Genomic DNA, 72,089 nt, shown 5'->3' on the forward strand with positions numbered 1-72,089 from the left:
AATAAGCCTTTTAAACCCCTAGGTTACCCCTAGTGGACGAGTAAAGTCTCGTGAGGGTTTCTAGAAATGCTACCTACAAACATTGAGCTCTTTCTCATAAGAGAGGCACCAACATACAAAACAAACATTGGGAGAGAACTACCTCAAGTATGCAATTTTTTCAACCCTTTCCAAGTAATCTCCCAAAATCTCAACATCAAACAAGTAAGTATGGTCCTCCACACATCAAGAAAATGATCATGCAAATCAAAACAACACTAGAATTCTTTTTGAGTGAATCGGCATCAAATATATTACTATCTAAGCTAACTAAAGAAATGATCACATCCTTACCCTCAAACTAGCACACAAATCTAAGTCCCGATCATCAAAACAAAGAGTGGACCTTTTGTTAAAACTTTATTCATCTAGGTGTGCTTATTTTTTTCATTCGATTTTTTTTTTTTTTTTAACTAACCTAGAGGATTAAAGATGGAAGCATGGTGCAATGTAGTAATCTATTAAGCTTTCTAGCGATCCATGAGGTCGAGCGTTAGGTCAATGACTCCCAAACCGGATGACTTTAGGACATTAGGTGTTTAAACACCCTTAAGAACTTACAAGCTCAAATCGATTAGGCTATAAATCAAAACTACCTCCATCTAATCATTTCTCACTTCTCACCTTTTAGGAAAAGTCCTCACTTTTTTATTTGCTTTTTGCAACTTTTTTTTTTCAAGTTATTAACCTAAGGTTTGGGCCCTCCACCTTTCAGCGTGAGAAATTCAATGCTTGATGAGGCTAGAATCCCAGCTACTCAATGAAAATGGTTTGTTATCCACCTTGTCAAGAATGAAAGCTTTCAATACATTACTAGCTCAATTGGGATATAACCAATTCAATAATCAACAAAGCATGTACCCCACAAATAAATGCTAGTGTGCGCCTGTGCTAGTGTAGAATCCTAAAGTGAATCTCAAAACAATCACAGAATCAAGATGATATGGACCACATATACAGGCAAGATATCAATCTTTCAAAAAATGTACTCCTAAATGGCATCCACAAAGCATAGAAAGAGTATTGGACCCTCAAGTCAAGCAATTTTTAAATTCTAAGTATCATAGTCCTTAAAAGATCAAAATCATAGCCTAGGACTCTCAAATCATATCACATGCATGAAAAGTAAGTGCGACATATAAAGTATGCAAACACACCCCTAAACTTAATCTATGCATTATCCTCAATGTACATAAAAGTAACAGATAATGGAAAGAGTATACCAAATGGGTGAAGCAAAAGAGACCCGATAACGGAAGCTTAGCTTTAGAAGGCGCACCCCCAAACTTAGATTCTGAAAACCTATCTGAAAATGGTCACACTAGCAATTGTCAAAACACATGCATCAATGATATAAATGAGAAGTGAAACAGTGAACTGGGCAATAAGTATGGCATCTAGCAATGTAAAGCTCATAACATCCAAAACTAATATCAAAGATCCAAAAATCCATATATATAATGTAAGTGTAATATCAAATATTGACAAATTAATGTATCAGTGTAAATGGAAGTAATAATAATATCGAAAAATATCGAAAACATCCAAGTAATATCCAGAACAATATCCAAATAAATATCCAAACTAGTGCAAGTATCTAATAGTGCAAGAATATCGCAGTCATATTAGTGCAGATAATAGATAGGTAATGAGTAAGAGAGAGAGTGTGTGGGATCATACGGTAAGATCTAGAGTAATCATGTCTACAATATGCTACAGCATGGCAGACATCTTGGCACTGTGGCAAGTGAGCAAAGTGGTAAGGTCTGTCCTCAAAGCTCCAAGTTCATGTCTCACCTCAGTTACCTCATCACGCAATGCATCAAATCTCCGAACTAAGTCATCATGTCTCCCCACCAGATCGTCATGTTTCCTCACTAGGTCATCATGCCTCCTCATAACATTCTCAATAACACCCCGGGACTTTTTGATGGATCGATCGGCAAGTTGTAAAACTACTAACGTCGGTTTTAAATCTCCTAAGCCCAATTGAACATACATCGAATATGGAAGAAGGTTAGCACTTACTCCTAAATTAATAAGAGCCCAGTTGATGACATGATCACCTATGATGCAAGAAGTAGTAGGTGAACCGAGGTCCTTAAATTTTAGGAGAGTGTTGTGTTACAAAATAAAGCTTACTTGCTCGGTCAAAATAATTTTCTTTGGTACTTGGCTCTTGTTCTTTCTCTTTTGGGTGCAAAAATCTTTCAAGAATTTGGTATAAGCTGGAATTTGTCTAATTGCATCCAATAGGGGAAGATTCATCTTCACTTGCCTAAACACTTCAATTATTTCATTGGCTTTGGTCTTTTGCTTTTCAAGAAAATTGGATCCTTTTAAGGCTTCTGGAAATGGAGCCTTTGGCTCAAAAGCTTTTTCAAAATCCTTCCTGGAATCACTTTCAACACAAGAATTTTTCAAATCATTTTTCATAACTTTCTCAACAAAATGATCATGCACGTGCAATGAAGGAGGAATAGAATATGAAATGGGACGGGTGTCAACTTTTGGTTGCACCGGTTCACTCTCTTCATTTTAGACACCAACTTGATTGTCAACAATTTTTTCACTTCTCAAAGTTATCACTGCATTAACATGTTCAATTGTGTGACCTTCTGATGAGGAATTGGTTTCCACAATAAATTGTTGCTTTGGTGGATTCAAAGGCATTTTTCCTTTTTCCCTAGCATTTAAGGTACTTGTTATTTGCCCAACTTGAGTTTCTAGCTTAGCAATGGATTGAGAGTAGGAATGAAACAATTGGGTATTAGCCTCTAAAGTACCTAAAGCAGTCAACACTTTTTCCTCAAAAACGGGACTCCTAGAATTTCCTTGAGAATAAGATGTGATTAGGAAAATGAGAGTTAAAAAATTGGTTTCCATGTGATGATTGAAAAGATGATCTATAACCTTGGGAACCTTGGCCTTGCATTAGGCTGAAACATACTTTCTTTAAAAATTACCATGGGGAGGGTTTGAGCCTTCCCCTTGGCTTTTCCAAAAAAAGTTTGGATGGTTCCTCCACCCAGGATTATAATGTGTGCCATAGGGATTATTCCCTTGATGAACAAAAGTGGCATTCACTTGTTCTTGGTGCTCACTTTGTATATGTCCATGGGGATAATTGGAAGTAGAATGTAAGACACTTGAACAAGTCATGCAAGATTCATTTGAAACATGATGAGTATGACTAGGGAAGGAAGACACTTGATTCACCGAATTTTGGTTGATCAAAAATTAATCAAACCTTTGAGATAAAGACTTGACTTCGGCAGCTATGTCATTGGAGTTATCAACTTGATACAAGCCGACATTCTTCCTTCCACCTAGAATTCTACCATTTTTAGAAGACAAGAATCAATGCATTGAATTCTCACTCATGCTCTCATAAAGACGCTATACATCATCCTCATGCCTATCAAGATATGAACCACCCATGGAAGCATCTACCATTCCTTTAAAATTATCCGACAAACTTTTAAAGAAAAATTGCACTAATTGCCATTTAGGAATGTCGTAATATGGACACTTCCTAAGAAAGTCATGAAGGCGCTCCCATGCCTCATGAAACATCTCTCCTTCCCCTTGAGAAAATTCTCTAATTGAAGTTCTCATAGCATTGGTCTTTGATACCGGATAGTTCTTTTTCAAGAATTCTTGTTGTAATTCTGCCCAAGAAGTTATCGAAAAAGGCTTAAGGTTGTTGAACCAATATTTTGCCTTATCTTTAAGGGTGAAAGGAAAAAGTTTTAATCTCAAAACCTCTTTCGGCATGTCCATGTATTTTACGGTGGAAAATACTTAAGAAACTCATCCAAATGCTTGTAAGGTTCTTCACTTAGAAGTCCATGATAGTTAGGAAGCATTTAAATAGTTTGCGGTTTAATTTTATAGTAATGTGCTCTAAATGGGGGCAATTGAATGCATGTTGGTGCATTATATTCATTTGGCACATAATGATCACGCAAAGCAAGAGGAAGATTCACAACCGGTGGTGCTACATAAACACCTTGATTTCATTGAATAATGGGAGGTTGTGGAGCAAAAAATGACTAAGGCATTCCCAATGGAACATAACCCTATTGTTGTGGTGGAATAAAAGGTCTTGGCATACCTAATGATACTTGAATGTTGTCATAATGCACATTAGGGTGGAGGATACCTTGTTGGTCTATGTGACCAAGGTCCTCCACATGGTCCTCATTTTGGACTTCCATTGATGAAATGGAGTCGTTCAATTTACCTCTTCCCCTACGAACAATGGATTCAAAATTCAAATTAAATGGGACAAGAGGAGGATTTAATGATCTACAACTATGCATGCACTAACAAAACAAACAACAAGCAATAAGCAAGTAGCAATCACTTTGCCCCCACAACAAATCAATTAACAATTCTCCACATACAATGTTCCCATACTCCCATGCTTTGAACAATATGCAAGAAAAATTAAATTGTCTTCGCATTGTTGTTTCTACTTTTAAATGGACTTATGGAGCCTTGCTTTATTAAAAGTTTTTACTGTCCTTTATTATATGGGCCCCTGTTTAAGCATTCTGATAAGAATCTTAAGATTATAATCTTGCAAACCAATAATTCTCTTTAAGGTGTTCGACAAACAAATCTTACTTTTTGATAGGACCATATGCCTTAGGAAACTCTCAAGCAGATCGTAATGACCTGAAAAAAAAAAAATAAAAAAAAATAGGCGCAAAGCTACACATTTTCATGTACCCCTCACGCACCGAGGTGTGTCAGGTCTACTCTTGCTCCGACCGTTAAGTGCCAAGTCAGCCTCACGTTAGCCTGGCCATGTCATCATTGTTGTCAATTCAGCACCACGTCAGCAGTGTCACAATTTTTTTTTCTTCTGAAAACACTTATCCAGCCCATTTTTTTTGCGACGATTCCAAATTTACAATCCATTTTTGCATTTGGGATTTCTAAATGGTACCAAATGAGATTATTTTTCTTATTCAACCTGTTATGAAAGAGCTTGACCAAAGAAGGATATCCTTGCATGCTCCCACAGTGGCTTTTCAGTCGACATCCTCTCATCATAGCGGTTGACACAACCGCTACATTTTTTGTCAAATTCAAGGACATTCTTTTCAAGAGTGTCGCACTCGTGCTAGACTAACTTCATTTATGTCTGAACTTATTGGTTACATTGGATCCTTCAGGGGAAGTTTCTTCATCCATTGCCACTCTTATCTATTGCAATAATAGGTGTGCAATTCAAATTGCGCACAATTATATTTTTCACAAGCATGCCAAACAAATTAAGATCAATTACCATTTTATTCGTCATCATTTTCTTCAAAAGACTTTACAGTTGCGGTCCATTACTTCTCATGATCAGAGAGCAAATGTTTTTACCAAATCGCTTCCGCTAGGCCGTTTCAAGGATCTTATTTCCAAACTCAAGATGACTTCATATAATCCATCTTAAGTTTTGAATTTGACGGGTGCTGTTAGAATATATTGTTATTATATTAAGGTTGTTAACATTTTTAGGTTTATCTTATAGAGTTTATATTTACTTAATCTTCACACATATCATCTCCTATATAAATCCCCCGTATTCTTATACTATTGATATGACATCAATATAATATATAATTTCTTTCTTTTATATTTAAACACATGGTAATAGCATCCACTAAAATAAAATAATTTTACTTATATAACATAATACAATTGGTTAATAAACTGATTAAATATTGATACATAATGATAAGATTAATTAAAATAAAATATTTTTACTTATATGGCATAATACAATTAATTAATAAAAAGATAACGAAGTATAAAAAAAATATCCTTCTCTATTTTTTATTTTTCAGTTGCGGTAGCTCTCCCTTTACACTATTCCTTCAATTTATACTTTATTAGATAAAAATTAATCTAGATTAAATTACCACCGACTAATCAAAGCGCTTTTTTTTTTTTCTGTGTTTTTCTTTTTTTGGTATTCTCATTGTTGATGGAGCCTTTTACTTTATTAGAAGTTTTACTGTCTTCTATTATCTAGCCCCCTGTTTTATGCATTGTGATAAGAATCTTAAGATTATAATATTATAATCTTGCAGACAAATAATGCTCTTTAAGGTGTCAGCCAACAACTCCTACTTTTTGATGGGACCATGTGCTTTAGGAAACTCTCCAGCCCGTAATGACCTGAAAAAATTAAAATAAAATAAAATCAAAAGCAATTTATTTACTTTTTCTAAGAAATTGTCCAAAAGAAAATTACCTTTTTAGAAAGATTTTGAGAATTAAAAAAATATTGAAATTAAGATTTAAATTCTTGAAAATAAGATTAAAAGGTGTTGAAATAATATTAAATGTATCGCAAAAAAGATTAAAGGTGTTAAAAAAAAGAATAAAGATGTTGAAAACAAGACTAAAAGTATTTTAAAAAAAATTAAAAAGTGTTGAAAATAAAATTAAAAGTGTTGAAAATAAAATTAAAAGGTGTTGAAAAAAAAAAATTAAATGTATTAATAACAAGATTAAAGGTATTAAAAAAAAAATTAATTCAAAAAACTATTAAATCATATTAGAAAAACTATTAAACTATGTTGAGATAAAAATTAAAAAATTTTCAAAATATCTTTAATCGTTTTCTCAACACTTTTTAACACACCAAAAAGTCTAAAGGCTCCATTTAATTATTTTTTTTGGCCCGTCTTCTTATTATTGTTTCTACTCAATGGAGCCGTTAGGCCCTTTACTGTCTTTTTATTAGCTGGGCCCTGTTTTGAGCATTGTGACTCGAATCTTAAGATTATATAATCTTACAGACCAATACTCCTACACCATTCACATTACATCAATATAATATATAATTTCTTTCTTTTATATTTAAACACATAATAATAGCGTCCATTAAAATAAAATAATTTTACTTATATAATATATTACAATTAGTTAGTTAATAAATTGATTAAATACTGACACATAGTGATAAGATTAATTAAAATAAAATTTTTTTATTTATGTGACAAAGTACAGTTAATTAATGACAAGATAATAAAATATAAAAAAGATCTCCTTCTCTATCTTTCTTATTTTTTATTTTTCAGTTGCAGTAACTCTCCCTTTACACTATTCCTTCAATTTACATTTTATTAGATAAAAATGAGTGTCGATTAAATTACCACCGACTAATCAAAGCGCTTTTTTGTTTTTTTTTTTGGTGGTTGTATTCTCATTGTTGTTTCTACTTTTAAATGGAGCCTTTTACTTTATTAAAAGTTTTACAGTCTTTTATTATCTGCCCCCTGTTTTGAGCATTGTGATAAGAATCTTAAGATTCTTGCACACAAATAATGCTCTTTAAGGTGTCGGCCAAACAACTCCAACTTTTTGATGGGACCATGTGCTTTCGGAAACTCTCCAGCTCGCAATGACATGAAAAAATAATAATAATAAATAAATAAATAAATTTCCAAAAGCAATTTATTTACTTTTACTAAGAAATTGTCCAAAAGAAAATTACCTTTTTAGAAAGGCTTTGAGAATTAAAAAAATGTTAAGAACAAGATTAAAAGGTATTGAAATAATATTAAATGTGTCAAGAAAAAAATTAAAGGTGTTGAGAAAAAAAATAAAGGTGTTGAAAATAAGATAAAAAATACTGAGAAAAAAATAAAAAAGTGTTGAAAATAAGATTAAAAGTATTGAGAAAAAAATTAAAAGGTGTTAAAAAAAAGATTAAATGTATTGATAACAAGATTTAAAGGTATTAAAAAAAAATGGTTAAATTGAAAAAACAATTAAATTGTATTAGAAAAACTATTAAATTATGTTGGGATAAAGATTAAAGATTTTTTTAAATATCTTTAATTTTTTTTTCAACACTTTTTAATTAATTAATTAATTATTTTTTTTTTTTTTTTTGGTCTGTCTTCTCGTTATTGTTTCTACTCTTAAATGGAGCCTTTAGGCCCTTTACTGTCTTTTTATTAGCTGGGCCCTGTTTTGAGCATTGTGATAAGAATCTTAAGATTATATAATCTTACAGATCAAACTCCTACTTTTTTATGGGACCGAGGGCTTTAAGAAACTCTCCAACAGCTCGTAGTGATCTGAGGAAAAAAAAACCTGTAAAAAAGTCAAAAAAACAATTTATTTACTTTCACTAAGAAATTGTCCAAAAGAAAGTTATCATTCACTACCATTATAGTAAAAAAACAAAAATAAAATAAATAAATAAATAAAATTTACTCTCTAAAAAGTTGGATTTTCAAAAAAATATATTTAATTTGAAACAAAAAAAGGTGAGCTAAAACAAGATGAGTATATTTTGTAAAATAAAATGAGTTTCACCGATAGAAAAATGGTCCACCTCAATAATTTAGGGTATTGTATGTAGTCGAAAGGGATTTCATATGCATGTGAAAGTAAGGTAAAATATCACCAAACCTGCATTTTCCAAGCCAAAGCATATGGGCAAGATTATTATTTTCACACCTTTATTTTATGTCATGCCAAGCTACACATAAATTATTACACCAATATTTGTATATATAGATATATATTTTATTATAAAAAATAATAATTACAATAAATTGATAAATATTACTTATATTATGCATAAATAATTAATTAAAATTATTGGAGGGTCTACAATTCTACTTGGGGGTATACTACTTATTCTTTATAGTATTGGGACTTAAGTTTCTCTATCTCTCTCTCTCTCTCTCTCTATATATATATATATATATATATAAAGGGACAAAATTTAAATATTATTGTAATAGGTTCTTGAATATATTTTGTAAAGTAAAGTAAAATGGGGTCCACCAGTGGAACACCTCAATAATTTAAGATGTCCTTGTATCAAGTCAACAGGGAATTCATGAGTGGTTGAAGGCAAGGTAAAATATTGCGAAACATGCATTCTGTAGGCCAAAACATATGTGCAAGAGTCTGAGATTTGAGAAAAATTACGATCAGAAGCAAATCGCTTCTGTTGTAGCAGCGACGGAGAGAAGACTCGTATCAGTGTTTGTGGCAAACATATCAGGTACATTTTTTTTCTTTCTTTTCTAAAGAAGTTGATATATATATATATATTATGCTCCACAAAATAAATATATCTTTTTGCAGAGATTTTCACAACTGACATGAAAATCTTTGAAATTTTCTTATTTTTTGATGTGACAAAGAAAAATAGTTTTTTCTTACGTTTTGATGTGGATCCGATATACTTCTACATGTATATATAACAACATAAAAAGGACAGAATTCATATATATATATATATATATATATATATATTATATAATTGCATAATCTGTAATAGACCTTTAAATTAATGTACAAATGAGAGAGAGGATAAATAGTAAGAGATGAGTCAAATGGGTTCTGATTATATGTCATTTTAAGTTTGGATTTTGATGACATTAAGGTTGACCATGTCGCAAAAACATGTAAATTGAAAGGGATTGCAGGTTAAGATTTCGTTTCGCACAAACTTTATGTGAGAGAATCATTGAATTTATATATATATATAAAATATTGTTCAAACCAAACTAAGATCTATATTCATTTTTTTTCTGTCATATTTTTCCAATGACAAATCGTTTTATGTCACTTCGTATAGAATTCTGAGATTATGAAGACAAATAAAGCATTAAATAGTGGCAGTGATAGTAATTCATTGAAACTTGTTACATAGATGAACATGAGAACATAACATTTATTTGATGTTAACATTTGAAATTATATATATAATAACATTCATTTATATTTTTCTAATTTTTTTTTTTTTTGCTTTTTATATGTAAAAATAAACGAATAATTTAGTCTCTTCACTCCCCTTCTATTTCACCCAGAATTAAAAAAATATAAATAAAACTTCGTGCCTAACTCAATGGGACTTTGATATGCATTAATCAATTATTACTATTATTATTATTATTATTTATTTATTTCTCACCAAAATTTTTCTCATGTTTTTGCTTTTAATATTTTGTATGTGTCTTTTTTTTTTTTTTTCCTACTGTCATACTAATATTCATGAATTTACTGTCGTATTTTGTAAATTCATGAATTGCAGGTTAAGATTTACTTTATAATACCATGTATGTATTCATTTCTTTATGTGGGAATCATTGAATTCATATAAAATAATATTGTTCAAACCAAACTAAGGACTTTATTCATCATTTTCCTGTCCTATTTTTTAAATCTTTTTATGTCACTCCATATATAATTCTGAGATGATGGAGACAAATAAAGCATTAAATAGTAATAGTGATTAATTGAAACTTGATAATGAACATGATAATACTATAACATTTATTTGATTTTAACATTTGAAATTATATATATCATTACATTCATTATATATAACTACCAGGGAGGAAGAAACAATTCAATTAAGCTTAAGGAAGGAGAGGATTCTCCATACTTGGAGTTTGGTTACTTCAAAGGTATAATCTTGTAACCTTATTTGATCGTCTCTAAATCACTTGTTCATCCATTAATCTTTGAAAATGACTATCTATTTCTACACCAAACAATGTTTTACATGTTTCCATTTCTATGATCCAATTCCATCACCAGTACCACTGAAAATTAACTAGAGTCTCTCTTGTTTAGTACCACTGAAGATCCATGAGGATGAAATTTGCTAGTGCTATTGCCATTGCTCTTGCTATTGCTGCGGCATCACCATTCATAGCGGCATCGCCATTCGTGAGATGGATTTGGGGGAAAATTAGGGAGCCCTTGATCATTGCAGTTGAAGGTGCTACAGCATGGACATTCATAGCGGCATGTCCTTTCATAATTTGGGCTTGGGAGAAAATCAGGGAGCCCTTGATCAATGCAGTTAAAGGTGAGATTTGTTACTTGTTTCACTATGACCACAATATTCACAAGGTTCGCGTGGAAGCTGAGAAGCTTGTGCGCCTGAAAGAAAGGGTGTACGTTGCTGAAGATGGTGTCCAGACCTGGCTTGATGATGTGGATGTTATCACCGCATGGGTCAAAAATCTCATGAAAGACAAAGCTAAGGTGGACGAGAGTTGCCTAGGCGGATGGTGCCACTGCATCTCCCGATACCAGTTGAGCAAAAAAGCAAAGCACAAAACTGATGAAATTACTGCCCTCCATGAAAAGGGCAGCAATTTCAATATTTTATCCCACCCCGCTCTACCTTCTCTGAAAGATTTTCGCACTTTCCCAACAAGAGCATCAGTCACGGAGGAGATTATGGATGCTTTGAAGGACGACAACACTCACATTATTGGAATTTGTGGAGTGGGAGGTGTGGGCAAGACGACACTAGTGAATGAAATTGGCAGACGTGCCCAAGACATAGCCCTATTCAACCGAGTTGTGATGGTCAAAGTTTCTGAAACTCCAAGCCTGACACAGATCCAAGAGGAAATCGCACGCTTGATAGGCTGTGAATCGCACAGAGAATCATTATGGCAAAAAATAAAGTCCAGGCAGGTTCCGGTCCTGATAATACTTGACGATGTCCGGGGCAAACTTGATCTGGGGGCGGTTGGCATTCCTTTCTGGGAGGATCATTGGGGTTGTAAAGTTGTGTTAACATCTCGAAGCCATGTTGTCTGCAAGGACATGGGAGTTCAAAAGATTGTTCCTGTCCATGCGTTGGGTACGGCAGACGCTTGGGTCCTTTTCAAGGAGATGGCCGGTGGTGAAGCTGTCGAATTGAATCCCATTGCAAGAGAGGTATCAGATGAATGCGGTGGTGTTCCACTAGTAATTATGACCATCGCTGCAGGGTTGAAAAATAAAAACCAGCACGTGTGGGCTGCTCGGGCTCGACAGCTGAAGAATGCAAACTTACAACAGGGAATGGAAAAGAACGTGTTTGCCAAACTTGAGTTGAGTTTCAATTATCTCGAAAGGGAGGAGGCCAAATTATTGTTCTTACTGTGTAGCTTGTTTCCAGAAGATCATGACATTTCGGTGGAAGACCTGATGAGATACGCCATTGGGCTGAAGGTGTTTGGAGATGTCAACACCATTGAAGAAGCAAGATATAGTGCCCATGATGTAGTAAGTACCCTTATTGATTCTTTTATGTTGCTGGATGGTTCTAAGAAAGGGTTCGTTAAAATGCATGGTGTTCTTCGCGATTTTGCATTATATATTTCGTCTAAACATGACAAGTACCGGTTCAAGGTTATGTCTGGACTGAAAAATTGGCCAGATACAGAAACATTTGAAAATTATTCAGCCATCTCATTGATATCAAATGATATTAATGAGCTTCCTCATGAGCTATCAGCCCCAAAACTCCAGACCTTGCGAATACAATGCAATTCTCAGTTGCAAATTCCAGATGATTTCTTCAAAGGATCCAAAGATCAATTGATTTTTTTAGAAATGAGCGGTATCCATTTCAAGCCAATACTTCCACCATCACTTCAACCGCTTTCTAATACCCTTCGAACCCTTCATCTAACTTCTTGCAAGTTAGGGGACATCTCTATGATAGCAACACTAAAGAATCTTGAGATTCTCAGCTTTAGTGGTTCTGAAATTGGTGGAATTCCTTGCAATATTGTCGAATTGAGTCGTCTGAAACTCCTTGATTTGACCAACTGTAAAATGCTTTCAAATATAGTACCAGGCGTCATATGCAGACTTCCTAGATTAGAGGAGCTGTATTTGCCACAACGTTTTAACTTCGACAATCTTGTTGAGCTCAATTCCTTGTCTCGATTGGCTTGCCTGCAAATTTTTATTCCAATCGATCTTTTGCATATAGATTTAACTGAGCGCGCACGAGAGTTAACAAGTTTCGACATAACATTTGGCATTGGAAAAGCATTTGAGAGTCTTCATGTATACAACAAACCTTATCCTTATGTAAACATGAGAAGCTTGACAATTGACCATGATGGGCCAATACAGCCAATAATGCTGGATTGGGTTAAGTTGCTGTTAAAGAAGACTAAGCATCTATTTTTGGGCCACTTGAAGAATTTGAATAATATCTTCAGTGAACTAAACGAGGAGGGCTTCAATGAATTAAAGTCTCTTGAACTCGGTAGCCTTAAAGGGACGGAATATCTGGTGAACACAAAGGAGTCGACACCGCAGATGGCCTTTAGCAGCTTAGAGGTTTTGTCGATTTCTAACACGTGGAGCTTCATTGAAATATGCCCTGGACAACTCCCGGACAATTCTTTCCGCAATGTACGAGAACTACATGTGGATGAGTGTATTAACATGCAGAAGCTGGTTTCATCCAGTTTGCTAGGAAGGCTAAAAAATCTTGAGAAGCTCCGTGTCTATAAATGTTATAATCTGGTACATGTTTTTGAAGAGCATGTAGTCGCAGAAGTGTCGCTCTCAAAGCTGAAAGAAATTGTTCTAGATTCTTTGTCCAATACGACACATATATGGAAGGACGGCCCCCATCAATTTATTAGCCTTTGTAACCTTGAGCAGCTCTGTGTGTGTTGTTGTCCCAAGTTAAGAAAGTTACTCTCTCCAAAGCTATTACAATGGCTTGTTCGCCTTAAATACCTTGATGTTATTGCTTGCCATAGTTTGGAAGTATTATTTGGACATGATGAGGAGCAAGATACGGAGACGGCAGTCCCTTTTTTGAGAAGCCTCACCCGTGTAAGCGTGTATCATTGCGAAAATTTAAGACGCCTTTTCTCAACCTCCATTGTTAAAGGCGATCTTGAGAAACTCGAATGTTTGAATGTATCCCGGTGCTACAAATTGCAAAATGTAATTGAGGATAAGAAAGGAAAACAAGAAGCGGCTTCAGTTGAATTTCCGTGCCTGTCCTCGATATCACTTATCCAACTGTACAAGTTGAAGAGTTTCTGCACTGGGTATTATACTATTGAATGGCCATCTTTGGAAAGGCTGGATATCCGATATTGTTCCGAGATGGAGACTTTTGGTTATGGAGACCAATTAACACCTCAACTGAAGAAAATAGTGAAACACGAATCTGAGGGGCAAGAGATTGTGATCACGATCAATGGTGGCGACCTTAATCACGCTGTGCAAAACCACTTCGGACCCAAGGTACGTATCATTGAGCATATATAATGGTCATCCATGGATCACTGTATAGATTATATCCAAATAATTAATTACAATGATAAAGAACAGTGGGATGGTTTTTCAGGCAACAACTCCGGAGGCAGGTCCCAGTCAGTCTTCCTCGTAAAGGCATGATCCACTTAAAGATTCTGTGATCAGGTTTGTAAGATGAATTATTATAGGCGACTAGAAGAAGTCTTAATATAAATATTCACTGATGAAAATTTTCTTCTTCCTTGTATTTGTTTGAAAAGTAGGAGCTTGGTGATGATTCCCAAGAGTTTGATTTCCAGCTAGCTCTTTCCGCAATCTGCAAAAATGGAAAAATGAAAATGGTGTGCTTGTTTCAGTTCTTGGTTATGTGTGCTTCTTTCATGTGTCCTAATCTTTTGGTGTGTTTCATTATATTTGTGGCGATTTGTTTACTTGTTTAATCCAGAATACTGTATCTGAGTGGAATATTTTATATATAAATTTGTTGTTGTTGTTGTTGATTTAATAAAGTAGCATGAAGTTTTTTTCGTTTTTTTTTTCCTTGACAAATAACCCTCACAATATTTTAATTTACCTTTTGCTTTAAAATAAGAAAATAATAATAATAGTATGAGGAAGTAGAAAATTTTCCAAGTGATATAAAAAGGAATTTCAGAAGGCTTTCTATCAACACTCTTATCCAGCACTTAAATATCAATTCTACCATCTTAAGCAAAAATCAAGCGAGTGAGGGATACATTTGATATAAATATATAGCATATAGTCAGATACTCAAACACTCAAACACATAACGCAACTCAAAGAAATATAACATATGCAAAAGACCGACTCACAACTTGAAATGTAAGACATATTAATATATGGAGACCCAAAGCAATACATACCAATCAAGCTGAAGTGCATTTAGATATAAATTATAAAAGCACCTTACTATACTACTAATGGGCATATTGACATTACAATATTTGTTCTATATATATATATATATATATATATATGCAAACACAAAGAGAATAAGATTGAGAGAATTAAAGAAATCAAATGTTAAAGCTACAAAGATGTGATTGTATAGATTTCACTTTCAATTCACATTTGCTGATTTAATAAATTACTTAAACATAAATCAGTATTATTCAATATGTTCTAAAAATAACTAAAATTTAAGTTAAAATTTAAAATAAGCAATGTAAAAACTGTATGGAAAATGTACATGGGCCCAAGAGTACAAGACTTGGGGAGGGAAAACTAGCCCAACCCACAAAATATAAAGCATAAATAGGCGTTATCCCACAGAGAAAGAACAGCCCAAAAAGATAGATGCCCAACAACTTCCATAAGACCACACAACTGTAACTGAAATATTCCATGATCACTTAAAGAAATTTAATCAGGATTAGTCGAAACCACGAATGCTTTACTAAGATGTTGAATCTGTCATAAGGGCTGTAGCTTGCAAGTATGATGAATCTGTCTAGTTAAGAAAAAGTTCGATTAAACACGTAGGCACGTTTGTTTCGACGTAAAATATTTTTCTCGAAAAATATATATATTTTTTTCAGTTAAAATATACTATATATATTTTTATTTCTCTGTGTTTGACAAATGTCTAGGTTGAGTCCATCGAGTGGGAAGTATATAATAGTTTACTGAATAAGTTATTTTAGATAAATTTTAATATTTTTTTTCTTTGTAAATATTTTATAACAATCAAATACCAAAAACACAATAAATATTTTTCAAAAAATATTTTACGCTCAAACAAACGGAGCCGTAGTTTAAATTCCCGATTAAAACCATGATCATAATTGTCAAACTTTGCTATATTGTAGCTCTGGTTATATAATTCTATTATGTCCCTTGCTTTGGCTGTATGCATGGCATGAGATGAAGCATTATATTTGCAATCTTGTTGGAAGTCAACTTCTCCTTGGTCCTCACTTGATTCTTCTTCTAGTCTCTATTTTGATGTATTTTTTACTAGTTGCAGTTCATATAAATATGGCCAGCTGATTTTTACAAGTTTATGACAATTTCTGTGAGAGTGATGATCCAGGTCTTCACGATGTCTCACGTAGTGGGTCTTCTATCGTAGCGGTGAATCTCCTATTACTTTTGTGAGACATCATATTATCACGTTGCAAAACTCATACAAGGAATATTTGTTTGCCTCAGTGAAGCTTGGTTCAAGCCAGCTTAGCCACAAACTTGGCCTTTGACAGTCCTGGCTCGCTCGTGAGCAAAGAGTCTGTCACTGTATCTCCTTAGGGCACCAAACAGTTATTATTGTCGAATTTTGGTAAGAGTAGTACGTGGTTATATATTAATAATAAAATTTATTTGTAATCTTCTATTTACGATGCCAAATTCATCAATGTTGTTATGAATGATCGAAACTGAACTCGAAGTACATGTTAACTAGAATAAATTAAAGAGATAAAAAGAGAAATATATTGATACATGATTAGTTCTATACAAACACAAATTTTAAAAATCTTTTCACAAGCAAATAGTGTTCTTATTTAGTTCCTGCTGTTATAATATTACTCATATTTCTTTTTACATTTTTCAAGTAAATAGTTAAAAGTGGAAGTAAAATAATTTTTTTTCCTGATAAAGTGGGTTTTATATATTTGTCCAAAGAAAAAGAAAAAAAAGAAATGGTGTTTTAGTTTAATTGGCCCATTCAACCAAATGCACTTCTATATTAGACTCAATTTTGGTGGTCTTCTTCAATTAGTTAGACATGAACATATATTATTCCCTAGTCGCCACAAACCAACTGGTTAGTATATATTTTTCAATAAAATAGATTAAATACTGTTCAAATCGTTTGATTTTTGTATTTAAAAGGTCTTTATTAATAATTATATATAAAAAAAAATTCTTTATTAATATAAAGAAGTAAAGGCTAAAAAGAATCGCATCAAAAGGACAGAATGCACACAATTTCATTCGGTATAGTAGACAACTAAATTAATATGCAAATGAGAAAAAGAGGATAAAAATTAAAAATGTGTCAAATATTATAAGGGTGTGCCATTTTAAGTTTAAATTTTGATGACATTAAGGCTGACCATTTTTTACCATATCAATTTGTTACAAAACATGTAAATTAAGAGAAATTATTTATTGCAATAATTGCAACGATGACATGGTGCAATTAACGGTTATAAATACTTTATCAAAGTAAAGTGAACCTCATGTTTAGAATTTTTAAGATTTTAAAACTCCTTAGAGCATCTCCAATCATTGTGTGTGTGTGTGTGTGTGTGTATATATATATTTTGTAAATCTGATATGTCATAATAGATTTACACAAAAATTTAGATTTTTTATTTTTAAGTTTTATACCTTTTATGTAAAAATATATCCCCCAATAACAACCAACCAATGTCATATTTGGATCCCACATAATTTTTACAAACTTACTTAATACATGGTTGATTTGTTAATGGAATGAGAAAGATGGAGGAGAAAGGAAATATGCTGATGTGACTGTGTAAAAAAGTTGTGTAAAATATACAACAATTTTACACATTGGTGACGTGGCAGTATATCTTAATAGACTGCTGGAGATAAAATAAAAAATAAAAAAATAAAAAATTACACATCATACGTAGTAATGTATATTTTACACAAAAGAGTATTTTAACATACTGCTGAAGATGCTCTTAGAGCATCTCCAACCGTTGCGTATAATTTTTTGAGTAAATCTGATGTGTCATAATATATTTACACAAAAAATTTAGATTATTTATTTTTAGCTCCAGCGGTTGTTTTATAACTTTTGTATTAAAATATATCATCAATAACAACTAACTAGTGTCATGCCTAGACCCCACATAATTTTTACAAACCTACTTAATATAAGATTGATTAATGAGAAAGAGTAAGGAGAAAGAAAATATGTTAATGTGGCTATGTAAAAAGGTTGTGTAAAATACACAATAATTTTATGCATCGGTGACGTGGCAGTATATCTTAATAAACTGCTGGGGATAGAAAAAAATTTACACATCATACTTGACAGTGTATATTTTACACAAAAGAGTATTTTAACAGACTGTTGGATATGCTCTTATACATTTGAAAAGTTTTAAAATCCCTTAATTATTTACTTTCCTTATTCGAAATTATACTGTAGCTTCTATGGAATTCATTTACATGAAGTGTATAATTTATTAAGTTTTATTATAGCAAATAATAGTAATAATGAATTACTGTTTGGCTTCTTGAGGAAGCCTATATATATGGCAATGCGATGCACACTCCGTAAATCATCACATTATCTCCTCTACCATATTTGCGTATTACTTTTCTTGCTATTATCTCTACCCATATCTTTCATCTACTTTACCTATATTTCACTATTTTGAACAACTCGACATTAGCTACTTCGTCACTTTGCCTTTATGTGGTCATGCACATAGAGGAGGCGTCGCTGAGAACTGATTAAGTTGTATCTTGAAATTAACTATCACTTTCCACACTTGCACGCAAGAGAGGGCTATCAACTTTAGGTCAATGTGTTTATCACATGCCTCTCTATATCTGTACCAGGCCAACCTTTCATTAACTTTACTTTAATATTTTACTTGTTTTAATTTCATTGTATTTTACATATAACAAATATATTATAAGTGTCTATATATATTTGCATGCAACTAAATACACAAAAAACTACAATATTCCCATTGGTTTAATTTTTGCAAAACTTAATTTACTTGTCAATTGTATTCTTATAAAGTTAGCGTGATTTATAGTATTTTTGCGCGTAAAATTATATTTCGATAATAATCTAAAGTTGATATTTTCTTCAAATAGCTTATTGAGTAATAGCCCAGTCTGCTACGTTTGGTGAAAATAAATGGAATGGAATGCAACTCGGAATGGAATGAGAATGAGAATGAAATGGAATGGAATGAAATGAGAATGAGAATATTATTTCATTATTTAGTGTGACACGGTGAATCGTTATGGAATGGAATGATTATTACCATTCTATTGTTTGGTTAATCATCATTAAATCTGGCATGGAATGATTTTTGGCAAAAATGCCCTTTTCAATAGCTTACATTACTTTTTAATAAAAATCTAATTAAAATTCTGACGATGAATTATGAAATGTTTTAAGATGCCCAATACTGCCATTGAAAAAAATAAAGAAAAACCTTAAAATAAAATACAATATTATTTTTAACTCCAGATGATTGTTAATTTTTATTTTATATTATCATTGCTCCATATATAAATGTTCGAAGAGAGAAATATAGAGAAATTACATAAACGTTTCAACACAAAGATACGATAAAAAAAAAAATAAAAAATAAAAAAAAAGGTAGTATACTCAAAAGATAAAAAGATTAATACTTACAATTTGGTTAAAGATTGTGTAACTTTTTGTCAATGGCAGCCTGGGTATATTCAGAAGAGAGAGAAGGTGAGAGACTTTTATCACGTCTAATAAAAAAGTTGAAAAATGGAATGTGAAATATTTTTTTTCGTCTATAAGAAAGATTTTTGCCTTATTGAAATGTGATGAAGAGCTTATTAGAAATATCATAAAAATATTTAATCTTACTATGGAATGGAATGGCCATTCCATAGGTTTAGTAATGGAATGAATTTTTATTCTTTGGAATGGATTTTCATTCAAATGGAATGGTCATTCCATTCCATTCTTGCACACCAAACAAATGAATGGTTGGAATGAGCATTCCATTCCATTCCATTCCTGCATACCAAACATAAGGTAAGAGAATTAAAACAAAATGTGCTCCATTTTTGGAAATTAAGATTACTATTCGTTTTATAAAATAAAAGGTATTACAAAACAATTTTTATTGAATCTATTTGGCGAGTCCAATTTATTTAAATATATAATAGTTGCAGCATTATTTAATTTATATTTTGTTTCATAAGAAAGTCAATGTTTGGAAAGGGTTCTATTTTTAAAAGGAAACAACTTATTTGAAAAACAGTTTTTCAGTATTTTTAAATTTAAATTGGTGTTTGTAAAACTATTTTTAGCATTAAGTTCTATAAGAATAGTTTCTGTGTTTTCTATTAAAGGAAAAAAAAAAAATTAAAAAAGAAGAAGAAGAAGAAGAAGAGAGGAACAGTTAATTTTCTTTTAATTTATAAGGAAACTATTTCTGTCTTGAATAAAAAAAAAACTTGTTCTTCTATTTATATAAACTACTCTGTTTTATATATATATATATATATATATATATATATATATATATATATATAAATTTGTTCTCTTAAGTTTCTCTTATATGTGTGTGTGTATATATATATAAGGCAGTTTTACTTTTAGAAACAAATATATTTTAAACAGTCCAATTTGAAGGAAGGAATAAAAACAGTTTCTATTTTATTAAATAATAACACAGATTTTGAAAAATAGGATTTATTAGAAAATAAGTTGGTCTGCATTTGATTTTTATTTTGTTGGAAAAATTATAGTGACTTCGATTTCAATATGAAATTGACCCTACAATTTTCACATACGTAGACTTGGTATCCAACTCTATTTGAGGTCTAAGTAATATAATGATGATGATAGAGCAGGATAACTCTAGCAAGCTCACCTTAGGATTTAATCATTCGATTAATCTTACCTATGATAACATTGATTTGTGGTTAGACTCGAGGGCAAATGTACATGTATGCTTTACTAGTGACTGTTTTAAGACTTATCAAAAATTTAATGGAGGAAGTGTAACTTTAAGAAATAATTCTATTGCACAAATTCATGGAATTGGAGACGTGGAATTAAAGATGACCTCTGGGAAGATTCTAACTTTAAAGGATGTGCGACATGTACCCGAAGTAAGGAAAAATTTAGTTTAGTGGATCTTCTTTAGTTCAACAAGGATTTAAAATTGTAATGAAGTCAAATAGAGTTGTAATCACAAAGAACAATGTTTTTGTGGGTAAATGTTATATTAGTGAGGGATTATTTAAGTTGAATGGAATTTCTCCTCAAGTTTATAGCGTTAAATTTTGTGATGTTTGACATGGAAGACTTAGACATGTTAGTTTGAAGAAAATTAAAAAATTGATGAATCTTAATTTAGTCCCAAGGTAGATTTTAATCATAAGTGTGAAATATGTGTATAAGCCAAACAACCTAGAAAACCTCACAAAACAGTTATCAGGAATATAAAAAGTATAGAACTTATACATAGTGATGTGTGTGATTCCAATAGACAGCCAACTAGGGGTCGCAATAAACACTTTGTGACTTTTATTGACAATTTTTCTAAGTATTGTTATGTATATTTGATAAAGACCAAGGATGAGGTTTTAGATAGATTTAACAATTACAAGAGTGAAGTAGAAAATCAATTGGAAAAAAAATATTAAAAGATTGAGGTCCGATATAGGAGGAGAATATTCTTGGAATAAACTTGGAGACTTTGTGAGGAACATGGAATTATACATAAAATAACTCCTCCATATTCACCTCAATCAAATGGAGTAATCGAAAGGAAAAATAAAACTCTCATGTACATGGTTAACTCAATGTTATTAAGTAGTAATGTACTCGAGAATTTGTGGTGGTAAGCTATACTCACCGCATGCTTCATACTCAATCGAGTAACAGTCCAACTTAATGATAGAACTCCATATAAGTTATGGAAAGGTAAAGTACCTAATCTTCAAATCTTAAATGTGTTGGGGGTGTATAGCTAAAGTAAACCTACCCGATCCTAAAAGAAAGAAGATAGGACCTAAAACCATAGATGCCATCTTTATAGGATAGTTTCAATCTATAATACAAAATAACACTCAAGTCTTAACCGAGTTACCTCCTGAAAATAAGGCTATAAGTTGTAAGTGGATTTTCAAAAGGAAGTTAAAGCCAGATGGAAGTATAGATAAGTATAAGGCTCAACTAGTAATAAAGGTTTCACCCAAAAGAAAGGAATAGATTATTTTAACACATATTCTCCTGTGACTGCATTTTTAAATGGTAACTTAAATGAAGAAATATATATGGAGCAACCTGAGGGATTTATAGTAAAAGGACAAGAGAATAAGGTGTGTAGATTAGTTAAGTCTTTATATGTCTTAAGCAAGTTCCTAAATAATGGCATGAGAAGTTTGACAAAGTAATCTTAGATTATGGATTTAAAATTAATGATAACGATAAATATGTATATTACAAGGAGAATAATGGAGAAAATGTTATATTATGTTTATATGTGGATGACATATTGATTTTCGGGACAAACTTAGAAATTTTATGTGATATAAAGTCCTACATCTCAATGAATTTTGAAATAAAGGATTTAGGAGAGACATCTGTGATCTAAGGCATTAAATTGGAAAGAACTTCTCGGAGTATCACCCTTGATCAATCTAGTACTATTGAGAAGGTGTTAAAGAGATTTAACTGCACCGAATGTTATAAAGTCTTAACACCATATGATCCAAAAGTACACTTGAAGAAGAATGAAGGTGAACCTATATCTTAATTAAAATATTTTCAAACTATAGGCTCTTTTTTATACTTGGCAAATAAAACTAGGCCTGATATTGCCGATGTTGTTGGTAGACTTAGTAGATATAAGCATAATTCAAGTAAGGATCATTGGATGACGATAGATAGAGTATTTAAATATCTCAAGACTACCATATATTATTCCTTAAGCTATAAAGGTTTTCCAAATATGGTGGAAAGATTTAGTGATACAAATTGGATAACCGATAGTCTAGAAGTAAAATCAATTAGTAGTTATTTATTTCTTGTTGGAAGAACCGCTATATCTTGGACTTCTAATAAACAAACTATTATCTCGAGGAGTACTAGGGAATCTGAACTCATAGCCTTAGGTGCTACTTGTTGTGAAGCTGAGAGGATCAAAGGCCTATTATTATATCTACCTTTAGTAGATAAGCCTATGCCTACAATATCGATACATTGTGATTATAAGGTGGCTATTGATTTGGTGAATCAATCCCATACAAACAAAAAGGTGAATAGACATATACAGATGAGATATAAATCCATGAAAATCCTATTGATTAGGCATGTGATCTCATCAGACTTTGTAACATATGAGAAAAATATTGTTGATCAGCTGACTAATGGTCTTTCTAGGAAGATGGTCCTAAATATGTCGAGGGGGATGGGCTTAAGCCCTAAGGGAGTCACCTACGGAGGTAACCCAACCTTCTGATTAGCTATTTAATCACATGAAGAAAGGTTCAATGGGTAGAAACAATCTGTGTAAGGATTATGTTTTCTTTTACCTTTTCTGATTTTTCGTCATTTTTTTATTTTATTTAATTATTTGATTTATTCTTTTTCTTATGACCTAAGGGTTTTATCTAACCCGACGTAGGTTTTGGCTTGGAAACGAATTCCGACACCATATGCATTGCGTTATATTATCTATTACTGGCCGCGTATGTCTTTATTTTATATGAAAAGTATGTTCGTATATTATATTTTCTAAGGGCACGAATGCTTACTTTCTTCGGAAACATTTTCGTTTCTTGGGATGTTTTGTGTAATTATGTTTTTAAGATATTTTGTCTTAGGGACTTTATTGCAAAAATTCCTTGGGATATTTAGAGAAGGGACATCTTTCCAATTTTTTAGGAATTATTGACATGTGTCACTTTTCCTTAGGGCCACTGCTCATCCCCTTGGTGGTGTGACTTGGAAGCTTGTTTTTGTGATAAGTGTTGGGTGTAGGTTCACCTACTTGTCACCCTTTGGTTAGGACACTTGGAGGTGTGTGATGATGACAAGTGTAGGCTTGAGATTAAGCCTAGTTAGAGTGCATTTGATGGTGACAAATGTAGGGTGAGATTCACCCACATATTGTCCATTGATTCGAACACTTGGAAACCTAGATTGGTGACAAGTGTAGGTGTTGGATTTGACCTTGTGAGGAGCCCTAGGATTGTGATAAGTAGAGGGTGTATGTGTGTGTGTGTATGAGAGGTAGTGTTGGTGTGTGTGTGTTTGACTAACATAGCCATTGTTAATGGAAAAAGGTGGGGAATTTTGATCTTCCTCACTTACCCTATCGCAGCCAACCTGAAACCTCTTTGCCATTTTTAGATTTTGAACCTCTTGCCTTCGGAATTTGATCTCCCACTTTGAAGATCATATCTTCCTCTCTTCTTGATCTAGAACACTTTTTTTCAGTTTTTCATTTTGACCTTGTTTGCATGGGATTCCAGAGGGGTGAATCTTGAGTATGGTAGTTTGAGGAATCCTGAAACCCTATTTTCCATTTCTAAAATTCAAACCTCTTGTCTTGGGAATTTGGTCTTCCACTTTGAAGATCATATTTTTCTCTCTTCTTGATATAGAACACCTTTTCTCAGTTTTTCATTTTGAGTTTGTTTGCCTTGGATTTTAGAGGAACAATCCTCTAGTGAGGTAGGGGTTATACTATGTTTATACTCTTGTTATGGTTTCTTGTTTTCTTTGTTGTTGATATACATTGTATGCATGTAAACTGATATTCTAGGATTGTATTAGATATATTTTGATTATATCTAACATAGGGTGTCATTTTACACAAGGCTTATTTGTGATTATTCACTTGTATTATTGTTGTTATACATAACAGAAATTGAAATTTCTTGTGTAGTTTTGTAGTCGTGACTATGATGTTCTTACATAATTATTGTTCCTAAATATATTTTGATATTTGACTATGTCATTGTTAAATTAGGGATTTAATGAGTACCATATGAGCATGATTAAAATCTCTATGTTGATTACCTTGTAATTGTATTTACCTTATTTCACTTAGTGATGACTTGAAATCACATGATTTTGTTAATGTAACTTTGGTGATTTTATTAAATTATTGTTAATAATTTAATTGCGTAATTAACATTATGTAGTTATAAACTTCATGGAATTGGAATTCATTTCATGCTAGCTTGAATTGATCTCATATATTGATAATGTTGTAGTTACATTTTGTGTAAGATTGGAATCTAGAGATTTCTTTTAATATGCTTATGAAATTCTAGAATCTTTCGTACCTTGATTTTGTTGAGAAACCTATGCTTTATTGTTGTCTAAGTAGAGGTTTAGGCTTGCTATGTTGTGAATGGATTTCCTTGTCTAGCAACCTTGTGGTTAGTGTAGTGAATATTACTTTGTATACTTGACATTCACATGCCATTGTAGCTTGGAGAATTAGAGCATGACTATGTGTGATTACCATTGTTAGTTGTGTATGGAAGTTGTAAAACTAGTAGTTGTTATGACAACTTGATTGATTGTGGAAGTACTTGGGGCAATGAAATGTGATATGGCTGGGGTTTGGCCTTAGTACGGGGGATATGAGTTCTCCCTACAATATAGCACGCATTTAGGTAGCTCTTTGAGGGTTAATGTGACAGCCCAAGTTTTTCAACTCGGTGCGTCAGTGATGAACCGAAAGTTGATACGATAACGGATCCAAAATGCGGAAAAAAAAAGAAGATGAAACCGTAGTCCTTTGAGATATAAATCATCTTTAAGACACCAATGTGACATTCCATGAAGCCACAGAACTCAAAGAAAACGAAAGCGGAAACAAAGATCAAAACGGGCAAAATCTATTAATCAAGGGACAAAATGGTCAATTCACAAATAAAAAGAGAAACTTGACTCTACATAAGTCAAATAAGGTGAATACAACCTAATCTAATCATTTCACAACATTCTAAGAGGTTCTAAGAACTTTGCTAAGAATCCCATATAACGCCCATTCCCGGTTTAAGCAAAAACTGACACTGTCTCACTAAAACATGAATAACTCTCACTGTGATTTGAATCTGAGAATGGCATAGGTACCATTGGAAAGCAGACTCAAAATCCTTGGTTTAGGCTCAAGAATCATCCTATTTGGATTAGAAATGAAGAAATTATAACCATTTGAAGTCGGAATAACAGTATTTAAACAAAACTGAAGAGGCAGCTAAATCAGTGCTATTTCGGTCGACCGAAATGGACAAAAACTTTCCTGAAAACATATTTTTGAGGGGAGGTTACTTCGGTAGATTGAAATAAGGCATCGGTAGACCGAAATATGCCAAAAAAGTGAAAATGGCTATTGGAACAAGTGTTTTACTATGGAATGAAGTTCCCAAGAGCCATCGGTCGACCGAACTAGTATTTCGGACAACCAAAATGACTCGAGATGGTGCTGAATGACCTGTTACGCACAAGAAATGTTGAGGCTTCACCCAAGCCCCAAACCCCAACATAAAATTGGTCCAAAAACAAGATTTTAAGCTATGTAAGCATGCCAACAAGTATACTTTAAGTATTAAAGTGTGTTACAATGGCCTATGGCCTCGTTACATAACATTTATTCCGAATCACATGTCAAACCTCAAAGTTAGGAAAATTACATTTCAAAGGCAAAACTTGGAATTTAAATGCATACACTTGAACTTTAAAGTTTGTGGCCGTAGGCTACAAATCATACATATCAAATAGGTTCCAAATAATGTATCCAAGTACACTTTACATATCATAAAGCAAAAATTACATAATTGAATCTAACTAAGTATTACAACATTTAAAGGTAAAACTCATACATGCTAACACTTGCATGTGAACAAGAATACTTTAAAAAAAATTTCAAATCTCCAAACCACACAAGGCAAGTGCAAATCTCCGAATCTTGAATCATGTACCTGAACAATACCCCCAGTAACTTCGAGGTGAGTAACATAAAGCTACTCGTAGGAAATGAGCATGCATCGACTTGTGTTGGAAAATGAGATACCCCTCGGATCCGAGACACGGGTTGATCAGGCCCAGGCCCAAACCCGAGGGAATATCAAACAATTAATATTTTATAATGAACACGGAATACAAAATAAATTAAAAAATGAAATTAAAGTTGGAAGGAACTAAAAATAGAATCCGTAAAATATTATAATTATTAAAATCCATCAAACCCAAACTCCAAAACTCCATCAGTTTACAACTTAGGAATCCATCTCTAGTGGACTCCTATTAAACATCCAAATGGAAGGTAGAACAACTGTAATAAACGTTCAGAAATAAAACTATAGAGAGAGCCCTACATCGTCGGAAGAGTGAATAGAAACCTCTGCTCAGTACGAACACGTCTAAGCCTGGAACTGTCGTGTACCTGAAAAATAGAAGTGGGTCAGGCCCACGCGCAAGTTCTATACTACTACAATCTAAACAGAGGCCCGATACGCATGTACATCCTAAACAATTCAACAATAGCTAATAGTCCGTAAATATATATATAGTCACACTAAAGGACTCTCACTGGACTACAGGCCGGTCTCAACCTGAATAGAGGTAACATGCTAAAACGCACATGAAGTGGGCATATGTACCTATACCTAAACAGGGTACACCTCCAACCATCGTAGCCAGCTACATATCCCGATGCATATATGCTCCCTAGTCATCGGTCCTGAGGCTCAAGCTCATACCGAGGCACCATAACAGTACATATATAAAATCCATCCAAAATCCCTGGTATTGCCGCTCAACAAGTAGTTGCCATGACAATACAAATCCACGGGACTTAACTTTTAGTTAATCCCATCGTTATTCCAAGTAGGTGGGTAATGGTATCGTTTTAAAAACCAAACCCATCCTTAGTATGCCACCGTCCCATACCGGTGCCTACTTTCCAATCATCCAGTAGTCAATAATACCAATAAATCAAGTATATATCAACTAAATTCCAACATCCAACATTCAATGTTAGCAGTGATAAAATAAGCATTAATAAACAGGGTCACAACAACAACATATACATGCCCAATTTAAGTTGTTCCCTTTAGTCTGATATAAAGACAGAATTAATTAAAACTTTCATTTAACACCTTACAAATGACATACAGATATGTAGGGTATGTATCACAAAATCCTAACCTCCACAGTTGATACTAACTGTGATAATGTAAGCATCAAAACAGTATTCACAGTATGTATGTAGACATGCTCAAATTATAGTGTTCCACAAAACCGATCTAGTGTTAAACTCAAATCCTCCTAGTATTTAAGTTCCAACAGTTGCTATTACAGAAGTTAAGATAGCTATCATTTAGACCCATCCTTCCAATAATTTATACTAGCAGTGGTAAGGAAAAACGTGAACCACAGAACCACAATGCATCCACAAACATACTTAGTCTAGGTTGAACAAGCATACAACACTACTGTAACTACCAGTTTCATAGCAAAACAGATATCATTTTAGTTTGGTTTAATCTTCATTAATCTTGGAATCATTTAAGAGTGCAAAGAGTATGAAGCCTAAGGGAAAGAGTAAGGATAGAATCTTGCCTTAGAAACTTTTGTTCAAAGTTTCAACGTCGTCTTCTTAAAAAATCCCGGCGAGTTCCAAAACCCGGTTACTATTTACAGGTATGAAACACTATTCCCGAACTCAAAATCTGATCTCCACCGTTCAGATTGTGCGACACTAAGTCATGAACCTATCCTCCAAATTTTAGCTCGATCGGACCACGGACGAAGCGGAATCGGATGTTTGATGAAATCTGGGCAGAATGGAAAAAACCTGTGCGACCCAGTTACTGTTCACGAGTACGAATCACTGTTCCCGAGGTCAAACTCTGATCTTCACAGTTCAGATTGTGCGTCACTGAGTCGTGAACCTCTCCTCCAAAATTCAGCTCGATCGGACCACGGACGAAACGGGATCGGAACTTTGATCAAACCTTGGCAGAATGTGAAAAACTGCGTTTTTCCTTCTCCACTTCGACAAAACGTGTGCTTTGTTTAAAAAAAAATCCTACACAGACGTCTACCTTATACTTATAGAGTTTTCCTAAACCCTAGGTTCATTTAAGTCCAACTCACAATCCTAACCGGCCCATCTAATTAACGTAGAAACTTACGACGGCTATAATATAAAACCCTAATTTATACTGTAATTAAAACCCTAGTTAGATGTATTTACCTAATTACCCTATTCACCATTAAATACTTAACAAATAATCTAATTGAACAAAATAATAATTAGTAAACCCAATTAAACCAAATAAGACACACATAAAATAAGACACACATAGAATAATTAAACCAATTACACTTAAACCATTAATGCCAATTAAATAATTAAAACACTAACAAGTAATTCCAATCAAATAACTAAACCAATTACACTTAAATCATTAATGCCAATTAAATAATTAAAACACTAACAAGTAATTCCAATCAAATAACTAAAAATAAATATCATTTAAATAAATTAAATCACCAAAAAAGAAATAAATTAAATCACCACAAAAGAAAACAATTAAGCACCTAATAAAAAAAATAATGACATATAATCAAATAAAATGCACTTAAATAATAAATTAAATAAATACCAAAAATATCCTTTTTAAAATTAGGGGTATTACAGAAAATGAAACCAAACATGCTAATTTTTGAACTGAGATCTCTATTCTTAGAACTGTCATCTTATAAATTAAATTTTGGATATGAAAATACAATTGTTAATGATTTTACAGGCTTTTGTTTGGCTCAAATTGAGTGAATTTTGAAATTACTATGGATTTTCGAAGTTGATGTTAACATGCTGTCAAAACTGTTTTATGAGCAGAATTTTTCATATTTTCTCCTTTCAAACCTGATTTAATCGGTAAGGAAATTTATTGATTTAAATGAATAGAAGAAAAATATAGTCTTTAAGCTTCCAATGGGCTTTGGTTTCATGCAAATTGGTTGAGAATTTATTTTTTTATGAATTTTCAAAGCGACGTACATTTTGTTGGGAAAACATTTTCAAATAGATTTTTGGGCTACTGATTTCCTTAAAAATGTACTTATTAGTCAATGTGATTATTTTATTAAAATGTTAGTATAAAAGTACAGTATGTTAGTTTTCAAACAGCTTTGGATTTAGGTCATTTTAGGCAAGACTATAAATTATTTTTAACTTGATAACACACCTGGTAATATTAACAAAGTTACCTATGTAATGAGTTAACATTCTTTAATTTGAACTATGTAGTTCTCTTAAAGGCATTTTACTCAATTTATGGGAAGCTCATTGGATAATGATTTTCTTTTTTCTTTTGTCATGGTCTAATTATGAAATACAATACCTAAAATGCGTAGGTGCTTCCTTCTGATTTATTTGTTTATTGTAGGAGGTTCATGCTTATGGTTGTTGTGCCTCATTAGAAAACTTGATCTTGGATGTGATTGACAAAGTAGATATATTTCCATTGAACTAATTTCTTCATTCTTACAAACCAGATGTTAGTTAATTGTTGACATTAAAACCAATATTGCAATGTGGATTTATTATTAGTTTTAGAGTAGAGTAAACGGCAAACAGAGGAACTGTATTTCTTTGTTTACTTAACAGTCCATCAGATCGAATTCTTGGTCCAATTTTTATGTTAGCTCTCTCTCTTTCCGGGAAAAGAATTTTCTCATTCTTTCTTACATTTTGTTTTGAAACAACTCTATGTTTTTCAATCATAATGAAGTAACTAAAAGACGTGTTTGATTATTTTATTGGTGCAGGTATTCACTTGTTTTATGGGTGTTGATTCTGAAGCAAAAAAGTTAATATGGCAAGGAGTAGTTCCAAGGAGCATTCGTGACAGTCACAAGATAGTTCGAGTCGTGACAGTCACAAGATAGTTCGAGACAGTCTACATGGACTGATTATTTAGAAAAACATAATACACTCTTCTTTTCTGGTGCTAATAGACAGGAATTGGAGCTCAATGCGGTTGGCCATATATGGATAGAATAGTTGTAAGCGGGTAATATGATAAGGATTTCATGGTAATTTTTTTTTTTTTTTTTTTTTAAATAGTAAAATATATATCTAGTTTAGATTTGTTCTTAAATTGTTATAGGTTAGTAGACAGTATTTGTTATTGATCTGTTTCCGGTTTATGGATCAATTGAGTTAAAAGTGCAGTTGGCTTTGGTTATGGATCTTATGTTTTATGGCTTCAATGGATCTGTGTGTGCCCTGATTTATTTATTCTTAATATAATTTTTCTTTCTTGAGTTCTTTAGTGAGATTCTTGGTTAAAAATTTTCTTCTTTATTTTTAGTTATGTTTGGCTGCTTGGAGTCTTGCCTTGAATGCTTTGGAGGGAAAGTTTTTGCAATTTGAGCTTAGTGGAAAATGCCTTGGTTGTGTTTGTATTGAAACTTTTCTATTCCTTGTACAGATGGTAACAATGAAAGAAACTTTGTAATCTTTAATGAATATAAAATAAGTTTGGGATCGAGTGGAGAAAAGGAATTAAGTTTATAATGGAAAGAGGAAAAAAAGTGGAATTGGACGAGGAAAGATATTAATTTTCACCTCATATCATTTGCTCATTATAATCTATAAGATGGAATTTTTTCTTCAATTTAGTTTACTGCATAAACCAATTTGGTAGCTGCTGAAGCCAAAGGCTTAATGTTGACATATCTTTGGTAAATTATTGATGTAAATGCTTTGGAGGACTTTCTTGGTGGGATATTGAAATAAATTTTTTATTACAATGCTAAGAATTTGTTTAGATATCTTTGTATATTATATCAACTTGTTTTAATTACTTTCTAATTCTTTTTGCATGAACATGATTACTTATCTTGCAGCTCTTAAAGGATCGTAATTACATAAGAAGATCAATCAACGTACTATCCAGAATAACTCGACATGATTTTAGGTTACTATTTGTAATTAGTTTTTTTTTAGGTTACTATCAATAATTAGTTTTTATGCTGTTGAAGACTTTGGTTTTCATTGTAATTAATCTTGAACTAGATTTTACAATTGTTCACTTTCGCATTAATGTGAATTGCAAGTTTAAGAAGAAATTTTTTTTGGCTTATTATGTATTTGTTGTTTATATGCTTGTGGACGGTTGTTTGGTATGTAATTTTATTTGATTGTTATTAGTGTATTAAATGTGAATTTTTACAGGAAAACAATGGACCAAAGCATATTTTTATTTTATTTTTTTTTATAAAAAAAACACTTTCAACAAGGTGCAAGTTGACCTTGTAAATTTTCAAAAAAAATTAATACAAGACAAAACAAGATGTTGTGAATGCGGATAATCACAACGACCATATAATTCTTGTAATTGTCTCCAAGCTACTCACAACATAATTGAAACCTTGTTAAACATATTATCTACAACCTACAAAAGACCTTGTTAATGCTAAATATATTTATAAGACACCATGAAACTTTGTAAATATTATATCCACAACGGGTACACTTCTTCTTTTACAAGGTACCTTGCATCTTGTAAAAGGGATAAACTTTTAACAACATGGGATTCAACAACATACAACTACACGTTGTAAATTACTTTTTACAACGCAAATAGGTCCTTGTAAAAAGTCTTTATTCTTGTAGTGTTAACACATTAAATTACACAATTTAAATACCATAAAGATTAATTATAACCTATTGCTTAATTTAATATTTCCTATCAAATAACAAATCACAAGAGTACAATAAAATTTACATATTTTAAACCCATGTCATTGTTCCCAATCTTTGTAAACATGTTCAGGATCAATTATACTCAAATCAAGGTTATTTGGAACACTTTTAAAGAAAACAGGTTCCCAGAGCTTGAGCACAACCCCCTGTGCTCAAGCATAACTCTAGTACTCGAGTACTGTGCGTTGGAACAGTGTTGTGCTCGAGCACAAAGTTGTGGGACAGTATTTGTAGATATGTTTTTGCCTCTAAATCAATAGTTCAGGTCCGAAAACGTTACTTTTAAGTCCTATATGATCACCAATGATATAAACAATGAAAATATACAAGATCCAATAATTTAAAAACAAGTTTTATGTATTAAATAAAAGAATCCATCAAGTTGAAGAATGAATAAATATAAACATGAAATCCCTTAATTCAATTCATGCATAGCAATTAGTTGTTCTATTTAATTCTCTGATTTAATCCCTAAAGAGAGACTAGAGATTCAAAGGGGAAGATATAGATAAAGAACTTTCCTTACAATTTTTGGATTAAAAATCAACTATACAAACTCTCTGGTCTTCTTCTTTAATTAAGCAACTTTCAAGCTATCTCCGGTCACATTCTTCTTCCTCTTCTCTCTCTCTCTAGATCTCTGCCTCTTTTGTAACTCACGTATATGTAATCTTCTAACTACTATATATATATATATATATATATATATATATATATATATATACACTAACCCACAAATCCTAACCTAAGGCTAACTATAATAATAATAACCCCATACGTATTATTTTACCAATTCAATATCCACATTAAATAATTTAAAATAACCTAATTAACCAATTTAATCAAATAGTCACTTAATCATTTAATAAGAATAATTAGTTAAATAAAATAATTAAAATTTAATTAAAATAATAAATTAAATGGTTTAAAAATTAAGAGTATTACATCTTAAACAATGGATGTTTAAGAGGGGGATGAAAGAACAAATTCAACAGGGGTGCTTGGTGTGGACACCTCAAACGGATGAGTATCTTCTCGGACTGTATTATTAATCAATATTTCGTGAGTTCATATCTTTGCCAGAAGAGAAGCAGTAGAGACAAAAAAAAAAAAAAAAAAAAAAAAAAAAAAAAAAAAAAAAGCGGCGAAACTCAGTTTTATAGAAAGAATCATTCTAAATATTAACCCATTTCTACAACAACTTTGAGTTTTACCTATCTTTTTTTCTTATTTCATTTAATGTCTCTTTTGTTTCTCTTCCAGCAAAGCAAACATATGAACCAACCAAATATTGATTAATAATAGATTTTTATTTATTTTTATTTTTACCTTTTTGAGTAATGTTAGTTTAGGAAAATTTTAAATGGGGAGAAAAGTGGATCCATTCGCAAAGTCGCAATTCGAATTAGCTATGAAAGTAAGTGGGAGATTATTGGGATTTGTACGTCTTGACATAACAAATTCTTACTTGGATTATATGAACATTGTTCCTTATCTGAAATGATATTTATGTATCACACAATTGCAGAATGCGAATGTATTATGTTTCAGTTCATTATGATATTGAATGTATTCACTTGATTGTAAGAGATATTTATATGTATTTGATGGTACTCAATACAAGAATATAAATAGCGATCATAAATAGTTCGTAGTCAGTAATTAAGGATGAACTCTTAATTAATTAAGACTTGAACTGAATCCGCGATATGTTAGATATATTGTAAGAGTCATCATATGCAATTACTCCCTGTCATCGTCATGACATTTGACTCTCAAGTATGAGAGAAATATATACTCTTTTATTAATTAATAATTACTTTAATTCGTTTGACGGAACTTCCAGGATCTCATGATCGACACTTTAGGTAATTATATAATTAATAATTAGATTGTTATTTTTTTAATATTTATATCGTTACTACTTGTATTTATTTTATATTAATTATGTAATTAATATTTATTTTGTATTGATATTGAAGGCCTACTAAATTGAAGATAACATTTTAATTGTATAGATTGAGAATTACACACACACCATGTGACTATAAATACATATATAAATTTGTATTATTAGTTAGCTTATGAGACATCATTAATGTGTGAAACATAAATATTTATTTTTAAAATTTTAAAATATTTGTTCTCGTCTAAATGGAGGCTCCCACAAACTATCCATCCAAGATCTTTCGCGAAGGCATACAGGTGTTTCTTAAAGACAAGACTACCATGATGATGCATCTATTTGGGATGTTAAAGTTAAAGTCCATAGCAACCAGAATTGAACTATGATCAGAATTGGACCACGTTCTCTGGCATGTTATCATTATTGTTCTTGTTGTCCTCTCCTTGATGGGTTAATGGTTTTATTCCTTTTTTAAATGGAGCCTTACTTTATTAAAAGTTTTATTGTCCATTTTTTAGATATTGGTAACATCTGATGAGTTTTCTGTCTTTTATTAATTAATTATTGTATTTTTTATCATTATTGGACCATTTTTTTTTGTTGTCGTCTTCTCATTATTGTTTCTACAATAATGCCTTTATTGTGTCGGCCAACGAGCTTTTGTAATGTGTATACCCCTACTTTTTGATGGGACCATATGATGTGCTAAAAAAACAACAAAAAAACCTTCGAAAAAATCCAAAAGCAATTTATTTACTTTTACTAAGATATTGTCCAAAGCAAGTTATTTACTTTTACAAAACTTTTAATTGTATTTAGAACATCATAAAATACAATATTAATGTCGGTGACTGTCAAGTCTCTTGAGCCCTAAAAGGTTCACAATAAAATAATCTTTAAATTAATTTAGTAATCTTTAAAATTTTGGTGTGACCCATATTATTGACTATCAATAATTAAGTCGTTGTATCAAGTCAAAAGAGATTTCATATGTATGTAAATGCAAGGTAAAATATTACCAGACATGCATTCTTCCGGCCAAAATATATGTGCAAGAATATTATTTTCATAATTTCACACCTTTATTTCATTGCACCTATACATACAAATAGTATATATATATATAAATATATATGGCCAAAATATATGTGCAAGAATATTATTTTCACAATTTCACACCTTTATTTCATTGCACCAATACATACAAATAGTATATATATATATATAATGGGCTCTTATGTTTAGAGAATGACAAAGTTTAACACGACTTTTCAATACGTATGACTCGAACACAATACAAGTTAGGTGAGTTTAGATTGACCTTAAATGAATTCAAATTATAAATGGGTTGACACAATCAATCAATAGTTAATCTTGTCGTGTTTAAGTTGAGGAGTTCAACTCATGTATCCGGTTTTTACTTGTTTAATCAGACGTGTTATAAAAAAATTCTATTTAAATTTCAAAATAACTATCAAAAATTGTATCTTATAATTTTATTTTTATTTTTTTTGTAATTTAGAGATTATTTAGTAATTTAGTTTGATTAAAAATTATATATTTTTAATATTTATTATTTGATTGAAAATTATTAATAATTTAAATAATATAATATTTTATTTTATTAAATACATTTTTATACATAATTTATTTAATAAATAAGTCAGATAGATCATATTCGGGCGCACTTTAGTAAGATACTCGTAGACTTTACAAACACGATTATATGGAATACGAATTGGCTCAGTATTGCTCAATATATATATATATATATATATATATATATATATATATATATATATATAAAGAGGACAAAATTTCATTGCAGAAGTAGAAACATCATGAGTGTATTTTGTAAAAGTAAAGTAAAATGGAGTCCCCCAGTAGAAGTAAAATGGGGTCGACTAGTAGAAAAAAGATCCACCTCAATCATTAGGTTATTGTATCAAGCCAAGGCGGGAATTGATGTGTGTGTGAAGGCGAAGGGAAAATATTGCCAAACGTGCATTCTGTACGCCAAATCATATATGCAAGATTATGAGATCGGAGAAAAATTACGATCAGAAGCAAATGGCTTCTGTTGTAGCAGCGACGGAGAGAAGCTCGGATCAGTGATTCTGGCAAAAATATTAGGTACAATTTTTCCTTTCTTTTCTTGATATATATATATATATATATATTATGCTCAACAAAATAAATATATCCTTTTGCAGAGGTTTTTCAAAACTGACATGAAAATCTTTGAATTTTTCTTACCTTTTGATGTGAGAAAGAAAAATAGTTTTTCCTTACCTTTTGACGTGGATCCCATAAATTTATATATGTGTATATAACATGTTCTGATTTTTGTATATAAGAAGTCTTTATTAATATAAAGAAATAAAGATTAAAGAACAACATCAAAAGGACAGAATTCATATATAATTGCATAATGTATAATAGACCTTTAAATTAATGTACAAATGAGAAAGAGGATAAAGAATAAAAGATGAGTCAAATGGGTATACTCTGATGATAAGGGTGTCATTTTAAGTTCGAATTTTTTATGACATTGAGGTTGACCATATTTTACTATGTCGATTTGTTACAAAAGATGTAAATTAGAAGGGAGACAACATATGGAGGTCCGTGTAATTGGGAAGTAAGTGTTATTTATCCTATTATATTGAGGTTTGATACGGACAACTTTCTTATTTGTCCAGCGATTGAAACATGTCCTTACTTGTTAGTTCAATTTTTCTTTAATTTTGGCAATTAGGTTAACTTTGCAAAGACCCTAATAAGAGTTTGAAACATGTCCTTCCTCATTGCCATCCATGGATTACATGTTAAGATTTATATTATAATTATCATTGAATTCATATAAAATGGCAAATTACACTAACACCTCTTCTGGTTAAGTCAAATATAACGTAGATGAACACCAATTCCTTGTTGGACAAGAGTTTGCCTACCAAGGAATTTTCGTATCAATCCTGCTCAACAACTTCCCAAAAATTGGAATAGGAAACTAATTCATGCATATGCGCAACCGGTTCCTATAAAGTGCAACCACATCCGCTAAAGTGAATTGTTGTTCCAAGTTCCAACCATTCTGCCCAAGCGCAATTGGTTCCACTAAATCGCAACCGGTTGCACTTTTTCATAATGGGATTCTCCACCAGAATTTGAGTCACAACTCTAACATCACCACCATCGTGGACCGCATCAATACTCATTGGAGTTTTAAATATTACAATTGCAATTGTTATTCATTATTTTCGTGTCCTATTTTCTCCAATAACGAAGTTTTTTCTTTATTAATATATATGTGTGTGTTCTAGTCGAAAGGTGAAGAAGAAGTAGGTACTAGGTACTTTGGTCAATAGTTTTATTTTTATATATTGTGATGAGACATGGCGTTATCATGGACCACATCAATACTCATTTTCTTCGATGATGAAGCTTTTTCTTCGTCTGAGTGTGTGTGTATATATATATGTCCTAGTCGGAAGGTGAAGAAGCATTAGGTAGGGGTACTAATTGTTGGTTAATAGTTTTATTTTTAGGGAAAATTATAGAAAAGTGGAGTTTTGAGAGTATTCACCTAGAGATGAAGTCAAAGTCAACACTTTTCAAAGTCATGGATTTTTACCAAAATCTGATGTGGACATGGAAAAACGTTGTTCATTTGTCTAAACTACCTTTAGTGCATTCGAGTACCACTTTTGTGGATGTAAGTACCACTTTTGTGCATGCATGTTCTATTTTTGTGCAAACCAAGTAATCAAAATGGTCTGCACAAAAAGTGGTACCTTTGTGCACGATAGTGTTACTTACATGCACAAACGTAGTACCCTAGACAAGAGTGGTACTTACCTACACAAGTGTGGTGTCCCTAATTACAAGAGTAGTACTTATATACAAAATTGGTATCTCTGTACACAAGAGTAGTACTTACATGCACAAAAGTGGTACTTAGAAATAGTAATGGTAGTTTAAACAAATGAGTAGTATTTTTTCATGTCTACATCAGACTTTGGTCAACACCCATGACTTTAAAAAATATTGACTTTGACTTCATCTCAGTATAAATAAACTCCCAAAACTTCACTTCTCTGTATTTTTTCTTTTTTTAATTTTATTTTTATACAATGAGATGAGACAAGGCATTAATTTAAGAGGTATTGGTTGTTTAATTTGGCCTATCGGTATGGGTTGTACGCATGTTTTGGACATTCACTGCTTTGGACAGTCTAGGGGACTTTCTATATAAAGTGTGGTATAAATCTTATAGGCATTCATCGAGACATTCAAGAGAGCCTCTCTCTTCTTATATATAAAACTATACATACACGGTCTCTCTCTCTCTCTCTCTCTCTCTCTCTCTCTCTCTCTCTCTCTTCTTGTATGTAAAACTATACATGCTTCCATTTCTAAGACCCATTTCCATCACCAATACCACGGAATTAACTACTCTCTCTCTTGTTGATTACACATTGCAGATTGAGTTTCAAAGGAGATAAGAAATGCAGGACGAGTAAGGGAGATCGATCAGGATGGTATTTGCTGAAATCGGTAAATGTGTTTGGGAGATAATCGGTGACCCAGTTAATCGTGAGATTGGTTACTTGTTTAACTATGATGATAATATTAAGAACATTCATGTGGAAGATGAGAAGCTTGGTTGTCTGAAAAAAAGGGTGGAAACGGCATTTAAGGCCGCCACAAGGATTGGGGAAGATACTGAAGATGGTGTCGAGAAGTGGCTTAAAAATGTGGATACTATCACCTCCGAGTTCAAAACGCTTTTGGAAGACGAAGCAAAGGTGGACAAGAGCTGCCTAGGCGGATGGTGCAACTGCAGCTCCCGATACCAGTTTAGCAAAAAAGCAAAGCAGAAAACTGATGAAATTACTGACCTCTATAAAGAGGGCTGCGAATTCCAGATTTTGTCTGGCCCTGCTCTACCACCAGGAAATGAAGCTTCTTCAAGCAAAGATTTTCGCACTTTCCAAACAAGAGCATCAGTCACAGAGGAGATTATGGATGCTTTGAAGGACGACAACACTCACATCATTGGAATTTGTGGAATGGGAGGCGTGGGCAAGACGACACTAGTGAAGGAAATTGGCATATGTGCAGAAGAGAGAGAGCTATTCGGCCAGGTTGTGATGGCGGTTGTTTCTCGAAATCCAAGCGTGACAGAGATCCAAAAGGAAATTATAGCAGACATGCTAGGCAAGAAGCTAGATAACAATGTCAGTGAATCACCGAGAACACAGTTATGGCAAACAATAAAGGCCAGGAAGAAACCAGTTCTGGTAATACTTGATGATGTTTGGGACAAACTTGATCTGGAGGCTGTTGGCATTCCTTTCGGGGATGATCATAGGGGTTGTAAAATTGTGTTAACCACTCGAAGCCGAGAAGTTTGCAATCAAATGGGAGTTCAAAAGATTGTTCATGTCAATGAGTTGCTGAGACCAGAAGCATGGATCTTTTTCAAGGAGATGGCCGGTGAAGCTGCCGATTTGAATCCCAATGCAAGAGATGTATCAGATGAATGCAGTGGTGTGCCACTTGTTATTGTGACAATCGCTAGAGGGTTGAAAAATAAAAATGAGTACGTGTGGGCTAATGCGGCTCGACAACTGAGGAGGTCAAACCCAAAAAACATCCCCGGACTGGAAAAAGCTGTGTATGCCAAATTGGAGTTGAGTTTCGATTATCTGGATAGCGAGGAGGCCAAATATTTGTTCTTACTCTGTTGCTTGTTTCCAGAAGATCATAACATTCCGATTGAAGACTTGACGAGATACGCCATGGCGCTGAGGATGTTTGAAGATGTCAGCACCATTGAAAATGCAAGAGGTAAAGTCTATGCTGTGGTAAGTACCCTTATTGATTCTTTTATGTTGTTAGATGGTTCTAAGAAAGGGTTCGTTAAAATGCATGATGTTCTTCATGGTGTTGCAATATTTATTTCGTCTAAACATGAGAAGTACCGGTTTAAGGTTATGGCTGGACTGAGAGATTGGCCAGACGCAGAAACATTTGAAAATTATTCAGCCATCTCATTGATATCAAATGATATTAATGAGCTTCCTGGGGAGCTACAAGCCCCAAACCTCCAGACTTTGCGACTACAATGCAATTCTCAGTTGCAAATTCCAGATGATTTCTTCCAAGGATCGAAAGATCAATTAAAATTTTTGGAAATGAGCGGTATCCATTTCTTGCCCATACTTCCACCATCACTTCAACCGCTTTCTAATACCCTTCGAACCCTTCATCTAACTTCTTGCAAGTTGGAGGACATATCTATGATAGCAACACTACATAAGCTTGAGATTCTCAGCTTTTGTGGTTCTGAAATTGGTGAAATTCCTGATGATATTGCCAAATTGGCTCATCTCAAACTCCTTGATTTGACCAACTGTGAAAAACTTACCAAAATAGTACCAGGCGTCATATGCAAACTTCCTAAATTAGAGGAGCTATATTTGCCAGAACTTTTTAAGTTCGACAATCTTGTTGAGCTAAATTCCTTGTCTCAATTGGTTTGCCTGCAAATTTTGATTCCAATGGATCTGTTGCATATAGATTTACATGAGCGCGCGAGAGTGTTAACAAGCTTCAACATAATAATTGGCATTGGAAAAGAATATAAGATTCGCCAAGTATACAAACCTCATCCTTATGTATGCATGGGAAGCTTGAGAATTTGCCATGATGGGCCAATACAATCATTATTGTCGGATTGGGTTAAGTTGCTGTTAAAGAAGACTAAGCATCTAGTTTTGGACCACTTGAAGGATTTCAAAAATATCTTCAGTGAACTAAATGAGGAGGGATTCAATGAATTAAAGTCTCTTGAACTCAATTTCCTTGAAGAGACGAAATATCTGGTGAACACAAAGGAGTGGACACCGCAGGTGGCCTTTCGCAGGTTAGAAGTTTTGTCGATTAACACGCTATACGGCTTCATTGAAGTATGCCCTGGCCAACTCCCGGACAAATCTTTCTGCAATGTACGAGAACTACATGTGCGTTTCTGTAAGCACATGCTGAAACTGGTTTCATCCAGTTTGCTAGTAAGGCTAAAAAATCTTGAGAAGCTGTGTGTCATGGATTGTTATAAGCTGGTACATGTTTTTGAAGAGCATGTAGTTAAAGAAGAGTTAGTGTTGCTCTCAAAGCTGAAAGAAATCGATCTACGTCATTTGTACGCGATGACGCATGTGTGGAAGAACGGCCCCCATCAATTTATTAGCCTTTGTAACCTTGAGAAGGTCCGTGTGAGTTATTGTACCAAGTTAACAAAGTTATTCTCTCCAAAGCTATTACGAGGGCTTGTTCGCCTGAAATACCTCCATATTATTCATTGCGATAGTTTGGAAGTATTATTTGGACATGACGAGGAACAAGATACGGAGATAGCAGTCCCTTGCTTGAGAAGCCTCACACATTTAAGGGTGGATAATTGCTATAATTTAAGATGCCTTTTCTCAACCTCCGTCGTTCAAGGTGATCTCGAGAAACTCAAGAATTTGGAGGTATTCTGCTGCAATGCATTGCAATATGTAATCGAGGATAAGAAAGGAAAACAAGAATTGGCTCCAGTTGAGAAGACGATTGTATTCCCTTTCTGGTCCTCGATGTCACTTAAACATCTGTTCAATTTCAAGAGTTTCTGCACCGGACTCTATACTATTGAATGGCCATCTCTGGAAGTGCTGGATATCCAATCTTGTCCCAACATCCAGACTTTTGGTGATGGAGTCCAAGTAACACCCCGACTGAAGGAAGTGAAAGATGATTCAGGGTCGCCAAAGATTGTGATCGATGGGGACCTTAATGACGCTGTGAAAAAATACTTCAAACTGCAGGTACGCATCATTGAGCTTATATAATTGGCTTGCATGCATGGACTGTATAGATTATATATATATATTTCTCTGTGGACACGACACAATTGTTGTGTATGTACGTTCCTCACAGTGGGATGGTTTTTCAGGCATCAGCTCCGGAGGCACCTGGTACCAGTCACTCTTCCCCGTAAGGCATGGCACACTTGAAGACTCGGTCGGTGTGTGATCAGGTTTGTTCTTTGCCAATTCTCCAATCTAATTATAGGTTGCAGTTCAGTATTAGCATTGAAAGTAGGAGCTTGGTGATGATTTCCAACTACCCCTTTCTGTTGCTGAAAGAAAAAAAAAAACGAAGAAAAAAAAAAAAGAAAAAAGAAAAGAAAAGGTATTTCATCTCCAGCAGGCATTTATATATTATTCCTTTTGTTATTATCTTCTTTCTTGTATTGTAGTCCTTTGGTTTGCTTCATTATATTTGCGACCGTGTGTTTATTACTTGTATAAACCAGTATTGTATCTCAGTGGAATATTTTATGTATAAATTTGTTTTTTTTGTTGTTGTTTTAATAAAGTTGTTGTTTTTGTTGTTTTAATAATGTTGTTGTTTTACTAATAAGCATGAAGTTTTTTTTTTTTTTTTTTTCTTTACCTGGATGATTTAGTAAATATGAAGTTAGTTAGTTATGTCGGTCGTATGATGGTTGTTTTTATCCCAAATTGAAGAACTATGGTATATGGAAGAAATTTGAAGTAAATGAAAGAGAAGGAAAACAAAGGACAGATTTAAATCTGTTTGTTTGTTTGTTTTTTTTTTTTTAATATATATATATATAATTTAAGTACAACATGAATTTATAGGGGAATATATAAGATATTTACAAGATAAGTACAACATGAATTTATAGGGGAATATAACTTTTTCTCTCGTATCTCTCTAACCCTTCAGTCGCCGCCCCTTCGTTCTCTCCCTTCTGTTTGCTGCTCACTCCCTCCCATGGGAGTGGGGAGGTGCTGATCTTTGCCACCCACCGCTTAATAAACTCGGCGTGTTGTAATAAGTTTGCTCGATAGGTGGTTTTACGCTGTTTTGCTGCAAAACATTTGGCTGGTTTTTTGGCTTGACGGGGTAGATCTGTTGTTTTGTTTCGGACTAGATTTTTGATCTATGCTGGGTTTTGTTGTTCCCGTCTTTTTGTGCGTGGTTGGGTGGTTTTCCCCAGTCGGTGGCGCCTTATGGATGCAGCCTTGAAGTTATTGCATTAATGATGGCTTGACCTTTAGGTCACTCCCGTTGCGGCTCTTCTTCCGCTATTACATGTTGACTTGTTTCTCAACAAATCTCGAGCCAGTCATACAGGGGAATATATTTCACCTTTTATTTTGAAATGACTTTGATATGAATATGGATCATATGGTCCGACACTTGAAACATATGCAAAAGCTAAACAGATGATCAACTCACAACCTGAAATGTTAGAACATATTACATAATATATGGAGACCCAAAGCAATCCATACCAATCAAGCTGAAGTGCATTTAAATATAAATTATAAAAGCACCTTACTGTAAAAGTAATGGGCATATTGACATTACAATATATGTTCGTGTATATATATATATATATATATATATGCACACACAGAGAGTGAGATTGAGAGAATCAAAGAAATCAAATGTTGAAGCTTCAAAGATGTTGATTGTATAGTCTATAGATTTCACTTTCAATTCACATTTGCTGATTTAATAAATTACCTAAACACAATTTTCAATATGTTCTAAAAATAACTAAAATTTAAGTTAAATTTTTTTTTAAAAATATGCTCCATATTTAATTAGTTCAGAAAAACTCAAATTGAAGTACTACTTCATTTTATTTCAAAATTCACACACGAAATTCCAATTAAAGAAATAAAAATGAAGTAATACTTGCACTAGCGGATTGAATTAGGATTGAGGAATTCCAATGCTAAATAATATATTTGCAAGATTAAAGAAGATAAGTAAACACCGTTAAATTTGGAAAAATTGAGTTGAAATAGAGGGTTGTTTTGGTTTTTTTGAAGAAAGAGAGGTATTTTAGGGTTCTTACAGGGGAGGGAATAGGGATGAAGGGGCAGTGAAGGCACTCGCCATTCTCTCCCCTCTTTCTCCCTCTAAAAAGAAAGAGATTTTACTGTTAATTTATAGCTTGTGGTTGAGGACAGAGGCTTTGTTGCTTTAAGGCTAAAATAGTCGTTGGGTTGGGCCAACTGTACTGGCCCAAATTTATTCTGGCCTATAGTACAGATAAATTTGATTGGGCTTCCTGAGCTATGCTGAAGTTTAGATTGTCCAGACCAACACTATCATGAGATGAGGTGTGAAAATAAAATAAAATAAAATAAAATAGTAACAATTACAATATTAAAATGCTCTTTTAATGTTAAAAATCTTTTTCACATACATGCTAGGTATGTAATGTATTGAGTATTTTAAATTCTAAAATAACCCAAATGTATTTATAAATTTGGAAATTTCGACTTGAATTTATTTTATGAAAATTTTAGTCTTGTATGCTATATATAAAAAATAGCAAAGAGTGTCGTGTAACCTCAACGAGTCAATGGTTATAAAAAAATATTAAACATCAGTTATGTCTTCTAGTTGGGGTGAGTTGTTGTTGTGGGGCTGTTGTGCAGATTCACCATAATATATATATATATATATATTTCTCGAATTGGATGGAAGATGAATTAGTGAAGAGTATTTTTTTATATTTTTTATTTTTTTATATAGTATGTGTATCGGTTTTATAATATATACATCATTCAAATTAGAAGTAGAATTCAAAAACAAAATTTTAATGACTTATTTTTTGAATCTCTATTAATGTAAGTACGCCATGGAACAACTAAGCAAGCATAAAAATGTTGCATCCACGAAAGTGACTTTCACAAGTATTATATGATTAGTACTTCAAGAAATTTAATCAGAAACATTAGTCAAAGCCATTAATATTTTACTAAAATGTTGAACCTGTCACCAACGGCTGTACCTTTCAGAAATCTGTTAATTCAAAAAAAGATTCGATTAAACAGTAATTAAAGACAGACCAAAATTAGATTAGTGCCCAAGACTCACGAAATTGACAGTTATAACCATTATGATTCTTATTATTGTTAAACTTTTTTTTGGTTAAATCTATTATGTCGTCTTGCTTTGGCTGTATTCTATCATTATTGCCTTGTATTTCATAGTAGCTTTCAGTCTTGTTGGAATGTATTATTTTATTTTTATTTATTTATTTACTTATTTTTAAAAAGAAACTTTGGAAGGAGGCTAGGAGCTTTAATGTGCCATTTTAATTCAATCTTAAGAGTACCGTGTATGACATATTTACCACATTGTGTACCAATACTTGCATGATATGAATAACTGGATTTAATAAGATGGAAAAGGATACATTTGTCAATAGGTAACAATTATCGATTGATGCAATGATAGTGAGAATAATTAAAATATTTAAAAGGAGAAAGACTCTTTCCTATTAATATATTTTTTTTAATAAGTAATGGAGTCGTCCAAAAATAAATTCAAACAATATTGTATTATGATATTTAATTTCTTGACACACTGTGTCTCTCTTATACGTATATATGCATGTAGATTGAAACGACATTGATTAAAAAAAAAAAAAAAAACAAACCTTTATTTTATGCTATATATATGAATGCAACAACTTGTGTATATATATGTATACATTTTTTTTTTTTTTTTTTATAGGATCATGAGTTTGGACATGAAAATTTCTTACCAAAATTGAGTTGACTAGACTTCAAGTGTGAATATTATTCAAGGTCAAACTGATTTATACAATCTCTTTTTTCTTTGTAAAACCAAACATCAAAAGAAACCATTAAGAACCAAATTTTCTTAAGGACAATGTTTAGCTACTTACTGATGAGTAGGGTGAAGCTATTCACTCGTATGTGGTCCAATAAAAAAATAACACATCACCTTTAATAATTAAATAATCTACACATTTCTCTCCTTTTTTGGATCAATCATTAAATAAACGTATACAGTGTTTTTAGGTGTAAATTATTTAATTATTAAATGTGATGATTAAAAAATAATAATAATAAAATAAAAATAAAATTGTGATGTGTTATTTAATTACTGGATCACATAGGGGTGAGTAGCTATGCATTATCCTTTTCTTAATAAGTTAGGCGCATCAAAAAGATTTTTCACACGTTTTAACTAGTTTCTCTATACTGACCGAAATGTTAAATGGGAAAATTTATTTCCAATGTGTTGATTATTCTGTGAAATTTTCTTTTAATTTGAAAAGTTTGGGTTGAATTATTCCAAAGTCAAGAAATTTCTCATATATGTGTGTGTGTGTGTGTAATTTCCTTGAATTTGAGTGTGAGTCCATTGACCTAAAGAAGAGCATGTATGTTCTAAGACTATTCAATATATATATATTAGTGTACAGTGGATTGACCCTCTAAAATAGTATTAAGTCAAAGAACTAAATGAATAAATTAACAAATAAAGAAAAAGTGCAAATGGAAAAGGATATATATATATATATAAAAGAAATGTTTAAGTATATTTATGAATAAGAGAAGGTAAGAGTAATCTTCTAAGAGCTAATGATGCATGTTAATTCAAGTATCAAAGGAACTTAGCATAGTTTTTAATCCCATTATATGCACCATTATATATATATATATATATATGTATGTATAATTATTTATTACCCTCACGGATATAGCGGTGTCGACAGACTCCAGGAAGTAAATCCTTAATATTTTGCTTGTCGAATAACACTCCTGACTTGAATGGTGCGTATATTATGGGGCCGATACACACATCCTTTAAAGAAGAAAAAAAAAAAAAAAGTGTATATTTATTTTATCAAAATATTTTTAAGCATTAAAAAATAAAAATTAAAACACAGGAGTGAGAAATAAATTAAAATAAAATAAAAAAAGTGTATTTGCATTGATACCAAATTCATCGAACTCTTCTATGATCATTAATCAAAAAATTAATTTGAAATTACATGTTAATTAAAATAAAATAAGAAAAATTTATTGATAATGATTAGTGCTATACAAACACTAATTTTAATTATATTTTCACAAGCAAATAGTGTTCTTCTTTTAAAGAAAAAGAAGAAAAGAAAAGGTGTAATTATTTGGTACATTCAACCAAATGCAATTCTATGTTAAATTCAGCCGATGTCAACCGTTTGCATATACTTTTCAATGATAGAATAAAGATTTTTCAAATGGACCTGTTCTCATTTTTGTTCTATATAAAAGATCTTTTATTAATATGAAGAACTAAAGGACAACAGAAAAAGGACACAATATACAGCATCTGATAGCAACTACTAAATTAATTTTCAAATGAGAAAGAGGATATAAAACTATATATATATAAATTAGTCAAATGGGTCTGCTCTTATTTCTTCATTTTTAAAATCATTTATTTATTATCACAAGTACAAGTGACAATAATGTATAATATTTTTGTGAAAAAGACTTAAAAAATGACATGTACGATAATAATCATAATATATACACCACTGTGGAGAAAAGAGGTTAGAACCATAAATATGATTGCTATGTTTTTTTTTTAGTAATTAGCATTAATTTTACACTTAAATCACATCTTTCCTTTGACTGTTATGTTTTTATTTTTGAACTATTACAGTATTAATTTTGACAATAAAAGTATGTCTGGTACAGTCTTGTTTTATTTTATACAGTGTCAAAACACTTCGTGAACAGTGACCTAAAACTAAAATATCAAAAATTTATTTTTCTTATTTTGACAACTGTTCATGGCCAGTATCACAACACGGGCTTAACATTTTCATAACAAAACATCGTTACCAAATGGTATTTTCAATTTTTAACGCTCCAACACCAAAAAAGACTTCCTATTTTAACCAAAAACGAAAAAAGGGACCTAATTATACTAGTGTGGAGAAATTTATTACTTGCTGACTGTGGCAAAGATCATTTTGTTTAATTAATCAAAACAAAATACTGTAATAAATATCTTACAAAAAGGTTTGAAGTTATCAACTCTGGCGGCTTCAAGGTTGGTGCAGTTTTCTTTTACCCCAACCCTTAACCCTTAAACAACCACACCCCCCCCCCCCCCCCCCCCCCACTGGCCACCTCTCTCTCTCTCTCTCTCTCTCTCTCACACACACACACACACACACAAAACACGCATATTCACACAGCTTTGAAGATTCAACTAATAAAATAATGAGTAAAGACTGAGGAGGGTCAAACTTCATCCCCCTCGTGTATATATAGCTATAGCTATAGCTATCTAAGAGAACCTCCCTTCATATGTTGCTTTCAATTCTCTAATCAAATACACCTATCAATCCTTTACCTCTATAGTGCTCTCCTTCTCTTCACCAGTCTGGAAACCTTTGTCTTGACGCTTTAGAGTTAAGATCCAAAGCCGTTACGACAAAGATATACAGACGGGTTAATTAATACCGAGTGTATATATATATATATATATTTTGCATTTTTATTGCATCGATCCCCAAAGGCAAAAGAAAATGAAGTTTGGCAAGGAATTTGTGTCACAAATGGTGCCAGAATGGCAAGAAGCATACATGGATTATGACTACCTAAAGACCCTTTTGAAAGAAATCCTTCGTTTCAAAAAAAGAAACACGACGCCATACACACCAAAAGCACTAAAGAGAAGGCTCACACTTTACAGAGCTTTCAGTGGCCTAACAGGAAGAGGAGGACCCAACACGCCCACCAGCTCGAGCCCGGCCGACATGGAGAGCCAAGTCATTCTGGTGAACCCGGTGGGCCGGCAGGCCGACGGCTCCGGACGCCACGAGACCGTGTTCCTCCGGGCTTCAGAGGACGGAGGAGAGTACGAGACGGTTTATTTCAGGAGGCTTGATGATGAGTTCGATAAGGTTTTGAAGTTTTACAAGGGTAAGGTGGAGGAGGTGGTGAAGGAGGCTGAGATGTTGGACAAGCAAATGAATGCTCTGATAGCTTTCAGGATCAAAGTGGAGAGACCTCAGAGATGGTTCGATAGCTCGGCCGAGATGACTCGTCTTGCTTCCGACGTTGCTGCTTCAACAGCTCAATTATCGGCTTCCACTCCGATGTCAGCCAGAGCAAGCAGTAAGCAAACGCCATTCTCTAACAACTTATTTTTCTAAAAATATGAGTGTTAAAACCTTAAAAAATGACGATTCTTTATAATTAGGAGGGCCAAATGGGAATCCGTGTTACTGTGCATTCAAACGGAGCCTATATGGGTCATATATCAGGCAGGACCCACATGATTTGTCTGAATGCATCAGGTGATGGAAAATCCTTCCCGAAGAACTAAATATATATATATATATATATATATATATATATAGGGTTAGAAGTTAGACTAGGTGCGGAGAGTCGAATCTGATACTCTCAAAATCTACCGAAAGCACTAATCACTGTGCTATCGAGACATCTATAAATAACTAAATATATAAAGTTTCTGATTGTTGTCACGAGAGCCCTCTCTGAATAACATTCGTAATTCATTACTCTTTATACAATTAAAAGTTGGACATGAAACTGTTTTGATCTCAAGCTTAAGAAGTGCTCTAAGTTTTGAGGTTGAAATACACTTTTTGTTTTTGTTTACATAATTACATTTGAATGAATCTTAAATAAGTGTTTGATGATTTACCCAAATGGAGTGGTCTAGCTAGCCTCTTAGTTACAAGTTTGTACAAATCCTTATAATTTGCAGGAAGAGTTCAGATGGATGTAATAGAAGAGGATGACTCGAACAGAGGAGAAGATGAATCTAGTGATGATCATCAAGATGGGAAGGAAATGAAAAGTATCAACAAAAAAGTTGAAGAAAAGAAGCCAAACAACATTAGAGCCACTAGACCAGCTCGATTAGAGATACTCAACCATGTGAAAATCAACAACACTCGCGAGACTCCTCGTTCAACCATCAAAGCTTTCCTCAAAGTTCCTAATCAGACTGAACTCAGTTTCAGTAGGGAAACTCTAAAGAAAGTCGAAGATCAACTCAAGCGCGCTTTCATCCAATTCTATCAAAAGCTTCGCCTTCTTAAGAGCTACAGGTAACATATAGTATATGAAATTCAATCACAAACTTCGGTTAATTTCCAATTTTTTTTTTCGGTGGTCTAATTATATATTTGATTCTTCTGCTAATTAATAAACAGCTTCTTGAATATGTTGGCATTTTCAAAGATCATGAAGAAATATGATAAGGTAAAATCTTCTCAACTCAACAATCTTTGTATATTACATTTGTTTCACTTAAAGAAAACTATGCTAAAAATGGAAAATCCATTGCATTCTTTATTGTAGATAACTTCAAGAAACGCATCAAAACCTTATTTGAAGATGGTGGATGACTCTGACCTCGGTTCTGATGAGGTGAGCTTTATTTATATATTAAGTGAAGGATAGTCTCAACACCAAATATATTCGAACTTTAGTCTGTTAATTCAAGATATAATACAATGTGTGTGCGAGTGTGTGTATGTGTGAAAAAATGAATTTTTGTCCAATGCACTTTGTCTTTAAAATGGTTCACTCTGCTGATCTATTCTCTATATGGCATTAAATATATAGGTTGCCAAACTTATGGATAGGGTTGAAGCTACATTCATCAAGCATTTCTCCAACTCGAATCGTAGCAAAGGAATGAACGTCTTAAGGCCAAAAGCAAAGACAGAAAGGCATAGAACAACATTTTCCACAGGTAAGACTTCAAACAACAATATCTATATATGATCCATTGATTCTTATCAGAGTTGTTCATATTAGAGGAATTGCTTTTCCCTTACAAAATCCTCTGTTTTTGAAAAAATTTAGGCGTTGTCGTTGGCTGCACAGTCTCTCTCATAGTGGCACTTGTTTTGCTTGTTCGTGCTCGCAATATTATAGAAAAAGAAGGGCAAAAAACATACATGGAAACTTTGTTTCCACTTTACAGGTAATTCATAAAGAAATCAAGGCCATTGAGCTATCAGTTTATTATGATAGATTTTAGCTCGATGCAGAGTCATTTAGTAAGTGAAAACTTACACAATGCTCAACCACCTTTGCAGCTTTTTCGGATTCATTGTCCTTCACATGCTTATGTATGCTGCAAATATATTCTTCTGGAGGCGATACCGAGTCAATTATTCATTCATATTTGGTTTCAAGGAAGGAACTGAGCTGGGTTACCGGGAAGTTTCCCTCATCAGTTTTACTTTATCAGTGCTAGCATTAGCCGGCGTGCTTGCTAACCTTGATATGGAAATGGATAAGAAAACCCTAGATTACAAAGCATTCACAGAGCTTGTCCCTCTGTTATTACTAGTGGTAAGTAGCTTGTTAATTTCACACAGCCTAGCTCTTTGCATTGTCTCACTTCCAAAGTAAGCTTTAAACTGAACCTATTTCTGTATCTGCAGCTTGTGATTGTCCTAGTGATCTGCCCCTTCAATATCATGTATCGAGCAAATCGCTTCTTCTTTCTCACATGTTTGTTTCACTGCATCTGTGCTCCTCTCTACAAGGTAAAAGAATGGTGGAGACTTAATAGGAAAAGGTTTAAGAATTTCAATAATGCATTCGACTAATCTGTGATTTTTTCTTCCTCTTCAGGTGACACTGCCAGATTTTTTCTTGGCAGATCAGCTAACTAGTCAGGTACATAAATGGTCCACACAATGCTAAGTTTCAATCACTAATTATAACTTCTTGATTGAAATGGTACTTATAAGTGTCAATTTTACTGTGCTGTTTCAGGTTCAAGCAATTAGAAGTTTGGAGTTCTACATTTGCTACTATGGTTGGGGAGACTACAAGCACAGAGATAACAGTTGCAAATCAAGTGCTGTTTACAACACTTTCTATTTCATAGTTGCCGCGATTCCATATTGGTGGCGCCTCCTTCAGGTACCTCTCCCTTTCCGTATTACCATCCATCTTGAAGGTTTTTCTACGAGTTAATTTCGAAGATAATTAGAAAAAAATCGAACTTAATCTCCCATTTGACCTATTTTGCTCCTTTAATAAAAAACTACAACTTATTTCATTTAGTTATCTAAAAACAGTTCTTAAGAACTCAGAAAACAGAAAATTGTTTTCAGAAATTGTCAACCAAACAGACTTTTGTACAGTTTGGTGAAGCACGGCCTAATGTTCTTCCCAATTTGACTGAAACTGTGTTGCACTAAGTACTATCTAGTCTTCATGCAATCAGAGGTGCCTAAAATGGTTTGTTTCCTTTTCAGTGCCTCAGGCGCCTGTACGAAGAGAAAGATGGTATGCAGGGACTCAATGGGTTGAAATATTTCTTAACAATCGTAGCCCTTAGTACAAGAACAGCGTACGCTCTTAGCAAAGACGTGTACTGGAAGATGGCAGCCTGGGTATTCTCTGTCAATGCTGCAGTCTTCAGTGCATATTGGGACATTGTTTTGGATTGGGGGCTTCTTCAAAAGAAGTCTGAGAATCGTTGGTTGAGAAACAAGCTTCTTGTCCCACACAACAGTGTGTACATTGTTGCCATGGTGAGTAGAAAGAACGAGCCAGGACATCTAGTACTCTTTGATTATGTTGATTAAAAAAAAAAAAAATTCTAACATAATTGATGAAATATGCAGGTCTTGAATGTGTTGTTGAGATTTGCTTGGCTGCAATCAGTGTTTGATTTCTCAGTTTCTTTCATGCATAGAGAAACCTTAATAGCAGTTGTTGCTGCCTTAGAGATCATTCGTCGTGGCATATGGAATTTCTTCAGGTAATTTAAGTTAGGATTTTAATTTCTTCACATGTGGGCCATGCGGCCTTCTGTTAGAAAGGGTCTAACTTTTATATTTAAATCCTTCAACATATTTGTTCATTAATATTCAGGTTGGAAAATGAACATCTGAATAACGTTGGCAAGTATCGCGCATTCAAGTCAGTACCACTACCTTTCAACTATGATGAAGATGATGACAAAGATGAGTAGAGCAACAACAGTGTGCAAAGAACCAACCAAAAAGAGTGAAGTACAAGAAGAACAGATGAAGAAGACAAATAACAGATAGACATGTTCGGAATGTGAATGTAGCCTATTTTGTTTTTCAAATTTTCAATTGTTTTGGGTGGATTCTTTGTAAATGTAGATCTTGACAGTGAGAAGAAGTGAATCCAATTCATTTGTAACACTCGGTTACCCCACAATTCATTGTCTCTAATGTTGCAAAAAAACTTACAGAAAACCTAAAACAGACCCTCAGACTAAAAAGGGCTAGCAAAAGTCACGAAGCTCCCACCGCTACAGAATCTAAGGAGGGTCAGATCTACGCAGTCTTACCTCTACATATGGAGAAGCTATTTTCCATTTCAAAACCGTGACCTTCAAGTCACAATGGAGCAACCTTGCCTGCCCTCAACTTGACATTGTTTTATGCATCAACCAGCATTCCTTCAAATTCCAGTAGTGCATCAACCTACAAATTGTGATTTTCTGACTGTATCTATTACATTTGGAAAGAGAGAAATAGCCGTACCTTTTCAGGGAAGCATTCTTCCGCGGAGATGATTAAGAAGCAAATTGATGAATGTATTCCAAGTCCTCTCCTTTCTAAAAAAACAAATTCACTGATTGTAAAAGTGCTAGATCAACCACTGCTGCGCGGAGTCTCCCTAGCCGGCTAGCCCAGTGCCTCCCATTGATCTTGCTTTTGCCCTGTTTTCTGTTGCTCCAATGGCTGTTTCAAATTGCTGTTGCAGCAACGGTCAATTAAGTTGGGTTGGGTTGGGTTTTATATTTGTTGCCTTTGGGCTTGTTCGGTTGTTGGGCCGTATACAGTATTTATCTAACAAGCAACGAACAGCTGTTTTGTGCTTGTTTGCACTTCCTTTTCTTATTCATTTAGGTTCCGTTTGTCCGAACATAAAATATTTTTCATTTTTCATTTTATGGTATTTAGTTGTCGTAAAATATTTATTAATAAAAAAAAAATTAAAATTTAACAAAAATAAGTTATTCATCAATTTTCGGCAAGCTATTTTACAGGTTCCAGACTCAACCTCAACCTCAACATTTGCCCAACACCGAAAAAAAAATAATAATAATTAATTAAAAATAATAATTTACCCAAAAAGAATATATATTTTTCCAAAAAAATATTTGATGCTCCTTAGGCACTAACATGTAATATGGAACACTTTGAAGCAATAATAATGAATGAGAAGTTAAAACGGAATAACCAATAGAGTGATAAATACGTGACGTGACAGAAATTCTTATCATCACAAATGAATTTAGAATTGAACTATTAATGTTCAACTACTGCGGTTATCAATTAACCAAATAAATGTAATGTCTTCATTTTCTGTCATCCTGTAGTGGAAATAGAAGAAAAGATTTGACCAGTTTGATAACAAAAGTATATATTACAATAATATATATTAAAATATAACGCAGCCAATCTTTGTTACTCTTTTTTAATTAGTCAATCTTTGTGAATCTTCTTCCATTAGTTAGAACTTAGACTTAATGATTTATTACCTACCCACAAATCACTTTTAAGAACATTCAATTAGCAACTAATAACATATATTTCTTTTCGGTGAGTGGGAATAAAAAATTATTCAAAAAGGTCTGTCCTCATTTTTGTATTCTTTGTTTTTTTTTTTAACACCACCTGATTTTTGTATTCAGAAAGTACAAAATTGCATGGGCATATATAGTATAATACAATACACCACGAAATTAATTAATGATGCAAATGGCAGACAAGATAAGAATGATTCAAATCATATAAGCCTGCTCTGATTTCATCATTTTTAAAATTTCTTTACCCTTTTTAGGCATTTACAAAATCCATATAAACTGAGCTATACAAATTAAGGACTTAAATAATCAAATGAGCATGTTCCGATTTCTTAATTTTCAACGTCACCTCTTTTCCAAGGGGTCGATTGTGATGATCATATGGACGGATTTGTTGTGGGTAGGTGCGAGATACTGATAGACTATCACACTGACAAATTACGAATGCACAATTCCACATCGCCTGAGAAAGGGAAAAGAGAAGTGCTTATATGTAGGTGTGTCACTTCAACTGGTATGAGACCTTTTGGAGTAAAGTTCAAGAACAAAACATGCGAGCTCATATCCAAAGCGAATAATATCATACCAAGTGGTGGAGTGGGTCGTTACACAATCCGTAAACCCTCGGCAATTGAGTTGCAGCTAATCATAAAACCATGGCCTTTTAGGGCATTGTACCTACTGACTACTTTACCAAATGGGTTGAGGCAGTGCCCATGAAATCAGTGCACCAGGAAGATGTGATTCGATTTATCAAACAACATATTATTCATAGATTTGGGATTCCAGAATCAATCACAACTGATCGAGGTTCAACCCTTATTGCTAAAGAAGTGCAGAGTACGGGATCAAGTTCCTAAATTCAACCCTGCATTTTGCACAAGGAAATGGTCAAGCCAAGTCATCTAATAAGATGTTAAAAGACATCATTGAAAAAATGGTGGAAGACAACCCTAGGGTGTGGCATGAACTGTTATTAGAAGCACTTTGGGCATACAGGACTTCTCAGCGGTTAAGCACAAGTGTAACTCCATTCATGCTCACCTGTGGTCATGATGCAGTTTTGCCCATGGAAGTGACTGTGCGATCAATGAGATTTACATTGCAAAATAATTTAACTCCTACGAAATACAATGAATCTATGTTGATCGAATTGAAAGACTTAGATGAAGTAAGGTTAAAGGCTCTCGACCACATACAAGTTCAGAAGAGATGAGTAACAAGGGCATATAACAAGCGTGTTAGGGCCAAAACCTTCAGCGAAGGTGATTTAGTTTGGAAGACTGTCCTCCCAATAAGTGTGAATGATCGAAAATATAGAAAAATGGTTGCCAAATTGGGAGGGTCCATTTATGGTTTACAAAGTCTTAAAAGGAGGTGCATACCATTTGCAAGATCTTGACGGGGAGATACACCCCCGGCCAATTAATGGCCGATACTTAAAAACTTATTATCCTACAATGTGGGAGACGATGGAGAATGAAGCCAAAAATGGTTAAATAATCAAAAAAACATAGAGACATGCATTTCATTCATTGTTCCATTGAGTACAAAGTTAATAAGAGTTCACATATCATTTTCTTTGCAGATAAATAAACTGACTCTTGAGCTCATCCCACTCCTTCTTAGACATGGCCACTTTTTCATCCTCTTAGGCCTTCTCAGTCCTTAGCCGAGGAATTTCTTTTGAGACCGATACACTTTGTTGGTCAATTTCCACATTCTTTTCATAAATCTCCTTTATCTGAGCAGCGAGTTCCTCTCTTAATCGAGCATTCTTAGTCAACTCCAGCAGCGAGTTCCTCTCTTGATCGAGCATTCTCAGTCAACTCCAGCTTGAAACGTTCCATCTCCCGTTCGATTTCTGCTATTCTCTGGGTTCCCTTCACATAAGCTGATTGCAAGGTACGAAAATGGGAAACATTTTCCTTCGCTTGATTAGTCAGAATTTTTTGCTCTTGCAACTTTTCATTGATCGTGGATGATAACTCACCAGCCTTCTGCAAGGAAAGCTGAAAATCAAAAGCAAGAGTCGGGAATCGGCTTTGGACAGATTGAAGATAGTTTATCTGTTCTTGACTTAAGTCATGATGATCTACTAGCACAGACATAGCATCGGTCACATCAGTAGCTAAACTTGGCATCTCAAAGAGGTTTCGGGACACGATGGCAACTAGTAATCTTTTTGCTCCCTCAATATCTGGTAGATGACTAGGAGGTGTAAGCGCGATAACTGACTCACTCGTCAAGGGATCTAAATCGAACCCAACCTCTACTTGTGAGAAATAGGCATCAAAATCATCGATTGTGCCATAAGTTTGAAGGGGTAATTGAAGCTGAGAACTTGAGCCAACCTGCGAAGGAAACGAATTTAGTAAAGCAAGTCGAGAATTGAATGAGAAGATAAATCATAAATACTCTAGGAGAGGAGTCAGTGCCTAGGACACTGGCTAACACTTCACTAGTGCTGTAAATATATGTAGCAATGACCTCCTTAATACGTTTTTGAACAATCCCGACCTGATTGGAAGATTTGCTACTGGCCGTAGTTGACATATTCTCAGTAACAATCGTTACATTCTAATTACCACCCATTGGCTGAGATCCTAAGGACAAGAAAATGAAGCTAAATTAGAGAAGAATTAGTGAGAAGGATAAAGCCAAAATTTTGGTTTTACTGACAAAAAGAAAATTTCACTTCAAAATACGCATTGGTCGACTGGCCGGAGCCGATGTATTTATGGTGGCAACTGTTGAATTTCTCGTGACACTTAAAATCCGGTGAAGAAATGGAGTTCAATCAAATGACCAGAAGGAAGAATGAACAGAGAGTTGCTTTTTAAATTCTTTAGCGGAGGAAACGTGATGAATGATGGTTTGCAGGGCATTCGGAAAAAAGGCTTTCTTTGTTCTCTGTTGAAGTTTAATTTGTCTGAAATAACATTTTGGAGATGTGATTTATAGGCGCAGGAAGTTGTTCAAATCGTTTTACTCCATGGGAATAGTTTAAGTGACTCTAAGATTTTCAGATTTAGGTCTGCTGCCAGAAAGGGAAATGTCTTGTCAGACACCTTTGAGTACCCATGGGGTAATGCATTTTCAGCTTAGATATTCCTTGAACCCAATGGTTTGTACTTATTTGAGCACGTGAATCTGCTATAAACCAACTACGTCTACATTAGTTGTTTGCTGTACACAACTATATCTAGAGAGATTTGCATTGACCCCCAACCCAGCCCTCAAAATGAGACAACAAAGTCCATTCACGTGCTCAAGTATATGTCTGTACCAATCTTTGACTTACAATTTAATTTAAATTATTGGTCAATACCCATTAAAAAATGGGTTTGCATGATAGTTGTTTGCTGAAAGATGCTGCATGATGTATATGTACACACAAATTTTGTAAGTCTGCAATAGAAACAAAATATGGAGCAAAATAGAATTTTATTAATTTATGAATGTGGAGTACAGTCCTTTGTAATATCTTTTACAAAAAAAGAATGGTCCTCTGATTCGATCTCCTTGTTTTTGGTTGGTTGGATCCAAGGGCTGCACGAGCTTGTTCTTGAATCACTGTGGAATTTGATGAAGAACGACACGTTGTTGGATGTGCTTGATGTTCTTCGCTTTTGGGTTTCGATTCTGAATTTGTGTCTGAATTCTGAGTCTCTGGATTTCTGAGTTTCTGAACTTCTGAATTTTGAATTTGTGTCTGAATTTGTAGACTTCTGAATTCTGAATCTTCCACCTTTTTCTTCCTCCAGGCCTCTATTTATAGGCTTCTTGGATTAATAGGATGATGACACGTGTCATCTCCTGATAAAGATAAAACTATAACTGGGCCGGGCCGGTTATATTGTGATAATTATCCTTAAAGATAATTATTCAAAATATATTTTATTAGGAATAATTATCGTTTCATTTAATTATCTGGGCTGGGCTAGTTAAATAATTTAAGTGGACCAAGCTTGGTAAAATAATTTATTTAAACATTAAGCCTATATTTAATGGGTCTTTTCGTTAAAACCAAAGTCCACTAAATTTTAGTGTCTACAGTATAAAGTAAGTAAATATATATATATATATATATATATATATATATATTAATATTTATATATGTATATATCTACAAGCGACCAAGGAGAACGACGAGGACTTATATTCCTCCTTAATCTAATCACATTGCGACTGTTATTGCAACAGATACTGTAACTGCAAACCAAGATTCACGTGTGTAGTCTAAAATTTGCCCAATACAGTACAACACATGCAAGAGACTGTAAAAGATCCGAACTCTTTAAACCCATGCCCTCTCTCTCTCCTAATTAATCCAAATGCACGTTGTAGGCCCTCTCTCCCCCTCTCTCTCTCTCTCTCTCTCAAATATTTCGACCAAGTCACCATACGCGTCCTTCTGTCCTTTGTCTAAATAGTCTTCACATAGTTTTTAACCTATCATTTACTATTGAATTGTAAGCGTACCTATTTTTTATTTATTATTGACTCACTCACTTAAATTTAGACATCTAAATAATTCAACTTTAATGGACAAATTTGAACGATTTAATGAGTTTGGACATAAATTGTCACCCCTATATTTATTTAACAAGTAACAGGTAGCTATGTTATTTATCTAACACGTATTTACTTATGAAATGATGAATGAGAAGTTAAAATATATCTCAAATAATAATACTTTTATAGCAGCTTCACTTGTTTACTCTCATTTGTAAAACTATTATCCTTTATCTCAAATAATAATACTTTTATAGCAGCTTCACTTGTTTACTCTCATTTGTAAAACTATTATCCTTTATCTCCGTGTTTCATTTCTACCGAACAAAATCCTCCTCCTCCCTTCTTACCAAACCGGTAAAAAACTTTGGTGCGACTGAAACCGTGGCCATCACAAATTAAATTACAGTTGGAATATTAATATTCAACTACCACCAATGTCAATTAGCCAAATAAATTTAGATAGTTAGATAGCAAAAGTATATATTAAAATATAAGGCAGCCAATCTTTGTTAATCTTTTTTAATTAGTTGCTTTTATATACTAATACATAAAATATGAGGGAGCCAACATTTGTTAATCTTTCTTAATTAATCAATCTTTGTTAATTTTTTTAATTAGTTAGAACTTAGACAAAATCATTTATTACCCACCCACTAATCACTTTTAAGAACATTCAATTAGCAACTAATAACATATATTTTCAGTGAGTGAGAATAAAAATTTATTCAAAAAGATCTGTCTGTTGGGGCACAACGGAAACAAAAGAAAGAGAGAAAAATAATTCAAACCACAACACAAGATATATACGTGGTTCACTCAAAATCAGAGTTATATTTATGAACGAGAAGAGATTCACTATATATGTAGAGATATTATAATAGTAGAGAATTTCAACACTGGACCATGCACACAAACTCTTGACCGAGTTCTCCGTATACTCTACGAGATTCCCTCTCGACATTAGTGTTCACTCTACCAAACTCGTAACTCACCCCTACCATCAACGTACTCCCTCATGAGGTTACATCTCTCTCAACAATAGCCTAAGTGTTTATTTATAGAGTCACATATCCAATTCCTTTGTGGATAAGGATTACAATTTCTTCGGGCCTAATTCATGTCTCTATAAGAAATTACCATAAAAATACATTCTAAAATAGAAACTAATAATAATGAGAATTTGAAACATAATTTTTTACAATCTCCACCTTGGCTCAAATTCCATTACGTCAATCATCACTTCTCTTGGCAATTAAATCTGGATAATTCTCTACGACTTCAATCTTCTTGATTGTATTGCAGAACTCGAATTATCCCTACTATACATTGCTCAATCAATCAAAACCTCAAGGCTCCACCTTGGCCACTCAAGCTCCATGCTATGTAACCAAGTTGATTGACTCCAGCTATAACTGAAACCCGTTGTAACACATGTTGAGACTTCTTGTGTTTTCTGGATCTCCTTCACCTTTAGCTCTGATACTAGTTATTGGGGCACAGCAGAAGCAAAAGAAAGAAAGAAAAACAATTCAAACCACAACACAAGATATATACGTGGTTCATCCAAAATCAGAGTTACATCCATAGACGAGAAGAGATTCACTATATATGTAAAGATATTACAATAGTAGAGAATTTCAACACCGAACCATGCACACAAACTCTTGACCGAGTTCTCTGTGTACTTAACGAGACTCCCTCTCGCTATCAGTGTTAACTCCACCATCAACGTACTACTTTATGAGACTACATCTCTCTCAACTCATCTATCTCAACAATAGCCTAAGTGTCTATTTATAGAGTCACATACCTAATTCCTTTGTGCATAAGGATTACAATTTTTTAAAACCCAATTCACGTCTCTATAAGAAATTAGCATAAAAATTACACTCTAAAATAGAAACTAATAATAATAAAAATTTGAAACATAATTTCTAACACTATCCTGATTTTTGTATTCAAAAAGTACATAATTACATACGCATATATAATAACACAATACACTACGAAATTAATTAATGATGCAAACGGCAGACAAGATAAGAATGATTCAAATCACTGCTTTGATTTTCATCATTTTAAAACTTCTTTACCCTTTTTAGGGGTGTACGCATCAAATTCGAACAAAATTAATATAAAAGAGTTGATGCACATTTGAAAAAGAATCCGGTCCAAATAACAATAATTCAAACATGCTCATTTCTTCATTTTGAACTAACAACATCTTTACCTTTTTTTATGAAAAAGTGACAATATAAAATGATGTGGTCTACATATTCTCGAAGTATTTTATTGATGTGACTGGACAACAAATGGACAGTGAAGATAAACCACTGCATTAAATTATTAACGTATGCCTATAAGAAAGTCGTTGGAAGCAACCTAGATACAGATACAGACACCAAAGGAAATATATAATATATAAATTATCAAACAAAAAAATACAAATTGTAAAAGTTGAAAATGAAATTTCTCAAAAGAAAACAGTTTGTCAACTTTGACTGATTTAAAATGTTGGTCAAAATCCCACTCTTTTTGGCCCACCTCCCTCTCTCTCTTCTGATTGGTCCAAATTCACGTTTTGAGCTCCCACTAAGATCCTATTCGATGTGTTGTGCAGGACGGATTCCAACTATGTTGGCTTAAATAATAAACGTGTGTGATCTGTTGCACATGTGAGCACTCACGCGAACGTTATTTGAAGCCTGTTCATGCGGTACAATGTTCGAATCTGCAATAATTGGATCTGTTCGGCCAATGTGGGTGGATGAATTCCATTGCATATTGTAACTGTGTTCACATCATGATTTATCGTATCTTTCCGTTCTTAAATTTTTGTTAAAAAAGACAAATACTTTTAAATATTTCATGAATCAACCGATTTGATTAATTTATATCTATATTAATTCAAATTTATTACATTGTTACTCCAACCGTTACAGTGACTGTGAGCCATGACTCACAGCAGTACATGACAGTGCAGAGGATCGGAACTCTTTGGACCCCTGCCCTCTCCCTCCTGATTGATTCAAATGCAAGTTTTGGGCCCCACCTCTCTCTCTCCACCCCTAAGAGATTTAGAAAAAAGCCACATGAGTGTCCCGATGTCCTTTGAATAATCTAAGATAGCTTTCAAGATTGTATGGCTAATGATAAATGGTCCTTTCTTCATTTATATATATATCTAGCTACCCAATAAAGCTGTCTCTCCAGTCTCACCATTAATGTACATTGTTTCCATTAATTTCTCACCCCCATAACTCTTCTTTCTTGCTCAGTTAATTAATCATCTCCATAGACACTTCACCAGTCCTTTACTTGATCCATACCATTCCATACATAGATATAGATATAGATATATAAAAGCAAAAAATGAAGTTTGGCAAACAATTTGTGTCACAAATGGAGCCGATGTATTTATGGTGGCAACTGTTGAATTTCTTGTGACACTTAAAATCCGGTGAAGAAATGGAGTTAAATCAAATGACCAGAAGGAAGAATGAACAGAGAGTTGCTTTTTAAATTCTTTAGCGGAGGAAACGTGATGAATGATGGTTTGCAGGGCATTCGGAAAAAAAGCTTTCTTTGTTTTCTGTTGAAGTTTAATTTGTCTGAAATAACATTTTGGAGATGTGATTTATAGGCGCAGGAAGTTGTTCAAATCGTTTTACTCCATGGGAATAGTTTAAGTGACTCTAAGATTTTCAGATTTAGGTCTGCTGCCAGAAGGGGAAATGTCTTGTCAGACACCTTTGAGTACCCATGGGGTAATGCATTTTCAGCTTAGATATTCCTTGAACCCAATGGTTTGTACTTATTTGAGCACGTGAATCTGCTGTAAACCAACTACGTCTACATTAGTTGTTTGCTGTACACAACTATATCTAGAGAGATTTGCATTGACCCCCAACCCAGCCTTCAAAATGAGACAACAAGGTCCATTCACGTGCTCAAGTATATGTCTGTACCAATCTTTGACTTACAATTCAATTTACATTATTGGTCAATACCCATTAAGAAATGGGTTTGCATGATAGTTGTTTGCTGAAAGATGCTGCATGATGTATTTATATATGTATATATCTACAACCGACCAAGGAAATCGTCACCGATATTCATCCCGAGTCTATTATATCGCAATTGTTATCCTAACTGATATAGTGACTGCGAACCATAACTCACATATATGTGGTCTAAAATTCGCCTAATATAATACAACATGCGCTGTTCTATCCTTTGTCTAAAAAGTCTTCACATAGTTTTCAACCCACCATTGACTATTAAATACGGGTACTTATTTTTTACCCATGATTGACCCACTCACTTAAATTTGGATATCTAAATAATTCAATTTTAATGGATAAATTTTAACGGTGTAATGAGTTTGGACATAAATTGTCACCTCTATATTTATTTAACAAGTAACATGTAGCTATATTATTTATCTAACACGTATTTACTTATGGAATGATGAATGAGAAGTTAAAATATATCTGAAATAATAATATTTTTATAGCAGCTTCACTTAAACGTGTTTGCGACTGAAACTCTGGCTATCACAAATTAAATTACAATTGGACTATCAATATTCAACCACCACCAATGTCAATTAGCCAAATAAATTTAGATAGTTAGATAGCAAAAGTATATATTAAAATATAAGGCGGTCAATCTTTGTTAATCTTTTTTAATTAGTTGCTTCTATATACTAATACATCAAATATAAGGGATCCAATATCTGTTAATCTTTCTTAATTAATCAATCTTTGTTAATCTTCTTTAATTAGTTAGAACTTAAATGTAATCATTTATTACCCACCCACTAATCCCTTATAAGAACATTCAATTAGCAACTAATAACATATATTTTCTGTGAGTGAGAATAAAAATTTATTCAAAAAGGTCTGTCCTGATTTTTGTATTCAAAAAATACATAATTGCATGCGCATATATAATAATACAATACACCACAAAATTAATTAATGATGCAAATGGCAGACAAGATAAGAATGATTCAAATCACTGCTTTGGTTTTCATCATTTTAAAATTTCTTTAGGTGTATGTAATGAATTTGAACAAAATTAATATAAATTAGTTGTTACTAATCCGGTCCAAATAACAATAATTCAAACATGCTTATTTCTTCATTTAGACTAACATCTTCACCTTTTTTATGGAAAAGTGACAATATAAAATGATGTGGTCTATATATTCTCGAAGTATTTTATTGATGTGCCTAGACAACAAATGGACAGTTAAAATAGACCACTGCGTTAAATTATTAACGTGTGTCTATAAGAAAGTCGTTGGAAGCAACCTAGATACAGATACAGACACCAAACACATAAAAAGAACTTTGAAAACAAAGGAAATATATAATGTCGGTTTGGCTGGGCTTTTTTTTTTTTTTTTTGTAACTTCAAAATGGGTTTTTAAAACGTTTGGTAAAATTTTTAAAAATAAACTTTTAAAAAATCTCCGTAATTTAAAAATTCGATTGACCAAAGTCAATAAAATATGAAACTTCCTACAAGTTATACACTTTTTCAAAGTAATAAATATAAAATTTCTATATTGTTCATTATTTAACCTATTTCTATTTCTGAATTTCATTGCAAACTTTTCTTTTCTCTTTTTGTATCATATTCTTCATTCGTTCTCTGCCCAAAAATAAATATTAAATTTTAAAATGTTGAACAAAATTTCAGAGATCTTTACTAAAAAAAATATTTTTGAAAAACGATTCAACAAAGAAAAAATAATGACACCAAGGAGTTGAGGAAAAATTACTGTCGACTCCCATTTAACTTCAAAGCCGAAAGAGTTCCAGTATTTATGAACTCTTATCTAAAATTCAATCCTATGTAAAATTCTAAATAACTTTTATTTCTCACAATGTATATATACACACACACACACAATATATATATATATATATATATATATATATATATATATATATAATTTTTTTTTTTTAAGGCTACCGTTCCACTGTTAAAGTAATTTATTTGTTGCCATCTCTCTCTTTCATTTTATTTTTCTTTCCTTTTCTTTTTCCACAATCTCTTTCAACTTTTATTAAGGAAAAAAAAAAATTCCAATCATGTAGATTGGGTAAATTTGTATACCTTGATCATCACTATGTCAATTAATCATTGATGCATCATAAGTACTTTAATTGTTTTGTGTTTTTTTTTTTTTTTTTTCCTTCCCCTATTTGTACATCTTAAGTCAACTCTATACTATTATTCATAAATTATTAAGAATATAATTGTCAAATTAAATTATATTGATAATTAAAAGAACTTCAAAAAATTCATCTACTAAACAATTTTTTTTCTGGAAGTTCTCCCATATAGGGCCATAATATATAAATTATCAAAAAAACATACAAATTGTCTAAGTTGTTAACGGAATTTCTCAAAAGAAAACAATTTGTCAACTTTGACCGCAGCATCCAGTTGGTCAAAATCCCACTATTTTTGGGCCCACCTCTCTCTCTCTCTCTCCTGATTGGTCCAAATTCACGTTTTGAGCTTCCACTAAGATCCTCTTCGGTGTGTTGTGCAGGACGGATTCCAACTAGGTAAGAGATTAAATAATACTCTTTCAATTGTGACTCATTCACAGTTATCAATGTAGACATTGTTTTTTTTTTTTTGGAGCGGAGGAAGTAAAAGTGTGTGATCTAACATTTGTCCATCTCAATTGTTGAACAAGTGAGCACACGCACGAACATTATTTGAAGCCTGTCCGATGTGGTACAATGTACAAACCTGCAATAATTTGATCTGTTCGGCCAATGCCATATGGTGGATGAATCCCATTGCATATTGTAAGTGTGCTCACCTCATAATTGGTAATACCGTCCAGTTTATAACTTTTTTTTAAGGAATAGATACTATTAAACATTTCGATGAACTAGTCGATTTATATCGATATTCGTTCTAATTCATTACATCACGATTGTTATTGCAACTGATACCACGATTGCACAGTAATACAACAAGTACATGAGACCGCAGAGGATTGGAACTCTTTGGACCCATGCCGGCCCCCTCCCTCCTTAAATTGATTCAAAAGCAAGTTTTGGGCCCCACCTCTCTCTTTCGCCCTAAGAGATTTAGAAAAAGCCACCATGCGCGTCCCTTTGTCCTTTGTCTGAATAGTCTCACCTAGCTTTCAAGATTGTACACCTAATCATAAATGGTCTTTCCTCTTTCATTTATATATATATATAGCTACCCAATAAAGCTGTCTCTCCAGTCTCTCACCATTAATGTACATTGCTTCCATTAATTTCTCACCCCCATAACTCTTCTTTCCTGCTCAGTTAATTAATCATTTCCATAGACACTTCACCAATCCTTTACTTGATCTATATATAGATATAGATATATAAAAGCAAAAAATGAAGTTTGGCAAAGAATTTGTGTCACAAATGGTGCCAGAATGGCAACAAGCATACATGGATTATGACTACCTAAAAACCCATTTGAAAGAAATCCAAGATTTCAAGCGAAGAAACAGAGCACCATCAACACCCAAAGGCCTAAAGAGAAAGCTAACACTTTACAGAGCTTTCAGTGGCCTAACAAGAAGATCCAACAACAGTCCCAAAAGCCCAACAGCACAACCAGACATTGAAAACCAAGCCATTCTGGTCAATTCGGTCAGGGAAGGAGGTTCGGTGGCCGGGAGACACGAGACGGTGTTCCTCAGGGCGGCGGAGGAAGGCGGCGAGTACGAGATGGTGTACTTCAGAAGGCTGGATGATGAGCTCAATAAGGTGTTGAAGTTTTATAAGTCTAAGGCGGAGGAGGTGGTGAAGGAGGCTGAGGTGTTGAACAAGCAAATGGATGGTCTGATTGCTTTCCGGATCAAGGTGGAAAAACCTCAGAGATGGTTCGACAGCTCGGCGGAGATGGCTCGTCTTGCTTCGGATGTTGCTGCTTCTACAGCTGCATTATCGGCCTCCACACCACATTCAGTTAGAGGAACCAGTAAGTACTGAGTTTCTTGTGATGATAATGTTATTTTGATGTGTCATTGTTTGAAAAAATGCTTACAACACTTTTTCACATTTTGGATGGTTATTAACACGAAAACACACCTTCATATTTATTCATTAAATAAACAAGCAAAGTTTGAATAATGCTTCACTTGACTGGCTACATTCAGCTAGAGCCTGCCTGAGATTGACAAAATTTTGAGAGAGACTTAATATGTTGAAAATAAATTTAATTATGTTGATAAAGTTAGAATCGTGTCTTGTTTGCACTTGTAGTTGACCATTTCTTTTTTAGCCAAAAAATTAAACCTCGAGTTTAAACTCTAACTTAATAATGAGTCGGGGATTCATTACACGAGCTACGACCTACATGTATATATGTGGTTGCCTCCGTGAATTTTTTTTAATTTTTTTTTAGTAATAGATCCTTGTAATTTTTTTTTTTCAATTATATACCCATAAAATATTACTATTGTCTCCTTAAATTACTAAAATATATATTAGATTAAACCTTCACCCTCTTGTTGCTAATCATTTTCTGTGCTTACAATTATTAAATGGTTCTTAACCAAGTGCTTCTATTATACACACACAAAAGAAAAGAAAAAAGAAGGTGGTTTAGAATTAACCAAACACCTTCTAGCCTTTCAAAAATTCATAATTATCCTTGATGTGCAGGAAGGACTTTCATGGATATAATAGAAGAAGAAAGGTTGAGCAGACAGGGGTCGAATGAATCCGGTGATGATAAAGAAGTAATTGAGATGAAAAGTAGCAACCAAAATGTTCAAGAACAGAAGCTAAACAGCATCAAGACAACTAGACCAGCTCCATTAGAAATACTTGACCATGTGAAAATTAACAACACTAGTGAGACTCCGCGTTCCACCCTCAAAGCCTTCCTCAACGTTCCTCATCAGACAAAACTGAATTTCAATAGTGAAAATCTAAAGAAAGTTGAAGAACAACTTAAGCAGGCTTTCATCGAATTCTATCACAAGCTTCGGCTTCTCAAGAGCTACAGGTAACAGGTTATTCAATCACAAAAGTTTTATTAATTGGCTTGCTTTATTCTGGTCTGATTATATATTTGATGATTCTTCTGGTAATTGATAAACAGCTTCTTGAATATGTTGGCATTTTCGAAGATCATGAAGAAATATGACAAGGTATGTATCCTCTATTGAAAACTCCGATGCTTCTTTCCATCTCAACAATTCGTTTTACGTTTGCTATAGTTAGAGCAAGTTAAGTTGAACTGAAAAATCATTTGTATTCTGTTGCAGATAACTTCAAGAAATGCATCAAGACAATACTTGAAGATGGTGGATAACTCCTACCTTGGTAGTTCTGATGAGGTGAGATCATTTATCAAGTATTGGCCTCTACATCAAAGACGTTAAAAATTTGGTTTGGATGAGTAGGACGGAAAAGAAAAGAAAGGAAACGATAACATTAATTATGAGAAATAAGAAAACAAATGATAACTTAATCATTCATTCGCGTTTGAATAAGTCATGATGAAAACGAAAAGAAATGATAATAATATAACCCATATTTTTGTCCGGAAAGATAAAGAAATGAAACTATCTTATTAAATGTACTATTTTATTTATTTATTTATTTTTATTTTTACAATTTTAAAGTTTCTAGACCAAACATGAAAATAGCTATTCCTCCATTTCTTTTCATTCCAATTCCATCAATTCAAAGCAGAATACACTATATAGATATATTATAAGAATCAACTTGTTCAGTACCTTGTAGTTCAAATAACTAACTTTCATGATCTGTTTTGTGCCAGTGTAGGTTACTAGACTTATGGAAAGGGTTGAAGCTGCATTCATCAAACATTTCGCCAACTCAAATCGCACTAAAGGAATGAGTGTCTTAAGACCAAAAGCAAAGAAAGAAAGACATAGAGTAACATTTTCCTTGGGTAAGATTTCTACGATAAAAAATTCCACAATTCTTATATAAATTTGTATTGTAGGATTGCTTTTGCCTTTGAAACCCTCTCTGTTATTTACCTTCCTTTGAATCTTTCTACATTGGAAAATTTTCAGGTTTCTTTGCTGGCTGCACAATTGCTCTCATACTGGCACTTGCTCTGATTATACGTGCACGCAATATTCTTGACAATAAAGGAAGAACCCAATACATGGAAACAATGTTTCCCCTTTACAGGTAATTTATTAGGAGCTGCCTCAAATGATTCTTCTTATTAGCTTTGCACTCAACTCAACACTAATACTATCCTGAACTACCTTTACAGCTTGTTTGGATTCATTGTAGTTCACATGCTTATGTATGCTGCAAACATATACTTCTGGAGGCGTTACCGAGTCAATTATTCATTCATATTTGGTTTCAAGGAAGGAACTGAGTTGGGTTATCGAGAAGTTCTCCTCCTGAGCTCTGCTTTTGCAGTACTAGCACTTGCCAGCGTGCTTGCGAACCTTGATATGGAAATGGATCCAGAAACACTTGATTACAAAGCAATCACTGAACTTGTCCCTCTGGGATTAGTGGTGGTAAGTACTAAGTAATCGCGATTTTTTTCTTTCTCCTACTTCCAAATTGAGCTTAAACTGAACTTTTCTCGTCTTCTGCAGCTTGTAATCGTCGTATTGCTTTGCCCCTTCAACATCATATACCGATCAAGTCGCTTCTTCTTACTCACATGTGTGTTTCACTGCATCTGTGCCCCTCTCTACAAGGTAAAATTAAAGATAGGGGCAAGACTTTTCAGAAAAGATTCAAGATTTCAAAGTCATTTTTTCTAAGCAATGATTTTCTTTCCTCTGCAGGTGTCGCTTCCTGATTTTTTCTTGGCAGATCAGCTAACTAGTCAGGTGTGTATATGGCCTATGTACTGCTAAGCTTCAATTGCATTCGACCTCTTGCTTGAAAAATAGTTTTAAGTGTCAATTGTTGTGTCACTACAGGTGCAAGCAATTAGAAGTTTGGAGTTCTATGTTTGCTACTATGGTTGGGGAGACTACAAGCTCAGAGAAAACAGTTGCAAAACAAATGATGTTTTCAACACTTTCTATTTCATAGTTGCTGCAATTCCATATTGGTCACGCCTTCTTCAGGTATGTACTCCATTACTTGGAAAACAAATGGTGTTTTCAACACTTGTTTTAATTTTAATTATTAGAGTGACTGAGGTTTAAGTACAGGGCCTTCAAAACGCCCCTCACGTGTGACCCCTACTGTAAAAACTTAAGCTATTAAAGACAGTGTAACTTTAATGTTTAAATCCTTCAACAAAGTTCAAGTACAAACTACTAACTATTGTAACTAAGAAGTTGAATTGTCGGAGAAAACACTGTATTCTAAATGCTATCAAAGGTTCCTAAAACAGTTCGTGTTCTTTTCAGTGTCTCAGGCGCTTGATAGAAGAGAGAGATGTTACGCAAGGACTCAATGGGTTGAAATACTTCTCGACAATTTTAGCAATAAGTGCAAGAACAGCATACACACTCAACAGAGGCATGAGTTGGAAGATAGCAGCCTGGATTTTATCAGTCACTGCAGCAATCTTCGGTACATATTGGGACCTCGTTAAGGACTGGGGGCTTCTACAACGGAATTCTGATAACCGTTGGTTGAGAGACAAACTCCTTATCCCCCATAAAAGTGTATATTTCGGGGCCATGGTGAGCAGAATAATTAACAATGAGATTTACTCTATGGTTTTTTTTACTCTACATTTTTTTTTTAAGCAAACACACGCCATTATTCACAATACGTCCCTACTGGGAGCCCTACTCTCAACCTCCCCCTTTTGGGACACGGATATCATACCATTGGACTAGACGCCCTTTCGTAGATTTACTGTTTGTTGTGTCAACATACATTCAGTGAAAATTCTAACAAATTCTAACGAAGTTAATGAAATATGCAGGTCTTGAATGTACTGTTGAAATTTGCCTGGCTGCAAACAGTGTTAAATTTCAGAGTTCCTTTTCTGCATAGAGAAACCATGATAGCACTTGTTGCTGTCCTTGAGATCTTTCGTCGTGGCATGTGGAACTTCTTCAGGTAAATTGGTGCCAATACCACAATTTTGATTATTTCGGTTTATAATCCTTCCAACTTTTGATTCTCTTTTTACTGATGATTGTTTCATTTGGTTGATGAATCAGGTTGGAAAATGAACATCTGAATAATGTTGGCAAGTATCGCGCATTCAAGTCAGTTCCACTACCTTTCAACTACGACGAAGATGAGAACAAAGAAGAGTAGAGTTTTCACAACATTGAAAATGAAGCCACCAAAAAGAGGAAAAGAAAGTCAAGTAAATACTAAATAGGCATGTCTGTGAATGTATTAGCCATTCTTTGTCCAATTTTTTGAGTAATTCTTTGGATTTTAGATCCAGATAGTGAGAAGAAGTGAATTCACTTTGTACATGACATTCAATTAATTCAAACCTACAGATAAATAACCCTCACATACATGAGACAATGATCATAACATTCTTCAATAATTTCATTTTTGCCTCATTTGGTCATTATTCAAAGCTGGAAACAGCTCCTTACATCCCATCCTCATAGTCGACCTCGCAATGGTAGAAAAATGGAG

The 72,089-nt window shown here is 33.3% G+C and overlaps 4 protein-coding genes across 9 annotated transcripts; all 4 read left to right on the forward strand.

The window, feature by feature from the left end:
- Positions 1 to 8,913: 8,913 nt before the first annotated feature.
- On the forward strand, positions 8,914 to 14,636 carry LOC132302847 (probable disease resistance protein At4g27220). 2 transcript variants are annotated; one of them, XM_059799832.1, is made up of 5 exons: positions 8,914 to 9,076; positions 10,415 to 10,487; positions 10,657 to 14,088; positions 14,192 to 14,265; positions 14,361 to 14,636. In XM_059799832.1, exons 3-4 carry the CDS (start codon positions 10,672 to 10,674, stop codon positions 14,231 to 14,233), a joined length of 3,459 nt encoding a protein of 1,152 aa, XP_059655815.1. In that variant the 5' UTR covers positions 8,914 to 9,076; positions 10,415 to 10,487; positions 10,657 to 10,671; the 3' UTR covers positions 14,234 to 14,265; positions 14,361 to 14,636. The 2 variants fall into 2 exon arrangements, with proteins under 2 accessions (XP_059655815.1, XP_059655814.1); XM_059799831.1 differs by having other exon boundaries at positions 14,364 to 14,636.
- A 21,685-nt stretch (positions 14,637 to 36,321) lies between these two features.
- LOC132302848 (disease resistance protein At4g27190-like) lies at positions 36,322 to 42,931 on the forward strand. Its single transcript, XM_059799833.1, has 3 exons — positions 36,322 to 36,615; positions 38,967 to 42,353; positions 42,482 to 42,931. Exons 2-3 carry the CDS (start codon positions 39,021 to 39,023, stop codon positions 42,524 to 42,526), a joined length of 3,378 nt encoding a protein of 1,125 aa, XP_059655816.1. The 5' UTR covers positions 36,322 to 36,615; positions 38,967 to 39,020; the 3' UTR covers positions 42,527 to 42,931.
- Positions 42,932 to 48,919: 5,988 nt separating this feature from the next.
- LOC132302180 (phosphate transporter PHO1 homolog 3-like) lies at positions 48,920 to 53,561 on the forward strand. 5 transcript variants are annotated; one of them, XM_059799053.1, is made up of 14 exons: positions 48,920 to 49,508; positions 49,766 to 49,783; positions 50,134 to 50,473; positions 50,579 to 50,627; positions 50,727 to 50,795; positions 50,994 to 51,123; positions 51,237 to 51,357; positions 51,473 to 51,731; positions 51,824 to 51,928; positions 52,017 to 52,061; positions 52,161 to 52,310; positions 52,649 to 52,927; positions 53,021 to 53,157; positions 53,271 to 53,561. In XM_059799053.1, the coding sequence occupies exons 1-14, from the start codon at positions 48,920 to 48,922 to the stop codon at positions 53,368 to 53,370; spliced, it is 2,391 nt and encodes a 796-aa protein (XP_059655036.1). In that variant the 3' UTR covers positions 53,371 to 53,561. The 5 variants fall into 5 exon arrangements, with proteins under 5 accessions (XP_059655036.1, XP_059655037.1, XP_059655038.1 ...); XM_059799054.1 differs by lacking the exon at positions 49,766 to 49,783 and having other exon boundaries at positions 48,920 to 49,521; positions 50,132 to 50,473; XM_059799055.1 differs by lacking the exon at positions 49,766 to 49,783 and having other exon boundaries at positions 48,920 to 49,511; positions 50,128 to 50,473.
- Positions 53,562 to 66,764: 13,203 nt separating this feature from the next.
- LOC132302849 (phosphate transporter PHO1 homolog 3-like) lies at positions 66,765 to 71,962 on the forward strand. The gene is made up of 13 exons (XM_059799834.1): positions 66,765 to 67,488; positions 68,175 to 68,520; positions 68,617 to 68,665; positions 68,783 to 68,854; positions 69,306 to 69,435; positions 69,563 to 69,683; positions 69,772 to 70,030; positions 70,112 to 70,216; positions 70,307 to 70,351; positions 70,445 to 70,594; positions 70,883 to 71,161; positions 71,410 to 71,546; positions 71,651 to 71,962. The coding sequence occupies exons 1-13, from the start codon at positions 66,897 to 66,899 to the stop codon at positions 71,748 to 71,750; spliced, it is 2,385 nt and encodes a 794-aa protein (XP_059655817.1). The 5' UTR covers positions 66,765 to 66,896; the 3' UTR covers positions 71,751 to 71,962.
- The last annotated feature ends 127 nt before the right edge of the window (positions 71,963 to 72,089 follow it).

The sequence above is a fragment of the Cornus florida genome, unplaced genomic scaffold, assembly GCF_030987335.1.
Source record: "Cornus florida cultivar Cherokee Brave unplaced genomic scaffold, ASM3098733v1 CherokeeBrave_3.0.0_Hap2_Chr04, whole genome shotgun sequence".
Lineage (NCBI taxonomy): Eukaryota > Viridiplantae > Streptophyta > Magnoliopsida > Cornales > Cornaceae > Cornus > Cornus florida.

Coding starts and splice junctions, on each gene's coding strand:
- LOC132302847 (XM_059799832.1), top strand. CDS start 10,672: ATGAGGATGAAATTTGCTAGTGCTATTGCCATTGCTCTTGCTATTGCT. Junction 14,089..14,191: donor AAAACCACTTCGGACCCAAG/GTACGTATCATT, acceptor ATGGTTTTTCAG/GCAACAACTCCGGAGGCAGG.
- LOC132302848 (XM_059799833.1), top strand. CDS start 39,021: ATGGTATTTGCTGAAATCGGTAAATGTGTTTGGGAGATAATCGGTGAC. Junction 42,354..42,481: donor AAAAATACTTCAAACTGCAG/GTACGCATCATT, acceptor ATGGTTTTTCAG/GCATCAGCTCCGGAGGCACC.
- LOC132302180 (XM_059799053.1), top strand. CDS start 48,920: ATGAAGTTTGGCAAGGAATTTGTGTCACAAATGGTGCCAGAATGGCAA. Junction 51,358..51,472: donor ACTTTGTTTCCACTTTACAG/GTAATTCATAAA, acceptor CCACCTTTGCAG/CTTTTTCGGATTCATTGTCC. Junction 53,158..53,270: donor GGCATATGGAATTTCTTCAG/GTAATTTAAGTT, acceptor ATTAATATTCAG/GTTGGAAAATGAACATCTGA.
- LOC132302849 (XM_059799834.1), top strand. CDS start 66,897: ATGAAGTTTGGCAAAGAATTTGTGTCACAAATGGTGCCAGAATGGCAA. Junction 68,521..68,616: donor CGGCTTCTCAAGAGCTACAG/GTAACAGGTTAT, acceptor ATTGATAAACAG/CTTCTTGAATATGTTGGCAT. Junction 70,352..70,444: donor CAGATCAGCTAACTAGTCAG/GTGTGTATATGG, acceptor GTGTCACTACAG/GTGCAAGCAATTAGAAGTTT.